The 60,948-nt window shown below is 37.2% G+C and overlaps 2 protein-coding genes and 1 long non-coding RNA gene across 4 annotated transcripts in view; all 3 read left to right on the top strand.

Moving 5' to 3' along the window:
- The first annotated feature begins 4,004 nt into the window (after positions 1–4,004).
- LOC121372071 (potassium channel subfamily K member 16-like) lies at positions 4,005–31,339 on the top strand. 2 transcript variants are annotated; one of them, XM_041498331.1, is made up of 6 exons: positions 4,005–4,140; positions 12,784–12,939; positions 20,804–20,965; positions 27,394–27,726; positions 29,053–29,234; positions 30,274–31,339. In XM_041498331.1, the coding sequence occupies exons 2-6, from the start codon at positions 12,798–12,800 to the stop codon at positions 30,307–30,309; spliced, it is 855 nt and encodes a 284-aa protein (XP_041354265.1). In that variant the 5' UTR covers positions 4,005–4,140; positions 12,784–12,797; the 3' UTR covers positions 30,310–31,339. The 2 variants fall into 2 exon arrangements, with proteins under 2 accessions (XP_041354265.1, XP_041354264.1); XM_041498330.1 differs by lacking the exon at positions 4,005–4,140 and adding an exon at positions 7,028–7,280.
- Positions 31,340–42,155: 10,816 nt separating this feature from the next.
- LOC121369775 (ribonuclease Oy-like) lies at positions 42,156–57,725 on the top strand. The gene is made up of 8 exons (XM_041494834.1): positions 42,156–42,283; positions 44,816–44,930; positions 47,393–47,474; positions 50,402–50,457; positions 52,079–52,151; positions 53,159–53,226; positions 53,718–53,831; positions 57,647–57,725. Exons 2-8 carry the CDS (start codon positions 44,869–44,871, stop codon positions 57,723–57,725), a joined length of 534 nt encoding a protein of 177 aa, XP_041350768.1. The 5' UTR covers positions 42,156–42,283; positions 44,816–44,868.
- Positions 57,726–58,509: 784 nt separating this feature from the next.
- LOC121371989 overlaps positions 58,510–60,948 on the top strand; it is a 2,596-nt gene continuing 157 nt past the window's right edge. The window contains exons 1-2 of the long non-coding RNA XR_005957872.1: positions 58,510–58,707; positions 59,827–60,948. The exon at positions 59,827–60,948 is cut by the window's right edge and continues 157 nt beyond it. This is a non-coding gene — a long non-coding RNA (uncharacterized LOC121371989). The remainder of the gene's footprint in view (positions 58,708–59,826) is intronic.

Raw genomic sequence — 60,948 nt, 5'->3', positions numbered from 1 at the left:
CCACTGCTGACAGTGGAAACATTTACTGGGCTTACGTTCATAGGGCGTGAGCTGGTAATGGCGCCCTTGAACGCATATGCACTGGTCAGTATTGCTGATTGAAGCAGCTATTAAGACATACCCATTTGACCAAGTGGTCGCCTCCCTCAGGTTCAAGTGTGGGTTATCCCTTCTGAGCGTGTTCAATGTGGTCGCTTCTGCTGGGAGGGGATTTAGTTTGATAATCCACTTGGTGCTGAGAGGGGGTGGGGTGTTTCCAGTTGTTGTGGCGGAGGCTGGGGGTTCCCTGTTAATTTGAGGTTGGGATTGTCTGAGTCCCCCAGCTTTAACTGGAATTTCCTTGTAGAAAGGCCCTGGAGTTTGGGGACCTGGCTGTGAATCAGTTTTGGGCGCCTCGCTTGGACCTACATTTTTTGTTTTTTTAGTTGGCTGTTCAACATTTATATTTTTTACGAAAACCTTAGCAGTTGGTACTTTAACAATTAATTCAGGGCTCCTGACTTTTCGTTTGTTGTTTTTCTTGTTATTGACAGGCCTAAATGGTGTAATAACAATTGGCTGGCTGTTTGAGGGCGTGGAGATTAGTTGAGGCTCAGTGGCCAGGCTAGTGGGAGAGGGATTACCTGTCTTTGTTTTTGCGGCGGACGCGGTGATTTTCATAGCTCCTGAGACATCTGCCGTGGGCTTCGTACTCTGGCTTTGTTATAAAGGGCCTCTTTCTGTAACTTGTGCTAATTGGATCAGGTTAAGTGTCATTCTGCTCACTGGTGTTATCATCAGATAGGTGTTTGATTCTATGTTCAGAGGAAAAGGAGGGAGCCACCGACTTCTACTCCGAGGATTGCGTCTCCGGCGCGACGGTCAACTTTATCGACCGCCCCCGTTGAGTCGCCTGTTGTTGCTGCTGCAGGCAAGAGGAAGGCTACTTCGCCGACCCACCAGCCCGACAAGGCACCGCCACCCCCCCCCCCCCACCCCCCCAGCAGAACCGGCAGGAAACTGGAACTTAGCCGTGGATAAGATCAAACCAAAGTACTGGAAACTTCTGCAGGGGGACACTGCTGATCCGAAGAAGCTGAGAGGGAAGTTCCTCAACGTGGCATGGACCAAGCTGCCCGACGACACGCATTTTGAATTTCACAACATTAGGTTGGAAGGAGAACCAGGACTTGTGGTCTAACAGCGCCGCCAGGACGTCTACAGACAGGCGATACTCATCCCGGAAATGGATAGCCACACCATACACCTGCACGTGATACAGACCCTGCTTCACAAGAAACATTTGCTCCCCAACCTGGACAAGGCTGCCCCTCTCAGCCCTTCATAGTCACCAACCTTCCAAGGGCTTAATCGGACTTTAAAATTTGTGGCCCACATTCAAAATTGTATGTTTATGTTTTTGTAAACAGTCCGACGCAGTTTATTTTGGCAGCCCGTCTAAATTGCTCAAATCACCTTAAAACCTTTTCGGTCGAGCAGTCTCATATTTTTGTTTGGACTTAAATTTGTGTAGCTCAGTTTGGTTTCGGTCTTCGACCTAATTACTAAATTCGTATTCTAAATTCCGCCCACCTCAAACTTACCCCCCCCCCCCTCCCCCCCTCCGGCCCGAACCATATAGATCGGACTTTAAACTTTTGGACCTTTTGTTCAAAATTTTATGTCGAAATTACTTCTTCTTTTTTTTAAAAATATTATTAAATAGTCCGATCCTCTCTTCTTTTTCTTATTTATTTTTGGACTGTGCTCCAAGTTATATAAATATTCGGCCGAGTAGTCTTTTTTTTTTATCCTACTAATTTCTTTTACTAATTGCTATTTTCGAAATTCTGTCCATTTTCACCCCCCCCCCCCCCCCCCCCCCCCCCCCCCCCCCCCTCCCAAGTCGAAGGTCGGACTCGGGATGGGCGTCTTAAACTAGTTATCTATCTATCTAATTTCTTTTTGACCACCCGATCTAATCTAGCGACCAGATTTATTGAGTAGAATTTTCTTTATTAATTATATTAATTAGAGATGTGCATCAACATTTTAAAGGCCCACTATTTAATTTTTTGGATGTAAATTTCATAATTGTCCCCTTAATTTTTTTTTCTGTCCCGGAGTAAGTCACTGGCTATCCAGAGACAGGCCCCGGGACGGACATGCTCGAAACTCTAGTGGTATATGAGCATGTTAAAATTATTCGCACTCGCACTCTATGTTCAGTATTATTGTCAACATATACTGGACTGTATTTATCATATTCATCCAATACAGTTAAAGTTAAAGTTAAAGAACATTGATTTATTAATCATCGGCTATTGGATGTTAAACATTTGGTAATATTGACCTATAGTCTTACAGAGGAAACCCGCTACATTTTCTATTAGTAGCAACGGATGTTTTATATGCACCATCCCACAGACAGGATAGCACATACCACGGCCTTTGATATGCCAGTCGTTGTGCACTGGATGGGACGAGAAATAGTCCAATGGCTCCACCGACGGGGATCGATCCCAGACCTACCGCGCATCAGGCGGGCGCTCTACCACTGAACTACGTCCCGCTCGTCATCTAATACAGATACTGTTTCTTCCGTTTCCACTCTTCTTATTCTTGGTCTTCTATTTTGAATTCCAAAATGTGCCTCAAACAGTAGGCCTACTTCAGGCTCTTGTAAAATTAAAATATACATCTGTAAGGAAAGAAAACCAGCTCTTTCTATACAAATGATGTGAAGTGAGTAAAGTGAACAGATATTATAATAATTTAATAATTATCACGCACGCATGCACATACACACACAGCAATAATAATAATAATAATAATAATAATAATAATAAAATTGGTTGAGGGAGAAACAACCTTTCGAGAATTGATCTACTATACCTCTGCATGTTAATTTCTAGGCCTGCTTATGCAATGACATCATGATGTATAATAAAGGTATATAAATGAAACGTTTCTATTACTGTACCGCAATGTGTGTGCAGACGACAGTAAATTTGTTTGCAAACGATGGTAAAATAAATAATTAAAAATGTAGTATTGTTACAGATATATATATATATATATATATATATATATATATATATATATATATATATATATTGTAGGAAATGATTTAGTTTTCAGTATTTAGATTAGAAATAGAAATAGGAGTAGAAATAGTGGTGTTGATTGTAGTCCATAGAACGGGTAGGCCTAACCGAGTGGTAGACCCGTGCAACCCGATACGATCCTAATTTGATGTTGGTCTAACTTATGAATATTGTATTTAACTTCTGGAAAAGTTGTTGAACTTTATGTTATGTATAATCATGTACGTTATAAAAACGTGTGATACTTGCATACCATATCGATATATTGGTCTTCTCCTTATGCTTGTAAATGTGTATCAAAGTACTGATGGTATCGCTAACGATCTCGACCGATGTTCTCAGGTACAAAATACAAAATAGTAACCAAACACTATAGTATATACATATATATGTTTACTTCAAACTGATCTTCATGTAAAGAAGATGTCATCTTCTAAATTCTTCAAAATAAACAAAGCAAACAGCATGTCAACTTTTAATTCCCCGTCAAATTTTATACATCTACATCCACGGACGGACTTTGGCAGACTATGGGGGGTGCGTACGCACCCATCGCACCCCCCCCCCCCCCCCCCACACACCTGCGTACGGGCCTGTAGTAGCAAGGCATCTTTTATATATACCCCACAGAAAGGATAACACATACTACGGCCTTTGATACACCAGTTATGGTGCATTGGCTGGAACAAGAAATTGCCTAATGGACCCACCGACGGGGATCGACCCTAGACAAACCGCGCGGGCTCTGGGTTGGAGCCGGTACCGGGTTGCGAACCTTGTACCTGCCAGCCTGAATTCCGATGGCTTAACCACTGCGCAATCGAGGCTGGCTTGAATGGTAAGTGTGGACTGGGCTTAATGTGTGACTCTTTTCTCTCTTTTTTTAGGCCTCAGTAAGTAACTGAGTGATACGCACCAGAGAATCCGAGGTGTTCCGAACACAACAAACCTATGTAGTTGTATATTTATAGTGTTCAAGCAAGAAACATTCCTGTGAACCTGTTACCCGACTGCGTCTAGGCCGACAAACAAGTTTATATGTTTTTAAATCCATGTAAGTAAATGGAACCAAGATTCGCAGAACTCTGAACGTACATAAATATGGTAAAGTAGACAAACAGCGTTCGACCTATATAAATATTATCATTATAATTGCTCGAGTATGAATATAAATGTTTGCAGCTGGTTAGCTCAAGCAGGGGCGTAGCGTGACCTGGACCTGGGGGGAGGGGGGTTCGAATATGAACCAAGTGGACCTTTTTCTATTTTGTTTTTGCACCACCAGAAACTCCATATGTATAAACCTGTATGTTTTAGTTCTGAAAGCGGACCATTTGCTTCAGTGGGGGTAGGGGTGGGGTCGTCCGAACCCCCAACCCCCCTAGCCTACGCCCCTAGTCAAGGGTTTTACGTGCATATTCAGAGCAGGTTGTTGTAGCGCACACCTGTCATAGGCGCAGGTATCGCCTTTCGCCGTCTGTAGCTACATGTACTGTGATGTACATGAGTATATAGTCCCTTGTAGTCATGTGAAATGCATAATACATCATACGTCATTATGAAAACTGACGGGACGTAGCCCAGTGGTAAAGCGGTCGGTCTAGGATCGATCCCCGTCGGTGGGCCCATTTGGGCTATTTCTCGCTCCAGCCAGTGCACCGCGACTGGTATATCAAAAGCCGTGATATGTGTTATCCTGTCTGTGGGATGGTGCATATAAAATATCCCTTGCTGCTAATCGAAAAGAGTGACGACCATGAAGTGACGACAGCGTGTTTCCTCTCTCAATACATGTATCTGTGTGGTCCATATAACCGTAAATAAAATGTGTTGAGTGCGTCGTTAAATAAAACATTTCCTTTCTTCCTTGTTTAAGCAATTAAGGTAGTTCGATTGATGTCTGACACCGAACATCGGCTGAGGGGGTGGGGGGGGGGGGGGGGAGAGGTGGCAGTATTTTTGCACACGTGTGTTAGCAGGAGAAGACCCCGCAGATCCATTACAGTGGACATACTATATAACGTAAAGTAGCGCAACGAGGCATGCGTGCGCTAGAACAGCTTGCTCTGAATGTGCACGTAAAGCCCTATGACTTGACCTATCGAAGCATGACATGACAGCGTTACGTGCATAATGTTACGTAACTCAGCAACATAACATAATTATAATATAATCTTATATTATCTTATATCGTATATCCTAGCATATCAATAATCCATATCACATACCAAGTGATAATACGAATATGTAATATTATATAATACTGCAATTTATGATAATATGTCCAATGTTATATAATTATATGATAATATGAGACATGCAATAATTATGATAATACACTACCGGTACATGACAATATATAACATGGTATATATTATATGATACATGGTTATGAGTTACGATTTCATATCACATCATAATAAAACAATTTAGCATTATTTTATTATGTAGGAAACAATGCTACATTCAGACCAGATACTATGTATGTTATTTTCAAGTTTATTCATACAACATACGTTCGTGACTACCTTGATGATTTATCACTTGTACAGTAAACAGTAGAACTATAGTCGCAGCCTGATAGTCTACTGATACGGATAGGTGGTGGAAATAATGCATATTTAATCCAAGTTTATGAATATAATACGTGTACAAATATGTTATTTATTTAGACATTTTGAATGAAAGGCTATAATGTAAAATGCGACGCATGACTTAATTCAGTTTAAGAGTAAAAGTCTCTAGGTAAGTTTCACGTTTCAAACTGTTTGTATGGAGAAGGTTGTTGGGATGCGGGGGGAGGGGGTTGAAGCAGCTGTGCGCCGTGTTGCTTAATCGTTTTACTAATTTAGCTCTCTGCTACATGTTTAGCTCTGTCCTATTTAATGTCCTAATTAGTAACATGTTATATGCATTAACCGATTTTTAATAAAACAAATTATGTTGTCAAAAACACAAATAACAGCAACAATCACAAGGCAGACAGACACAGAGTCGCTCAGTTACTAATACTGTAGGTGCTGTTTGAATGGTAAAATGGATGAATTATACAGACCCGTCAGCGGTTTGTTTGTTTGTTTGTTTGTTTCTTTTGTTTGTGTTTTGTTTTTTTTGGGGGTCAAGGAGGAGGGGCATTAATAATGGGCGTATGTCTATGATGCCTGGAATGCCCGGAATGCCGAAAAAGGTGAGCGCTAAAAGCGTGAAGCCCATGACGTATGTTAATGGGGGCTTCCCCCAAAAAAGGTTTATTACTGACCCTCTTTAAATAGTATTATCTTGGTGTGTTTTCTGATGCTTTTGAGGGGTTTTTTAAAACACGGTTTTGCGTTCCCCAATAACATTTTTTTTTTCCGAACGACTAAACAAATATTGATCAGAATTATGTTGCAAGATAACTTTACTTAGAGCGGAAGAGATATGTAGTGACACAGTTTAAGATAGTGTTATTAATATATTGGCCTTCATCGGGTGAAATATGTGCGTAGAGGGATATAATGTATTTTGTGTCGATTATAGAGAGGTGCTTGTTATACAAAGTGACTGTAACAGGTTCGGCTGTGTGCCTACATACACCACAATGCACTCATTAACAAACCAATACATCGCACCCGTCCGTCTTGCTTGCCTTTGGCAGTGTCGTAGGAAATGAGGAACCCCCGCCACTTCATTCCCTCCCCACCCCCCTCCCTTCATTAACACACACACACACACACGCTCGATAGCATGCTTAAACACAACCACGTTTTGGAAGCTTCCACTTGCCGTTGAGTGGGGCTATTTTCCAGTCGCTACAAACCAAATTGCAGCGTAAGTTTGTTATCGGAGTGTTTATAGCCATTGTATTTCAACACTAATCAATACACACCTTTGGCGGTAATGCGAACATATATGCAACTGTGATCATGCTACTTTAAAGCACAACATACGAAAGCCTTCGACGTAACAGCGGTTAATGGAGAACGGTTATTTGACAAATTGAGTTAATGACCATGGTAGTATGAGCTCCGACCTCTCCACGCGATGGTTAATACCAGTTCGTGTGAAACTGTTCATTCTGTTAATCATTCTTTTAAAGATTTCGCTATGAAGCACTTGTTATTATTGATTATCTTGACGGGCAGCAAGTAATATGATGCATTCACTGCGTGGTTTAAGAGCTGTAATCTTGAGTTTCCATTCGGCAAGATGCTGGTAAGATTTCTCTATTAGTAGTATATATGGAAATTTTTATAGCAAAATAATGTCAGTTGAAGCCAGGCTTATGTTTTTTTCAGGGAGCAGACGGCAATTTTAACAGGTCGCAAAATGTGTTATGATTTATTGTTTCTTCCATGTCGTGCTCGATTAACGTTGATGCCTGAAATGAGGATAAATTCGATCTGACCTAACCTCTTTAGAATGTGGAGGTTAGCGTTTTTACCTGTTAGTCAAACTTAGGAAGCAGACGGCATATTTAGCAGGTCGCAAAATGTGTTATGAATTGTTGCTTCTTCCATGTCGTGTTCGATTAAAGTTGATTCCTGAAATGAGGACAAATTCGATCTGACCTGATCTCTTTAGAATGTGGAGGTTAGCGTTTTTACTTGTTAGTCAAACTTAGAAACTAGGTGTACAGTTGTTAGGTTTTTTAAACGTTTTCTTAAAATAGTATATTTAATGTATTTTCATTGGTTGGAGATATGCATACATGTACGTTCTTTAAGTAGTCACCTGCAACGTTAACATCAACTTAATTATTTCTAAAGAGGAAGTCGGTGTATTTCATTGATCGTTGGGTACCGTGTGTAATTATAAATATTGTGTTGGCAATATATAAATTTATTAAAGATTTGAAAATGATGTAAGAATTGAAAACTGAACGGACCATATTGATTATTACTGTCATAGGAACTTTTGAGACTGTGCGATTGATATTTAAATATTTTGCCACTCTCCATTTCTGTCCGTCTGTCTGTCTGTCTGTCTCTTTCTTTCTTTCTTTCTCTGTCTCTCTCTCTGTCTCTGTCTGTCTGTCTCTCTCTCTCTCTCTCTCTCTCTCTCTCTCTCTCTCTCTCTCTCTCTCTCTCTCTCTCTCCCCCCCCCCCCCTCTCTCTCTCTGGGTCTCTCCCGTTTTTTCTCTTTTTTCTGTCTCCATCTCTCTCCATCTCTGTCTCTCTCTGTCTCTCTCTCTCTCTCTCTCTCTCTCTCTCTCTCTCTCTCTCTCTCTCTCCTTACTGAGTGCAGTGACCACAGTCGAATCAGCTATGCAACCGAGCACAAATGCCTACAAATGCACATGCTTTTAACAGCTATATTTATAGACTGCTTTCACCAGAATTACACGTACTAGTGTGATTGTGGGATATCAAATATCGTGTTGTTCTGTCAATGAAAATTGCTGAGAACAGAACCCCTCACTGCTAATCACACTCAGTACAGAATTCCTTATCTACAACATGTGTTCCAATTACCATTTGGTTCTCACCCAAAAACAGAAGCGCACCTAGGATCGTCCCCAAACGAGACAAGGTGTATACATATAGGAGGTGAGCAGGTGTGGGGGTGGGGGGGGGGGGGGGGGATCATCGAGGTTCTGATTACATAGTTTACACATTCAACAGTATTTTCAGCAAGTTCATAATATTGGATATTTTGATGGTTATCAGTTTTTAAAAACCGTATTTTTGAACCTTTTGACAGTATCGGGTTAACTGACATCCCGCCTCCCCCGGAGCCGCCACTGATAGGGGGTGATGACTAAGACTAAACAGCTGTCGGACAGTATTAAATGAATACTATATTATCACTCAGTTCTCCCATAATGACATTCGATCTGCTCACCTGGCTTGTGTGCACAGAACATGTAATTATATTTTTGAGGAAGCTAAACATGAAGAGAATAGTTATGAAGTAGTAAATATCATATTATGTATTTAGGACACGTGAAAAGAGAAAGCGAGAGAGAGAGAGAGAGAGAGAGAGAGAGAGAGAGAGAGAGAGAGAGAGAGAGAGAGATTCTAAACACTCCAATGAGAGCAATATAATTAGAATATTTTAAAAATGGTTGGCACTGATGCTGTAAAACTATCCTCACAGAACACATTAAGATATTTCTGTCCATCACCAGAACGCGCATGTGCCCGCGTAGGTAATAAATAAGCACTGTTTTTATAACGATCGAGAGCGACTTAAGTTATTTTATCTAAGACAAGCACAAACATACACAGAGTCCTGATAAACTTGTCGATCAAGAGTGAAACACTTGTTTTGTTAAGCACTTTTTTTTAGACAAAAAAAAAAGAGCTAAAAACAAAGAAAGAAAAAAAGAGACATAAATATTAATAAAGAAATGAAGGAGAAAAAAAGAAGAAAGAGAAAGAAAAAAGAACGAAAAAAAGAAAGAAAAAATAAATATGATATTTTGTAATGTTATTTTCAAACAAATACTAGTAGATGTGTTAGAGAACAAAAGAGATTTATCAGTTACCGGAGGGAAATTAAGAAATAATAATGTCAATGGGGTTATATATGGGTGCCAAGTTCGGCAATAATTAGGGCGTCAAAATTTGGATACGACTAAGAGTTAGCATTTGAAAATTTGAGTACGGCCATTCTCTGCGGCCCCAATTATTAGCTTAATTCGTTCTACTTTTAATCTATGTCAACATTAAAATATATATATCAATTTAGCTAGTTATCTTTTATTCCAGTACAGTATAATTCAAAACAACCTGTATAATATATGAATTTACATAAAGTTGATCGATTTGTTTAAATAAGCTATATAGGGGCCAATAAAATCAAAACATTTGTGTAAATCAGCTCACAGGCATGACTTACGTCCCACCGGGAAGTACTAATGATATGTGACGTTGAAAAAGGATCGTTTTTACCGCTAGGGAAATTATGTTATACTTCTCAGTTGTAACAATTACGGCACACTCGAGTTTTATCACTTGCGGACATGTATTTAAAGTTACATTATGCTGTCTGCTGTGACCAAGCGACATGCCTAGCATTTAAATAATATAGAGTCTTACAGTTTATTATGTGGGATTTTAAATGTGTTTTTTTAACACATCGCAGATGTTTTTGTTCTTTAAAAAAAGCGTGAATTAAAATTATAAAAGAACAAAAACTGACTGTAATATGACGTGCGCTATTTAGTAACCTTCGAACATTTGATGTATAGTTGTATGAGTTAAATATGATTTCTACTGTGTCTCAATTTATTTTTGAAAAATATGCCACCGGGAAGTACTAATGAAAAGCGACGTTGATGAAAAAGGATCGTTTTTACCGCTACGGAAATTATGTTATACTTCTCAGTTGTAACAATTACGGCACACTCGAGTTTTATCACTTGCGGACATGTATTTAAAGTTACATTATGCTGTCTGCTGTGACCAAGCGACATGCCTAGCATTTAAATAATATAGCATCTTACAGTTTATTATGTGGGATTTTAAATGTGTTTTTTTAACACATCGCACGTGAATTAAAATTATAAAAGAACAAAAACTGACTGTAATATGACGTGCGCTATTTAGTAACCTTCGAACATTTGATGTATAGTTGTATCAGTTAAATATGATTTCTGCTGTGTCTCAATTTATTTGTGAAAAATATGCCAATAAGGTGAATTAAAGTGAACCCTGATCAATTATACTGGTGCCATATATGCACGTCTTACCGTTATTTAACGATTGTGAAGATTCATCATTTTGTTGAACATATACGTACAGTACTATATTTATTAAATTGCCAACCCAAATACAGAACAAAACAATTGTTTTACTTCCCCTACAATAAGAAAATATACACCAAATATACGGGTGAATTGTTTGTGAGTATAGATACTCGTGTGTGTGTGTGTGTGTGTGTGTGTGTGTGTGTTCGATATTCAACGTTCAACATTCAATATTGAATATTGCTCTGACAGAACAACATTCAACATTCAGTATATTTTTTTGAAAGATGCAATTAACATTGTTTAAAAACTTCAATTCAGATACAAGTGTTTGTCTATGAAAACAACCAATTTAGGATGATTTAGGAATAAACGATAATATGGGATGGCTCGGAAATAAAGCAAAGTAGTATTCCACGCAAAAATGTACTAAAGGTCGCAATTCGAAGATCAGCTCAATATTCAAATTAGACCCACAATTTTGAAACTAAACACAGAATGTTTATCATATGATAAACAAGTGTTCAGTAGTGCACATCCAACACATATATAACAAACACGAGGTGGCTCAGGGGCAACTTGCCAAGTAACGCCCCATCACTATATATGGTAGACAGTGTAAAATCAAGCTAACAACAATTTTGAAACTAAACATACAATGGTTATCATATGGTAAACAAGTATTCAGCAGTGCACATTCAACCCATATATAACAAATGCGCGGTGGCTCAGGGGCAACTTTCGAGGTAACGCCCCATCCATATATATGGTACACAGTATAACTACACCATACTTAATTGGATTCACGCAGCTCAGGGTCTAATCTGAATATTGAGCTGATCTTCAAATTTCGACCTTTAACGGGGCGTCACGTCCAGATAGAGTCTTGAGTCACCCTAGACTCTTCACATTACCAAATAACGTGCACTGTAGGATGGATCTGTAGAATTTCATAAACGTTCTATGTTCAGTTTCAGAGCTGCGTGACTGCAAACGAGTATGGTGTTACGTTGAAAGTTGCCCCAGAGCCACCCAGTATTTGTTATATATCGGTAGGATGTGCACTACTGAACACATGTTTATCATATCATAATCATTCTGTTTAGTTTCAGATGTGTGTGTATGTTGTTGATTCTTTTGCTATATAATCATTTTGTTTTGTAGAGTTCGGCGAGACTTAGCTCTGTGCTTTATTTTTTAGCCTCACTAGATTATTTTACATCCGTAAGCCACCATATTATCATAGGACATACACCTAAATGTGTATTGAATAATGTTGTAGAATTCAGAAAAGAAACCCTGAATGTTGAATGTTGTTCTGTCAGAGCAATATTCAATATTCAATGATGAACGTTGAATATCGAACCAACTTAAGCTTCCCGTGTGTGTGTGTCTCTCTCTCTCTCTCTCTCTCTCTCTCTCTCTCTCTCTCTCTCTCTCTCTCTCTCTCTGTGTCTCTCTCTGAGTGTCTGTGTGTGTGTGAGTGTGTGTGTGTGTGTTCGTGTGCGTGTCTCTCTCTGTGTGTGTCTATGTGTGTGTGCTCAGTGGCGGATCCAGAAAATCCGTTTAGGGGGGCCCCAGTGACATGAGGTGGAATGCCAAGGGAACTTTGGGGGAGGTTTGGATGGGGATCGTAAAAAAATGAAAATTAATATATAATACAATTAGAACTATCGTAAAATTTTGGGGGGCCCAGGCCCCTGGAGCCGCCCTAGATCTGCCTCTGGTGCTTGCATGTGCGTGTGCTTGCGTGCGTGCGTGCGCGCGCGCGTGTGTGTGTGTGCGTGCCTATGTGTGTATCTGTGTGTGTGTGTGTGCGTGCCTATGTGTGTATCTCTGTGTGTGTGTGTCTGTGTGTGTGTGTGTGTGTAAGTGTGTGCACCCCCTCTCTCTCTCTCTCTCTCTCTCTCTCTCTCTCTCTCTCTTTCTCTCTCTCTCTCTCTCTTACTCCCTGTCTGTGTGTGTGTGCACGACAGTACGTGTGTGGACAATATAATATTATATAAAAGTGTTTTTCATTGGCAGACTGAAGCACCCCAATGCGAAGTTTAGTGCTTGCCGTGGTGTGGCTGACCCTGGTCGTATACATCGTCCTAGGCGGGGTGATCTTCCACTTCATAGAAGAGTCCACAGAGTCAGACACCAAGACCAACGCATTCGACGGATTCAAGAATTTTCTCTGTAAATATTTCAGTATTAACCTATATATGTATATAACTTATATATAAGCGTGATGGTCTGGTGGTGGTGGTGGTGGTGGTGGTGGTGATGGTTATGACAGTGAAAATGATGATGATATTGTTGTTGTTGATGATGATGATGATGATGGTGATGTTGTTGATGATGATAATGATGATGACAATGGTGATGATGATAATGATGATGTTGATGATGATGGTGATGACAATGATGATGATGGCAATGATGATGATGACGATGATGATGATGTACTGATGATAGTGTGTTGTTTAGTTTGTCCTGGATTTCTACACAGTGATTACTCTATTTTATTATAATATTAGTTCCTCTTACATCTTCGAAAGCCAAGGTACCAGTCCATATAATATACTGCAGTACCTGTACACTATACAGAATTATAGCTTCGTTCGCGAACATGTTCGTCTTAGTGCTTTGCGACTGTTATATCTTCGAAAGCCAAGGTACCAGTCCATATAATATACTGCAGTACCTGTACACTATACAGAATTATAGCTTCGCTCGCGAACATGTTCGTCTTAGTGCTTTGCGACTGTTATATCTTCGAAAGCCAAGGTACCAGTCCATATAATATACTGCAGTACCTGTACACTATACAGAATTATAGCTTCGCTCGCGAACATGTTCGTCTTAGTGCTTTGCGACTGTTATATCTTCGAAAAGCCATATAATATACTGCAGGTACCAGAATTATAGCTTCGCTCGCCATATAATATACTGCAGTAGTCCATATAATATACTGCAGTACCTGTACACTATACAGAATTATAGCTTCGCTCGCGAACATGTTCGTCTTAGTGCTTTGCGACTGTTATATCTTCGAAAGCCAAGGTACCAGTCCATATAATATACTGCAGTACCTGTACACTATACAGAATTATAGCTTCGCTCGCGAACATGTTCGTCTTAGTGCTTTGCGACTGTTATATCACAGACAGTGGTTTCCTGGCTGTTGGAAAGCAGAGCCGTTGTATAAGAAATTACACACTCCACACCATACTCTGAAATACTACATAAAATATGTGCAGAAGGGCTTATGGCAGCGGATGTGTGCCCCGACACCGTTCCACCGAGTCAAACGAACGTCGTTTCGTAGAACTGGAGGTATCGGAATTTTTTCGACGAACGAACATTAGGATATAGCAACACAGGTATCAACAAAGCTCATTGCAGCTGCGTCGTTAAAACCAGGGTCCAGATGTGAAAAGCATAATTAAATTAATAGTCTAAGAGGCAGAAGGCTTTAATCAGAATTTTAGGTAAGGAAGGTTTGACGAGCCTACTTTATGTAAAAAGTGGTGCTGATTACAAAAATAGCACTCTTATTAACTCCACAGAAGACAAAATGTCGATTTTGGCCATTTTTTGGCTAAAAATGGCCAACATCAGAGATTTGTTATATGATTGGTCTGGTGTTATCATAATTGTTGTATCTACTAAGCCTCTAAATATTTTATAGTATTATTTTGTGACTAGATCTCACAAAAGAATAATAATAAAATCAATGTGGCGATTTTTGACCACATTTGGCCAATGTGTGGTCAAAAATGGTTATTTGCCATAGGAATACTAATTATATTGTACTCTGTATGAATAGCTATAGCATGTAAAAACTCATGACATATCTCATTTATAAAGCCAAATACAAATACCGTCTGACATTTTTATGACTATCAGTGTTAAATTTTAACCAACATACTGTGCATATATTATTCAAAATAATTTACATGTACAGTAACAAAATGCTATATTTTAAAGTAAAACGTGTTAAAACAACAGGTTTTAGTTGTGCATATTAGAACTGTCACCATTAGTATCATCTTCAGTGTTTGAATCAACATCAGTACTGCTATCACCAGGTTCCATGATATAAAAACAAATGATACCTGATTTTCAGTAAACCCTAGCGGTAGAAAAACTCCATTAGCCTCTTTCTAACCATGGTATGTGGTTTGAATATCCTATTGTGGACCATTTAAATGTGTCGCATAATTGCACTTGGTAAAATTTGCACTATGTTTCATGTTGAAAATGTGCCTGACTGGATAAATGGGTTTGTATTTCTGTGGGAAGATGTTTTAGCCTGGTCTTGTTCACAAAAGCAAGAAGTGAACACGCATCTTTTTTCCACAACACTCTTAAGCTTGCCGTCAACAAAGATGGTATTTTTTCCTAGAATGCTGAGTCCTGCACCTTTTTCTTTCGAAGAATGAAGAAAGTGTCATGTAGTTAAATCATATCAGATCATCAACATCTAGCAGTGCATCGCAAAACAACATGACCAAGCTACCTATAGTTTTCTGTTGTAATAATATCGCAAATATCTGAAGTCCATCCACATAGGCCTACTGAAGTTTAGATATCAGGATTAATACAGAAGGATGACTATAATATCAACATCATTCTGTCTTGGTGTTTTTAACAACACACTGAGACAGTACACCGGTCTCTCAGGCTCTGCTAGACAACAAAACATCCTCTTTGCAAGTCTTTTAGCATTGCACTGCGAAATCGCAAAGTTACGAGAGTTTAGTGAATTAGGCCCCTGGTGAGCATCTTCCTCTGCATGTGACACCACATACTCAGGTACCCCATTGCGTTCTACATATCCCAATACAGCTGTATTATAGATAAGACACTGATCTTGAAAAAAAAAAAACCTTTTTTGTGTTACAATAGGTATCGAATTACATATATTAATAAATAATAATAAACAATTTTAAGGCATATCTGAATTGTTTAGGACATGATGCGTCTACCCGTGTGAATATAATATTTGGTTTTATGCCTTTATGCCTTTAACACAGTATAGGGCCGAATTTACAAAGCATGTTTGCATCTTGCACACGTGTAACTACATGCATTTACAATGCTTAAATACCTGCGTCTAAGGAAAACAAGCTTCGTAAATTCGGTCCATAATAATTAGTCAAACATTTTGTTCATCTCATTACTGTAATAGAAAAGGTGTATTTAACTTTCCTGTACACTGTTTTTTTTGCCACTGGTTTTGGTCACAGTGGCTACATGACTGTAGACGTTTGAAGTAAAGAAAATATCAGAAGTGTCACCAAGCATAAATCTGAAAAATATCTACACATTTTGTTCCTACTGTCCTATTAATTAATGAAACGACGTAAATACCATTCATATAAATGTAGTTCCCCCACAGCTATGCATTAATGATGTCATTACAGAAACTTTCATCATGGTCATCATGGATGCTACATATTCCAAATATTTTATCCACTCTGGTGACAGTCATGTTTGGACAGAATTCAGGGGTTAAACCACATATGCATTTGTCTCTTCCAGTAGTCAGAACAATTCCATATTCTCGACACACATACATGACTTTAGACTGCACCAAAGCTGAGGCGATAAATAGAGAATAATATATAACATGAGTGGCCGTTGTTTTAAACTGTATCTAACGAGCGAAAGCGAGTTTTATACGTTTTTAAACAACGAGTTGTGAGATAAATGATATCTAACGGACACGAATGTATTATTCTATTTCTTACATATCCTCAATAAAAACCAAGTTTTAGCAAATTTCAACATCTCATTCGACTAAAAGTTATTTACAGCCGTCGCACTTGTAGCTGACTTAAAGCAAGGGACAATTAAGGCATTTGGCCTGGTATGCATATTCAACGATATATAATGCACATTATTGCTTAATATCAACAAGTATAATCGTATAGTTAATTACGGTTAAATGTGACGGCTATTATATATAACGGGCGCAGCCATTTTGTACCAACTCAGTGAGTACGCCCTCTGGCGAGCTGGTGGTTACGTAATACTTAACGCGTAACGTCAGGAATGAGCCTTAGAACTAGAGAAACACAATCTACCTGGTTTTTGCGGGATGATAAATAGTCATACATTGCAATGTTCTGTAATAATACACATCCCAGTAAGCCAGCAATAAGTATATTCAGCACTATATATATTATTTTTCAATACAAAATAAAATACCACTGTCAAAGTGGCTACACAACAAGTCGAAATAACTAACAATGTTTTGTCCATGCATTAACCTACGTACTGAAATGATACACGGAGTGTTTTCTTAGTTAATTGGTCTATGCTGTTAGTTGCTTCTACCTGAGATTCCTGATTGGCAGGTGTGTATTTGATTGGTACCCAGACGAGCCAATTAATTGACGCTGTCTAGACACAAAAATACATACCGGTATTGTGGAATATTACCTGTCGCCCCTAAAATGGTAATGGACATGGTTTATTACTGTAAATAGTTCTGTAAAACTATTCATTAAGTAGACTTTTCCATCTAAAACCACAGAACTGACCAATTACGTAGTCCCAAAGAAAAGAAAATTATCACTTGGGTATCGTGGGTTGTCGTTTGTGCTCCAACGTAGCATATCAATAGGCCTAATAGTGTAAATTTTTCCTTTGGATTATTTAACAGAGAAAAATACTAGAACCCCATTTTGTTCCGTTAATGCAACTTGAAATATATTTAGTTAAATAGTTTATTGTATTATTACGTCATTTATGCTGTTTTACAAGTCAGGTTGATCAAAGAGAAGCGCCTTGTCGAACATTACTGCTTTTGTTTACACTGTACATACAGGAGATGGTCAGGAGCTGACGTCACATCGCCCCAAGCTATCCCACCGGACGCCACAAAAACGAAACAAAATGGCTGCCCCCAGTTAGCAGAAATAATCATGGTTTTTTATTAACTCTAAAATTACGCGTTTTTCATTTGCTAAAGTGTCGGTATGTATTGGTGGTCCGGGTATGCATCTTTCCAACACATAAGGCTCTTGTTTGAGTTGACCCTACCTTTAAGTGTCAGAGACACATGATGTTTTAACCTGGTTAACTATACGTCACAATGTAATCGATTTCCATCGCGCTGTTTTTTTATTGGAGGTATAGCATTGGTGACCTGGTCATCACCTAGGAGCAGCCAGTCGTATGTCTTCAAATTGTTAATACACATACGTGTGTTAACAAGTATGTGTAGTCATAAATAGCACATGGTGTTTTCACCAACTGGTGTGTAAGAAAGGGTGTGTCCAAAATAAACATGCCCAAAATAAGCATGCCCAAACAAGTACAAGTCTGCCAACAACAAAACATTTCACCTCAAAATCAATGCAATGTTAAGCTGTAATTAGATTAAAATAACTTGAAATGCAATTTTGAATATGTACAAGTCTTTACCAGCTATTTTTACAATTACTGCACGAAAAAGACCTCAGCGTGCTCAGAATAGACAAAACGCCTGTTGTGTACAAATTAGTAAGATATAAACCCTGCACATATCTGCAGAAGTTTACCTAGTTTTAGTGTTTGATTGACGAAAATACATTAATCCTGGCCTGTCTAAGAGGTACCCAGCTGCTGACAGATAGAGGAACATAGTATAGTATAGTATAGGTTGCTGTCCTGTAATGTTCCTCACATCGCTCCAGCCAGTGCACCACGGCTGGTACATCAACGGCCGTGGTATGTGCTATCCTGTCTATCGGATGATGCATATAAAAGATCCCTTTCTGGTAATCGAAAACAGTAGCCCATGAAGTGGCGACAGCGGGTTTCCTCCCTTAATTTCTGCGTGGTCCTTCATCATATGTCCAACGCCATATAACCGTAAATAAAATGTGTTGGGTGCGTCGTTAAATAAAAGATTTCCTTCCTTCCTGTTCTTCACACTTTTAAGAAGGAATGATGTTGGGTTTTTTTCTTTTTCATTCAAAGAGAGCATTTGATACACAGACACAGAGCATGGTTAGAATATGTTTTCAGCTAATGCAGTTTTTCTACAACTGGTTTACCAGCAGTCAGAAAGAAATGTTTTATTTAATGACGCACTCAACACGTTTTATTTACGGTTATATGGCGTCAGACATATGGTTAAGGACCACACAGATTTTGAGAGGAAACCCGCTGTCGCCACTACATGGGCTACTATTTCCGATTAGCAGCAAGGGATCTTTTATTTGCACTTCCCACAGGCAGGATAGCACAAACCATGACCTTTGTTGAACCAGTTATGGATCACTGGTCGGTGCAAGTGGTTTACACCTACCCATTGAGCCTTGCGGAGCACTAACTCAGGGTTTGGAGTCGGTATCTGGATTAAAAATCCCATCCTCGACTGGGACCCGAACCCAGTACCTACCAGCCTGTAGACCGATGGCCTAACCACGACGCCACCGAGGCCGGTACCAGCAGTCAGATGCCAAAAGTGTTGTCTGGTACCATCGAACAGAATAGTGGTGGTAATCATGATTGGCAGTGTATGACCGATGACGATGTACTTCAAATCGTTTTTCTGTGTACTCTTTGCACATTAGGTCCAAAAAAAAAAGATGTATGTTTCAGGTTTCATCTCTGGAAAAAATAGGGTAGGTAGGTAGGAACCTTTTTTAAACCGTGTTCTTGACATACTGCATATAACCTGTCTGCAAAAATCGCGGTAGATGTTGGGTTGGTTTTTTTGGTAGTCAAATTTTTTTACGGTCGGTCGGGAAACTGGAAACACATTTTTTTTTTTTTTTACGCCTTATTTTGGTTGAAACTGAATTTTGCATTTTTGTGTCTGTATTGGGCTTCATAAATTTGATTTATTAGTGACATATTGAATACAATTCCATTACTATTCCTATGAAAATATTTGGTTTTGACTAAATATTGTCTAAATATGGCCAAAGGTTGGCCACATTGATGAGATTGTTATTCTTTGGCTAGACCCTGACCACAAAATAGTAATGTAAAATATCCAGAAGCTTATTAGGTACAGTATCTGATCGTTCGTACAATTAGCTAATTTTGACCAATTTTGTTATTTTTAATAATCTGTGCATAGTATGTTGGTTAAAATTTAACACTGATAATCATAAAATGTCAGATTGTAATTTGTATTTGTATTTGGTTTTATAAATAAGATTTGTCATGAGTTTTTACATACTATATCTATTCATACAGAGTACAATATAATTAGTATTCCCATGGCAAATAACCAGTTTGGTCCACACATTGGCCAAATACAGCCAAACTTTGGCCACATTGATAAGATTGTTATTCTTTGATGAGATCTATACCATAAAATAATACTATAAAATACTTAGAGTCGTGTTAGACTGGTTAGACTAACTGACATGTGAACAAAGGCCTCAGGGTTGAGATAATTTCCGCATATCAGCAGAAATCCACGGATTTTGTCTCATCCAGGACTGATCGCATAAATGATATTTTAAATTCGATGAGAAATGTGTCCCACATTCAGCACATGGTTTAAACATTTGTCATGTCTCTGTTTTTGCTGATCGCCATTGTCATTGATTTGTGAGGTCAATAGAATTTAGGTCATATACATGTTGTGTCTGTGGATGTTCTTCTCAGTGCATGTTAACAACAGCATAATGCTTTTTAAAAAAAGAATTAGCCTACATAACCTTAATTATAATGTGTTTTATTATTAAAATAGTGGTGGGTTTTTTTGTGTGTTGTTGTTGTTTTTGTGGGTTTTTTTTTTTTTGGGGGGGGGGGGTTGTTGTTGTTTTTTTGTTTACTAATCCGGTTGTTTGTTTGATTGTAAATAGAAATAAATGATTAGAAACGGATTTTAAATTAAAGCCACTAACCGCTGTTGATGGAAATGTAAAGTATGTACATAAGAAACTGGGATCAGTGGCTTTAAATATAGTCAAAATAAAAAATAAGCCATAGCCATTTTTGTAATCTGATCGGCTTACATCAAGCCAGCGTTTTGGTAGTCGAGACATTTAAATCCGCTGATTTCCTGACTAAGCCTATTGATGTCTTTATTTTGTCTCTGCAGCTAACTATTCCTGTATCTCGCACGAGGAACTGGAGTTGTTCATAAAAAACGTCATCCAGGCGTATGATCAGGGCGTGCTGGTCACCTACAATACGTCCTCAGAGTCCAACTGGGACATAGCCAGCTCGATTTTCTTCGCCATCACCGTCGTCACGACCATTGGTGAGTTCACCCGACTCTCTTGCTTTTTCCCCCGTTCCAACTGGGAAATAGCCAGCTCGATTTTCTTCACCATTACCGTCGTCATGACCATTGGTGAGTTCACCCGACTCTCTTGCTTTTTCCCCCCGTTCTAACTGGGAAATAGCCAGCTCGATTTTCTTCACCATTACCGTCGTCATGACCATTGGTGAGTTCACCCGACCCACTGGCTTATTTCCCGTTCCAACTGGGACATAGTCAGCTCCATCTTCTATCGTCTTCGCCATCACCGTCGACACCACCATTGTGCCCATTGGGTTATTTCTCGTTCAAGCCAGTGCAACACGACTGGCATATCAAAGGCCGTGGTATGTACTATCCTGTCTGTGAGAAAGTGCACATAAATGATCCCTTGCTGCATTAGAAAAAATATATTGGGTTTCCTCTTTATGAGTCAACTGACCACGTGTTCGACATCCAATAGCCGATGATTAATCAATCAGTGTGCTCTAGTGGTGTCGTTAAACAAAACAAACTTTCTTTCAGTACCACTGGTCAGTTCACCTGACCACCGACGTGTTTCCCGTTCCAACTGGGACATAGCCTTTACCATCGTTACTACCACTGGTGAGTTCATCCAACCCACTGGCTTATTTCTCGTTCCAACTGGGACATAGCCAGCTCCATATTCTTCGCCATTACCGTCGTCACCCGACCCAATGACTTATTTGCCGTTCCAACTGGGACATAGCTAACTCAGGCGCGTATGCAAGGGGTAGGGGTTGAAAAAACATCCGTTTTAAGCGAGTTTGTTTTCAGTGTAGTTTGATCGATCCCCGTCGGTGGACCCATTGGGCTATTTCTCGTTCCAGCCAGTGCTCCACAACTGGTGTAACAAAGGCCGGGGTATGTACTATCCTGCCTGCGGGATGGTGCATATAAAAGATCCCTAGCTGCTAATCGAAAGGATTAGCATATGAAGTGGCGACAGAGTGTTTCCTTTCTCAATATCTGTGTGGTCCTTAATCATATGTCTGACGCCATATAACCGTAAATAAAATGTGTTGAGTGCGTCGTTAAATAAAACATTTCCTTCCTTCCTTCAGTGTAGTTTCCGCTTGAGCATGGCCCGTTCCAAGAAGGACATAATTTCATAGGCCTATTTCTAATCACTGTCATCACTATACCATTAGTGAGTCCAGTTGTGTGAGTTCACCTGACCCAATCGCGTATTTCCCGTTCCAACTGGGACACATAGCTAGTTCTGTCTTCTTCGCAATCACTGTCTTTACTACCATTGGCGAGTTCATGAGTTTATGTGTGTTAGCCTAATAGTTCATCTGAATGGCATATTGGCTTAATTATCATTCCAAACAGTGTGCTGATATTATAAAAGTCACATAGCCCGGTTAGCCCGGTTAGCCCGGTCACATAGCTAGGAACAAATATCTACAACATTAATTATTTAGTGACAATTATATAGCTGACAATGCCGACGGGGGCACTTTGACCTATAGCGTATTTTTTTCTTGTCTTTTCTTTTAAAGACAATATCACGTTACATCTGTAAGACACACGCACGCACATTTATGCACGCACACACGCACACACGCACACACACACACAATCACGTATTCGCACCTGATACTTGACAGGTATTTACTAACCAGTGTGAAATTTTAAAATATAATAATTGTACATTGATTTGAACACAGTTAATAATAAATATTCATAATCAATATTTCCCGTGCACGAGTGAGTATACAATTTCAAAATCAATGCACAGCTTTCATACACGCTTGAATAAAATGTCCAAATCGATTACCTACCCCGTCACGTGCAACGCTTTGTTTATGACGTGAGAAACAATAACATGGAACAGAAAACAAACGTCATTAAAAGCAAACACAATCAAGTTGCTAAGAATCAATAAAATGCATAATACTGGCTTATTTTTATAGTTCAGGGCCCCGAAGCGATCTTAGTGCTAAGATCACCTTAAGTGCATACGGTGCATAAGATCACTTCGTGGAACGGGGCCCTGGTACGGAAGTTAGTAGGAATAAAAGAAAATGAATGTGTGTTAAAGGACACTCAACTACATCTTGAACTCTTTGGTGTCTTAAAATTTATGGTTATTTTGACATTTGGGAGAGAGAGAGAGAGAGAGAGAGAGAGAGAGAGAGAGAGAGAGAGAGAGAGAGAGAGAGAGAGAGAGAGAGAGGCAGACAGACAGACAGAGAGACAAAGAGAGAGGGTGAGAGAGAGACACACACACACACACACACACAGAGAGAGAGAGAGAGAGAGAGAGAGAGAGAGAGAGAGAGAGAGAGAGAGAGAGAGAGAGAGAGATGGGGGCGAGGGAGGTTCGGAGAGAGAGGGAGAGAGAGAGAAAGAAAGAGGAAACTTACTGCTGCCACATAGCCATGTTTTTCCCATTCATGCTTCCTGGAATTTCAAGTTCAAGTTCTTTATTGCTTTAAGTTTTTGCTTTAATATAAATGTAATCGAATTGTACTATACTGAATAAATAGAAGTAATGTTAATATTAATCAATTTGCTCCAATAGCTGATCTCTAACGACATTTGCTCTAAAAAAAAAAAAAATCCGAGATTATTAAGTTCTTTAGCATTGTCAGACGCTAATAACTGGGTACGTTTAAAAACGCTCGGACGTCTATGGTAATATGTTTTAATAAATTTCATTCTTAAATCATTATATCGTGGGTACTGAAGGATAAAATGATACTCGTCTTCTATTTCATTTTTGTCACATAGTCTACATTTTCTCTCTGACCTTTCAGTATTCTTATACCTGCCAAATTCTATATTTAATTTATGTGCACATATTCTGATTTTAGTTATTTCTTTTAAATGACGAACGTCTAATGGTTTTCAAAGATAATCTTGTAATATGAAATTATTTAACAAGTGTTTGTATAAACTTCCCTTTGGAGTTATCGTTATTCTACTGTAACATTGTTCTTGAATATGTCAGTTATCCTTTCTCTAATTACATTGTAAACATTATTATCAACAGGTGCTAAATTTCATATATAATTTAAACCTAGTTCGTTTATTTCCTGTTTGACCTTCATTAACCAGTCATCTTCATACTGAACCATTTCCTCATATATAGCTCTTAATATACTGTTATTTGTGGGGGGTTTTCAGCTTTATCTAGTATTTAAAAATCCGTAATTTTCTTATAATTTGCATTTGGAATTGTCCTAATTCACTATAAACAAAATCATTACACGTTCTTTTGTGTACCCCTAATAGTCTTTTCCAGAACTGTATATGAATTTTTTCAATGCCTTGGCCAGGATGAAAACCCCACACTTCAGATCCGTAACTAAGAATACTATTAACATAGGTGTCAAACACAGATAGCATTGTTTCAATATTAAAATAATTCTTATTACACATTTTTAGTACTGAAAATAAAGCTTTTCGACCTTGTTCTACTACTCTCTTCTGTGTACGACTAAAGTTTCCATTATAAAAGAATAATATGCCTAGGTAATTAAATTCATCCACCACGTCTATATGGCAACCGTTATAAAACCATTTCTCATTTCTCCCACTTTTCCTCCATTTCTAACACCACAATCTTTGTCTTAGTTGTATTTACAGTCAAATCCCATTTAAGAGTATAATCAGATAGTGAATCGAGCATTTTTTGCAGTCCCTCTGGCGTTTCATCCAGCAGCACCATGTCATCAGCATACATTATTAAATATATGTTTAGCACTTATATCTCAATATAAGGGCAATTATCTGAAAGCAACAATTTCACAATCATTCACATACATATAGAATAATATTGGAGATAAAACTTCTCTCCCTGAAATAAACCGTTCTTGCATATAAAAAAGTCTGAAAGTACATTATTATATTTTACACAACATTCAACATTGTCATATAAAGACTGTATAATAGTAACCATTCTACCCTCGACGCCCTGTTGAATTATTTTATACCACAGGTTTTGTCTATTAACAAAATCAAAAGCTTTGCTATGATCTACAAAACAACAATAAAAGCGATTTCGATTCTTCAGTGTTCTATGTATTAAGTAGTGTAGAGTAAATATGGCATCTATAGTGGACAGATCTTTTCAAAACCCAAACTGTGCGTCAGAGATAACATTATTATTTCTATCAAAATCTATTAATCTGTTATTTAGGATAGAGGTAAATAATTTTCCCAAACAGCTAACCAGAGTAATTCCTCTGTAATTATCTCTATCATTAACATTTCTCATTTTAAAAACAGGTATAATACAACCAATTGACCGAACATGTGAGACATGACCTGATTTGTAAACATTATTAAACAGTAAATGTAGACATGGCATCAAAACATCCTTACAAGTAATAAAATATTCGTTTAAAACATTATCATACCCACAGGCTTTATTATTCTTCAGGCCGTGTATCGCATCACATATTTCTTCCTCAGTTATGTCTCCATCTAAAGTGCTAAAAGACGAGCTTTCAACATGTCTATCATAATCTGATAAAAAATCATTTGCCTCTTGGTTAATGTTCGATTCATTAGAAACAAGTTTAAAGGAATGATTATAGAAGTCATCGTTACTCAGCTCTGACCTGGTATTTTGTTTAAAGAAATGATTATAGAAGTCATCGTTACTCAGCTCTGACCTGGTATTTTGTTTTCGCTTTTGAAAATGTTTGTAAAATCTCTTTGGGTTATGTTTACGTAAATAATAGTTGACACTTGTATTGCTTTTTTAATTTATATTCCAATTTGTTTATAGATTTTGTTTTAATACGAACAAGTTCAATACGATTTTCATTAGTTTTATTAGCATTAAAGATCTGTATAGTTCTTCTGTACTCGTGATATCGTTGTTTCAGTGTTTCATTAAACCAGGGTTTATCCTCACGTTTATCTTTAATCTGTCCTTTCCCTTGCCTGTTAGTTTTACCAGTACTAACGGAACAGTGAGGTTGGATCAGTTCATTCAGTTCATTTATAAATTTATCTATGTATGTGTTGATATTTTCCTGGCTAGTGTCATTTATGGTACATATATTTATCAAATTATCCATATTATCTGCGAGTTTATTAACTATGACTTGGTTATTTCCATTTTACGCTAACAAATGTCTCTTAATCTAATACACCATTAACAATATCTTTGCCTGAATAATATAACGTAAAGCAGACTGGCGAGTGGTCAGAAAAACAATTAAAATTACCCGACTTAATCACTTGGATTAACTCGAAACAGGATTCATGTAACAGTACATAATCAATGAGGCTAGTGCCATTTGCATTATAAAAAGTAAAATTTTCTTTTCTGTCTCCAGAATGTCTACCATTTAAAATACGTAGTCCACTGGTCTTACACAGAGTTAAAAGTTTCCTACCAAACTGATTAATAGTATTGTCTTCACTGTTTCTTGTTATTATATCAACACCAGGTAAGTAATCTGCAATGCTTGATAATATATTATCTGGAAAGAAAGAAAGAAAGAAATGTTTTATTTAACGACGCACTCAACACATTTTATTTACGGTTATATGGCGTCAGACATATGGTTAAGGACCACACAGATTTTGAGAGGAAACCCGCTGCCGTCACTGCATGGGCTACTCTTTCCGATTAGCAGCAAGGGATCTTTTATTTGCGCATTCCCACAGGCAGGATAGCACAAACCATGGCCTTTGTTGAACCAGTTATGGCTCACTGGTTGGTGCAAGTGGTTTACACCTACCCACTGAGCCTTGTGGAGCACTCACTCAGAGTATGGAGTCGGTATCTGGATTAAAATTCCCATGCCTCGACTGGGATCCGAACCCAGTACCTACCAGCCTGTAGAACCGATGGCCTAACCACGACGCCACCGAGACCGGTATATGATCTGGAAATTCTGCTAGTCTGTCATAAGCAATGAAATCAGAACTCGTACCAGTACGACTATTAAAATCGCCAATAACAACAATGTTACCTAACTCAGAATATCTAGCTATGCTTTAATCAAGAGTTATAAATAAATCAATGTCATTGATGTTATAAGAGAGAGAGAGAGAGAGAGAGAGAGAGAGAGAGAGAGAGAGAGAGAGAGAGAGAGAGAGGGGGGGGGGGGGAACTTACTGCTACTGTATAATTAGGCAGGTCAGGTCAGGTCATAGGTTTTACTGTGCACATTCAGAACAAGCTGTTGTAGTTAGGCTACACAAGGGATCTTTTGTATGCACTTTCTTATGGACTGGCCAATATATCCCACATGCCAGAAACAGGCAAATGCAGTCAAATGCATAACAGAGCATAGGCTATTGAAATATGGTGTAAACATTAGGTACCATAACATTTTAATTCATCCATCCATCCATCCATCCATTCGCATATTTATTTATTTATTCACCCAGTCATGCATTTCTTTATTAATTCGTTCTATTTTGTACAATTTTAGGATACGGGCATATTGCACCATCCACCGATTCAGGACGAACATTTTTCGTTTTCTATGCGTTTGTTGGCATACCGCTTTGTATGGTTGCCCTTGGCTTCCTTGGAGAAAAACTTCAGTTGCCATTGAAGAAGTTACAGAAGAGAGTATTATGGAGAGACAGACCGCGCTACGACAGCTACATCAAGTCCGTCATCTACGTCACTCTTGGTTTCTCTATTCTCATACTGTTACCAGCATTAGTGTTCTGGATAGTCGAGGACTGGTCCTACACAGATTCTCTGTATTATGTTGTTGTAACCTTGACAACAGTCGGTTTTGGCGATTTTGTTCCAGGTAAATATATATACACATATATATATATACATATATATATATATATATACACATATATATATATGTATATATACATACATACATACATACATACATACATACATACATACAGAGAGAAAAGGGGAGGGGGAGGGAGGTGAAGGAATGGAAATAGAGAAAGAGAGATGAAGGAGAGAGAATGGGGGGGGGGGGGGAGATCCAGTAAAATGTGGTTGTCAACTTTAACATTTTGTTTCTGTTTTTGTTGTCAATTTTAACTTACGGAGAAAGGGAACAAAATGTGCATGCCTCTGTTAGGTTACCCGTATACCAATGCTTTAAATAAAAACATACGTGTAGTACTCAACCAATTGGCTTCAGAATTTTAAACTATGATCTTGGTACTATTTATTAATTAGGTATTCACTGAGACGTGCTACTCACCCAGAGGAGTATAGGCCCTACATTGTGGCCTAATAACTATCGGTCTGCTTTTCATTCTTTAATAGCCAATCACTTCTGGTCAGAGTGAGTCATATAAACCTATTCACAGAAATCGGAAGGTTATATTTTATTAGGGGTGGAATAACGAAGGAGGATAATAATAAGATTTTTTTTAATGTTCTGTAAAGTTGTGATGTTCCAATGATCGATTATAATAATAAATTAAGTTTAACACACACACACACACACACACACACACACACACCCCATCGGTTGGGCTCAAGGGATAGATTGTTTCTTCAGTTTAGATGATGGAATTGAAATAAAATTGTTGTAAGTTTCTAAAGAAAAAGAAAAAAAAAAGGTGATTTGTTGAGTCTCTTCCCTTGAACACAACAATATGTATTATATATACATAGACCTAAAAATTCAAATCTATCCTAATTGCATATATTTCTGACCGTTTGATCGGTTTTTTTTTTTAAAACAGATTATCATAGATTATTAATGATGATAATTCCACCAATTCCAAACAGTGCTGTAAATAATAAATAATTAAACCATAATGAAGGTTAGTTCTCCAAACAAATCAGGCGGCCATTTTAATTTCTAAGTTTGTATTCTAAAATGTTTGGGATGGGTCTAAAATTGCCTATTTAAGTGTTTTGGGTGTCTGCGAAGTTAGTTGTGACCCGACAACTGCGCATAATAAACCTAATTAACGCAAAATGATACTTAACCATTAAATTTTCACCATAAGTTTTATTTTGTTTTCTGCAAATGATTTTGTTGAATGTAAGCTATGGGGTAGGCATATTTCAATTGAATTACTTTAATTATATTAATTTATATTTGTCTCTCAATGTGTGTGCTAATTGAACTTTTTATTTTCATTAATTTCAGGTGCAAACGAAAAGAACTTCCGAGCCGTATACAAACTAGTTGTTTGTGTTTGGATTATGATTGGTTTGGCCTGGGTCGCCTTGCTTATCAGTGAAGTTGGTGACGTCATGAGAGGAAAAGTTTCAAAACTTATAAACAAGCACAACAGTAACGCCAAGGAACTTTCTGATAAAGAACAAAATGTAATATTCATTATTATTAATTACTGAATTACATACAAGGGTCGTACCTGGAGGGGAAGGCAAGAAGGAGAGGGCAAGAAGGGCAGTTACCACCATCAAAAAACAATCCCCATAACTGAACCATAATTATTGTGCCGTGATTCATTTTACTAACCCTCCCCCAGTTATTTCAGGTTAGGTACGCCCTATAATTGTTCATTTTGTTTTGTGTACAAAAGATGTTTAATGACGTTCATGAGAAGTTGCATATGTTATTTAGTCGCATATTTGTTTAATATAATCAATATGACAAAATAGTACGGGAAATCCTCATATTGGACATTGTTGGTATTTGTCTAACCTATCTTGTCTGTTATCTGTCATATCTTCTATGGTGTCTGTTTAATAATTGATCAGCACCCCGTTTCACGAAGCGATCTTAGCGCTAAGATAACCTTAAGGGCATAAGGTAGTTAAGGTGATCTTAGCTATAAGATCACCTTAATAGGGCATAAGGTAGTTAAACATTTATGGTGATGATCGTGTCTGTTTAATAATTGATCAGCACCCTGTTCCACGAAGCGATCTTAGCGCTATGATAACCTTATGGCATAAGGTAGTTAAGGTGATGATCGTGTCTGTTTAATAATTGATCAGCACCCTGTTCCACGAAGCGATCTTAGCGCTATGATAACCTTATGGCATAAGGTAGTTAAGGTGATGATCGTGTCTGTTTAATAATTGATCAGCACCCTGTTCCACGAAGCGATCTTAGCGCTATGATAACCTTATGGCATAAGGTAGTTAAGGTGATGATCGTGTCTGTTTAATAATTGATCAGCACCCTGTTCCACGAAGCGATCTTAGCGCTAAGATAACCTTAAGGGCATAAGGTAGTTAGGGTAAGATCACCGTAACAGAGCCCAAATCTGTATTTGAAGAAATATTAAATCTGTTTAAATACACATGTATATACATTACACAGGTCTGTATTTCAATACTTTTATACATTTAATTAATGATTTGTTTTAAACATGAAATGATGTCTTCCTCATTTCAGATGGAACTACAGCCACCAAGTGCAGCTAGTATATAAGCGGTTACCAGCAACAACCGTGACACTCACAACGACAAATTTTGCATGGATTTTGTTGTCAAAGACGGGGAATCACCGTGTGGCGATTTTCAGTGTGTTTGTCTTTCTATTCCCTGGTGTTAAACTTTCCTTAATGTCCAATTACAATTCCAAAGACCGCAATCAAGTGTGGAAGCCTTAAGTAAACATGGATATAGAGCGGTCTATTGAACGATGGACGGATGAAACGAAGAATGGATGGATGGGTGGATGGATGGATGAATGGAAGGATGTGTCCGTAGATTGATGAATGAGTAGATGGATGGATGGATGGATGGATGGATGAATTTTAAGTTGGTTCTGTCCTGGACCAAACCACTGAACTTGCCAGAGGTAAGGTCCAGGGAGTACATGCCTGAATCTCGAAAGGACATGATGATTCGATGGATGTACTACAATATTAACCAGTGATCGCATTTTATTTTAGATACCATTGAATCTGCCTTATACACAATCTTTTATATACCTCATAATATAACAATCTGAAACGTGTTGACTGTCATATAGTCAGAAACAATCCTGCAGCCCACCCGCAAGATATAGACATTTGCATTTATGTGTGTTGCTTTAAATGCGAAGTCCAATGACTTCAACATTTACATGTTAGTATTTCCAAACATGTTATAACGAGTGTCTATTTGATGACATCAGCCAAATTGATCCATGTGACTATTGCTCCGAGAGGTCTCGCATAGTAATTGCACTGAGTCAAGAGAATGTTAAGTGCAACCTACAGCTGTCACGTAGACTGGCTTTAACAATTAACATCGAGGAATCTTTGATATGCACGTTCACACGGATAGTAATCCACTTCATTTCATTTTAGCACCAGTGAACATGTATTTTGTATATGCACGGGCAATCATTCACTGAATTTAATTATTTATTTTATTTCAGCATTATATCTTTTTAAATATTTTATAAGCACTTTCACACGAATAATAATCTGAATTTATTCATTTTATTTTAGCACCGATGTAAAAAAAAAAAAAATTGTATATGCACTTCCACACACACATCATAATCCATTAAGTTTATTTATTTATTAGTAATTTACTGTTATAATAATAATTATAATAACGATAATAATAATGTTTATATTATTATTATTATTATTATTTCATTATTGTTGTTATTATTATTATTATTTTTATTATTATTATTATTACTGAAAAAAACAAGATGGTATTATAAGATAAAGTGTTTATTACATTAAGAGATATAAAGTTTCCTAAACTATGTGTCAAATATATTATAATAATTTTAATCTCTCGAATAAATGTAATCTTTGATACGCTTTCTGATCCGCCCATACTTGACAGTAATTCACGTGACCAGTGGTTTCAAGCTTGTGACACGTATGTACAGTAGTATTGTATCGATTGCATTCATTGTCGTTAAGGCGCAGTTGTAATCTTTCACGTTCTTGTGGGGCGGAGACACTTCATGTAAGTACACACAGAAAAAGTTCGCAACACTTTTTAAAAGTTATATTTATTTAATTTGGATTATAGTAGCGTATCAAGGAACCAATTTTAGTAATATGCGTGCGTTCTTTTGGCCATTGGCGATGAATCAATCAATGGGGAAGTTATGCACACTGTTGGAAGTATAATGTTTAGCTGCACCTATTATATACAAAATGTACTCGGCTGAGTTCAGTAAATACGCAGTCGTCTATATAAATATATAATACACGTATTGACAGAAGTATATTTACTCTGCATTTGGCGTACGTGACAACCAGTGATGGTCATGTAAATGTACATTTACTGGTAAGTAAATTAACATTATATATTTCAAAGTTTGTTATATGCACGATGTTTTAGTATTTTATTTATTTCTAAAATTTCACTAGGATATAAGCCCCTGAAGGTGTCCCGGGTGTGTTAGAACGAAGTGGTCGTTTGGTGCCCTACTTTAGCGAGCTTCTCACATTTTGAAATCGGTTAGATGTTCGCCATTCCCACAGAAAATACATTAAGTGTACGTTTTCAATATATTTAATTGTCCATCCTCCAAATATGCACCATTTTTTATTAAAAGGTATAAGCCATATATATGTACCACTTGCCACTGGAGTGTATATATGATATGCATGGCTATGAACCGAAAGACAAATTTAACAAACTTAGCTGTGGCACATTATGTTTGTTAAAGTTCTTTCCGACCAAAATCTCTATATTAAACAAAAACACCTTGCTCATATTTTAATGCGAGAATCCTATGGTAGATATTCGCAAAGGAATCGGACTGACATTGTGTGGTTTATGCCATTCGTGTGTCATTTTATTTTATGCATGCTACTATATTTACTTGTGATGTTCAAGTATGTAAATGTAATGACCAAAACGATTTAAAGTTACATGTTTGCAGTTTTTCATTTGAAGGAATTTTATACGTTTTGTTTTGATTCCATGTATACAATAACTATAATCACGACACCGTAACTGTATTGAAATACAGCACAATGACACTGAAGTAGGCTACATGAAGTATGACTGACCGACATAATGATAACACGTTTGTCTTGCGTTGATGGGTCAAAATGCGAAATATGGTATATGTATTACTTTTTCAACGACCACGGCGACAACATCAGTTAAAGTTATAAAGTTTGTTTAGTTTAACAAAACCATTGCAGGCACAGCGGAAACAAGTGGGGGTGGGGGGCTGACTGAGATCGAAGGCGCAAAGCATAATTTTCAGGGGGTTCGGAGGTATGCTACCCCGTAACATTTTTAAAACTAGATGTCCAAAAATGCAATTTCCTGCATTCTACAAGTAAAATTCATCTCTGTCTTCAGACTTACTACCAATAATATTTTCGATTCAGAATTATTGAGCGGGGAACTCCCCTGCTCCGCCGTGCCTGCACTAGAGCATATTGATTTATTCATCATCGGCTATTGGATGTCAAACATTTGGTAATTTTGATATATAGACTTAGAGAGAAATCCCGCTACATTTTTTCATTAGTAGTATGGCATGGGCGTACATAGGATTTTGTAAAGGGGGGTTCCAATACATAGGATTTTGAAAAGGGGGGTTCCAAAATAGATTGCAGAGATATTGGGCATATATTTCTATGTTGAGTAAATATAATAATGTCACATATCAATGTCAGATATATTAAATTTAAAAAAAAAGCGATTTCAGGGGGGGTTCGGTCGAACCCATCGAACCCCCCCCCCATGTACGCCCATGTATGGAATATTTTATATGCACCATCCACAGACAGGATAGCACATACCACGGCTTTTGGTAAAGTTTAAATTTATTTATTTATTTTTATTTTGTTTTAACATGCATTGAGATAAATTTCTATTGATACAATTAGGAGTTATACAGAATAAATTTATGGAAGGTGCAGATATTTAATTTCGGGAGATTCTAGAACGTTTCTTTTATAAGCTTACCCCATCCGTCGGGCAGCTTGTATAATGAACTAACACATGTAATACGTCCCTCGTTATCTACACTAATAATAAGCATAAATTAATATCCATCTTAATTATATCCACGACGGAGTGGGAGTCTACATGCAACTATACTTAAAAAGAAGTTGTATAATATTGGTGTAACCACATTGAAATACGTGTGTGTGTGTGTGGGGGGGGGGGGGGGGGGCTCTCTTTCCTTTTTTTCATTGTGAGCGGCTTATGTGACCAAACCCTCTCGACCCCCTGTTCAGCACTTAAAAGTATTACTTGTGAATCCCGACTAACTAACTGTAAATAAAGCATCATATTGATAATTTATGTGTAATACTATTTGTAGTAGATGTCTTTAAAATAAAGTAGTGAACAATTCGCGTGATAAACAATTATGTATTTGGGTTTTGTTGGAATATATCATTAGCCTATTCCAAAAGATAACCTTAATTGGGATGCCATATAAATGTTTAACAACTGATAGTAAAAATATTTATATTTTACATGTATTATTTTTACTACATCGACACCTATGATTATAGTACAATTTATACATAGATTCATCATCGCTAAGTGCCTATGATCTATCGTTTAAAGGCATATTGTCACAGACCACTGACCTATTTAATGGTCTAACAAAGTATTACCTGAACAAAAATAATTTGATTTATCCCTAAATGTACTTTATTCAACCATCTTCATAACCACCATACTCCATTTATTAATGACATTTTGTAAAAATAATTGAATTATAGCAATGGTCCATAATTCAAAAACTAAAATTGTCGAGAGGGATGACATGGATTTCATTCCATCATGGTTCAGTTCATTTTTTAGAGAAATAAGGTCCTTAAATCCGTGACAGTATGCCTTTAAACATTTTACTTGAATTCAAAGCCCAAATAACCAGGAGGTTGTATGAGGGTGTTCTGGTATATTGTACGTTTTTTTAATATCTGATGTTGCACTTAATTTTGTTTCCTTTACCTTTAAATAAATTATTTATTCCTACATTTACAAGTGGGTTTTTTATCATTTGAATTTTTAAAGAAAAAAAGTCACTGAAGTTCAATTTGAGCAAAAGGTTAAATATATACATGTATCTTCACTTTTAGTTATAAACTGCACAATGTCCGAAAGTATTGCCATCCGCCACTTAGGCCTACTCTTGGCGATCGTGCGATATAGGGGCGGGACGTAGCCCAGTGGTAAAAGCGCTCGCTTGATGCGCGGTCAGTTTAGGATCGATCCCCTTCGATGGCCCCATTGGGCTATTTCTTGTTCCAGTCAGTGCTCCACAACTGGTGTAACAAAGGCCGTAGTATGTACTATCCTGTTTGTGGGATGGTGCATATAAACGATCCCCTGCTGCTAATCGAAAAGAGTAGCCCATGAAGTGGCGACAGCGGGTTTCCTCTCTCAATATCTGTGTGGTCCTTAACCATATGTCTGACGCCATATAACCGTAAATAAAATGTGTTGAGTGCGTCGTTAAATAAAACATTTCCTTCTTCCTTCCTTCCTTCCTTCCTTCCTTCGTGCAATGCATTATCAATCACGTCATATATCAACATTACGACTTACACGCCCCTAACTGTGAGGCTACGTCCCGGAACTGTTGGTCAAGGAAATTAAACTCTGTTGGTCTTGACTGGATTATTTTGTATTCTTGTTATGCGTTAAGAACAAAAGTTAAAGTTTGTTTTGTTTAACGACACCACTAGAGCACATTGATTTACTTATTATCGGCTACTGGGTGTCAAACATTTGGCATTCCCAGTCTGGAGCTCCACGCGGTAAGACGTGTTGATTTCCCGTGTGCACACTGCACGTGCTTTCGTATGCTCGACTTGGGGGTCCTTCATTTCGTTGTTTTTGTCAGTGAAATGAAGTTTTGTACTGGGATGTATGCGGCCATTGGAACTGATTGAACGCTGGAACGCTTCTCGTTTCGACAGCCTGCACCACCAGGTTGGATTCTTTTTTAGCGAGATTCCTTGCCTCCACGTCATTTCTCCGTCTGACTGTCGACTTGGTTTTTTTCGTGACTCGTATGACGGCCATTCTGCAGAACGCCACGGTTGTTCGCGTTTAGTCTCTACATGTCCGAGCCTGTCCTAGCAGCACTGGAAGATTGACCGCCCCACTCTATGAAGAAATAGGAAGCGGGGTCGTCCCCTACTACTTTTTTCTAGACTTTACCTAGCTTTATAGTGATACCATCTCGTATCCTCCGGAGTCGGGCCCGTCCGCACCACTATACCAAACCATGACGACTGGACTATACCCTAGTCTGATACTCTCTCTCGTTCAGACGGATCCGGCTTCTCAATATCTGTATTTCAGCACAGCACTACACCTTCAACGTCTATCGACTGTCAATCTAGGGGTTTTCTTGACGGGATGCAACCCATCTCGTCCCTTTAAGCTGTGCACCCAAACGGCCTTAACGAGGCCACTCGCGTGAACATATCGATCGGACTTTAAACTTTTAGATCTGCGTTCAAAATATTATGTTGAAATTACTTCTTTTTTTAAATATTAAATAATCCGATCATCTCTTCTTTCTCTTATTTAATTTTGGACTGTCCTTATAAAATGCTCCAAATTATATAAATATTCGGCCGGGCAGTCAATTCTTTTTATTTTTGGCTTGTAACCTTTTTCTTTTTTTAAATTTATTCTTTTTTACTAATTGCCATTTTCAAAATTCTGCCTATTTTCACACACACACACACACACACACACACACACACACACACACACACCCCTTATCGGAGGTCGGACTCGGGATGGGCGTGTTCAAAACCCTAGTGGTATATGGGCACGTTAAACTAGTTGTCATCATCATCATCATCAAACATTTGGTAACTTTGACATATATTCTTAGAGAGGAAACCCGCTATATTTTTCCATTAATAGCAAAGGATCTTGTATATGCACCATCCCACAGACATGCTAACACATACCACGGCATTTGATGTACCAGTCGTGGTGCACTGGCTGAAATGAGAAATAGCACAGTTGGCCCATCGACGGGGAATGATCCTAGACCGACCGGCCTCGGTGGCGTCGTGGCAGGTCATCGGTCTACAGGCTGGTAGGTACTGGGTTCGGATCCCAGTCGAGGCATGGAATTTTTAATCCAGATACCGACTCCAAACCCTGAGTGAGTGCTCCGCAAGGCTCAGTGGGTAGGTGTAAACCACTTGCACCGACCAGTGATCCATAACTGGTTCAACAAAGGCCATGGTTTGTGCTATCCTGTCTGTAGGAAGCGCAAATAAAAGATCCCTTGCTGCCTGTCGTAAAAGAGTAGCCTATGTGGCGACAGCGGGTTTCCTTTAAAAAAAAAAATCTGTGTGGTCCTTAACCATATGTCTGACGCCATATAACCGTAAATAAAATGTGTTGAGTGCGTCGTTAAATAAAACACTTCTTTCTTTCTTTCTTTTTTTCCTAGACCGACCGCGCATCAAGCTTTACCACTAGGCTACGTTTCTCCCCGTGTTGTGAACACATCCAGTCCCGACGTATACATCTATACATACTCGCCAGTGATCGCTTAGCCCACAAAGTCCAGTTGTATTGATGTTGTGCCTGGATGTACGTATTATTCGTGCTTATTAAGGTTCAAGCACGTTATCCTGGGCACACACCTCAGCTATCTAGTTTGTCTGTCCAGGAGATGTTAAATTTAGTCTGGGTGATGTTTATGAATAGTCCACCGGAGTAGCAGGTGTGTAAAACGCATGATGATCTCCAGATGTTGAAGTTGTTATATGGAAGATGTTGTTGTTGTTGTTGAACTTCCGAGGTGACCCATAAAGTTCCAAGAGCATTCGTAAGCTTGCCATCTTTGGATGGGCCAACGGATGACCACTTACGGTCATTGCTATATAAAAACGCAGCAGTACACGACAAAACCACCAATCGTTTGACACGGTTAAGGGCCACACAGATATTGAGATCTTAGAAACCCGCTGTCGCAAATTCGTAGGCTACTCTTTTCGATTAGCAGCAAGGAATCTTTTTATATGTAACATTCCATAGACAGGATAGCATATACCACGGCCTTTGATGTACCAGTCGTGGTGCACTGTCTGAAGCGAGAAATAATTATGGTTCAAGCACGCTGTCCTCTATACACACTTCAGATATCTGGGCTGTCTGTCCAGGACAGTGGGTTAGTTGTTACTTGGTTAGTTAGTGGTTGGTGAGAGAGAAGAGAGTGTAGTGGCCTTACACCTACCCATTGAGACCTTAAGAACTTGCTCTGGGTTGGAGGCGGTACTAGACTGTGAACCCTGTACCTACCAGCATGTAGTCCGATGGTTTAACTACTGCACCACTGAGGCCGGTCGCTAACAACAATCAGTTTATTCAACCTACATGGCCTCTTAATTTTATATTGAGCTTGAATTTAAACAGAATCGAAAACCAGTCAAATAGTTATTGAACGTTGATGCTGTTCGTTGTCGCTAAACGCATCCCTATTTTACGTGGATGACAAGAACTGTACATTTTTTTGCTATCTGTAATTTTGAGTAATAATAAAGCACACAATATTAAACTTTTTTGTTGATAGTTATATTGGTTTGCACATTTTATATAACGAATAACCCGTTAGTTGCTTCGTTTAGCACTTTATTAAATATTGTATGTAATTGTGTACTGTTATAATATTCCAAAGGTGTAAACGAATTGGCCAATACCACTTCAAAAACAAACCAATCAAGCCAAATATTATGTTTATTATAATTGACATAATATCTTTACGAGAAGTTATAAATTACATATTATCCACGTTCCTTGGTGTATACCACCTATTATACACAAACGCACGAGTACACACACACACACACACACACACACACACACACACACACACACACACATTGACATTAATTTAGTTTATTATCCAACTAAATATATTTAGTATACATTTTTGGTGTAAAAACAAAAATGTAACTGAATTTGATGATATGAAATATTTACTGAAAAGAAAGAAAGAAATGTTTTATTTAACGACGCACTCAACACATTTTATTTACGGTTATATGGCGTCAGACATATGGTTAAGGACCACACAGATTTTGAAAGGAAACCCGCTGTCGCTACTCTTCCGATTGGCAGCAAGGGATCTTTTATTTGCGCTTCCCACAGGCAGGATAGCACAAACCGTGGCCTTTGTTGAACCAGTTATGGATCACTGGTCGATGCAAGTGGTTTACACTACCCATTGAGCCATGCCTCGACTGGGATCCGAACCCAGTACCTACCAGCCTGTAGACCGATGGCCTGCCACGACGTCACCGAGGCCGGTAAAATATTTACTGTTTCATTGAATTAAGAGATAACCATATGGAGTTTTCAGATTTGTTGGTGTTATTGTCTATTTGATCCCGGAAAAAGAATGTAATTAAGAACGGGAATGTAACACCAATCACAACAGTATTATACAGTTTACAATTAAAAATGATTTTATACTAAATTGCGGTTGTATTGTTTTGTGTTTTGTTTTGTTTTGTTTTGTGTTTGTTTGTTTATTTGTTTGTTTGTTTTTATTGTGTAGATTCCTACCCCCTAAATAAACCCCCCCCCCCCCCCCCCAAAAAAAAAAAAAAACCGCCACAAATATTTAACACAGAGACAAAGACATTGTCTTGTTATAAAAATGCAGGTATAATTGGTAGTAACATGCGACACTGATTATTTGTACTATTATCTATTCCCACTTAAGTTAATATATTTTTATGTAATATCGGGCACGGCGGAACAGGAGGGTGTGTGTGTTGGCGGGTCTACTCAATCAACCCTCCCCCAATGTCTACATTTGATATGCGGTGTACACTTGAGATTAAAACCAGTACAGGGTCAGGTCAGGTCATAGAGCTTTACGTGCACATTCAGAGCAAGCTGTTGTAGCGCACGCCTGTCTTGGGCACAAGAGCCGGCCTTGGCCGGCTCCTTCGTCCAAGACAGTAGTACAGGGTAAAATATTTTTTTCTTAAATGGACTGCGATTTTCATCTACAGTGAAGGTTACTAACAAAAATACTCTTTAAATCATAAATGCCATGTGACACCTTATTTTCTTGCAGGTAGAGTAAAATTATTATGAAGTGACATATTTTTGTATGTGCTGAGTGCGTCGTTAAATGAAACAGTTCTTCTTTCCTTCAGTTAGGTCTCGCTTGGTTTCCTTTGGACAGTGGAGTCACCAAAAGTAGACGAACAAGATATGAATACGAGTAAATTTAGATGGAAACTGTAGCTCACTACACTCCCAGCTGTGATTTTCCGTAACCTGTATCGCTTGTCACAGCTACCTAGCCTGTCGGATGACATCCTGTTTTACACAAATTAGTTATATTAGGTTACCAGCACACCTGTGACGGAGACAGACATTTGAAAAGGGGTGTGTGAACGGTTATTGGGCTAAGCCTTAAATGTCGACAGTACATGGCAAATACTCCAGGGTGTATACTACCAAATCGAATCCCATAGACGACAATAGTAACATATGTGGCTGAACCTCCTACCTGCAGCGTATCAATCGATATAAATACGACGGATATAAATACTACCACCCCTCACCTTTGAAGTGAATCAGAAAAAGAGTTGGGTCAAGCTGCTCATTTCAGAAATAACGGGTAGCGTCTATGACTACCCTAGTTCCGCACAAAATTTGAGTAGGTGTTTTTTTACAGGTACCCCATACATGTTTCAAGCACAAGGCTACTTGACACAGTGGTAGGGCCTACTATATGGAATAGGAATAAAATTGCATACATTTTTTGCCCAGATGAAAAACACACTCACATTTATCACCAATAACAGGGCTTGGAGTGCCAACTTTTCCATCAAAAGTTGGGTGCACCTCAAAATTTGACCCATCCGGAAGTTATTTGGTTAGTACTACCTCCAGGTTTTGTTTAACATTTTTAAGGTCATTCTAATCGCACTCGGCACAGAAGAGAAAAACTGTCAATATAGTATCAGCTCTTATCTTTGTTTTCTCAATAATTTATCTCCCAGTTGAATAATTTATATCATCACACACACATGCGCATACACACAAACAACCACACCCACACACATACACGCGCGCGCGCGCGCACATACACACACACACACACAACCACACACACACACACACACACACACACACACACACGGCGTAACCATGAATGATCTCATTTTAGTATTTTACATGCTCTCCCTGAGCAACCAAACTCACTATGAGTCGTATGTAGGGCGACAGGAAAGTATAAAAGATGGCAGAAATGTTAGACTTCTAACTGGGAGTAAAAAATTGATATCTATAATCATCATAGTAATAGTCTTCACAAACGGGCCATATGTCACGGCAGTCCATTTATCATGCAGGTGATGGTGAGATTTGGCCCGCATAATTTCGCGCATGCGCAGTTAAACGTACAGTGCCGCATATCACGCCGGGCCGTATGTCATACCACACAAGGATGCGAACAAAGTACCTACCAGCCTTAAGTGCGATGGCTTAACCACTACAACACCGAAGCCGGTGCCTCAGTTATATCAGTTTTGTTGATACATGTTAAAGGGACACACCCTAGTTACGGCTATTTGTTAACCATTACGGCGGTTTTTTTTTGCTATTAAACCCCATTTTTCACAAATAAAATTGCACTTTACTTACATTTTATTATTTAGAATACACATTTCCATTCACCTGAAGTGCTTTTTGGTAATCCTGATGTTTGTAAAACCACGAAATGCATTTTTTGCATTTTTTCACAAGACGTTCTGTCGAGAAAAAACCGTTAAGCAAGCGAGGTCCAATCTATTTTTAATGTCACAGACGTTGGTATATCACGTGACCGTTATCATTTTGGTTCGGTTTGTTTTCTCGTGCACGGTTCGCGTAATCAACATCCGATTTGTTGTTGTTCATTTGTGAGAATTTTCTTCACAGTTCGTGAACATTTTCAGTAACAATAAAGTTCAGACAAGTAAGTGTCTCAATACAAAACGTTACAAAGTAAAACCAATAATTTTGCTAAGTCTTACGATATCTGGAGAGGGGATACAACCAGGACAGAACAGTTGGAACATGTCCAGGAGAGGTGAAACGAACGCACCCCAAGTCTGTGAAATTTGTCGTGACGTAGGCATTGTTGTGCTTCGAGCGACATCTACCGGTGACATCAGAATACTAACTTTCAAAATTATTTCAAGCAACTGGGACATGGGGATTCCCATGGTATTTATCGATATAAAACCTGCTTTTTCACTCCATTTGATAAAAACGTGATCTAAGTGTGTTACAGGTTTGTAGATTAACCAAATTATAATTTATTTTCGCTGGATGGAACTAGGGTGTGCGGCTTTAACGTTATCGGCAATGGAAATTGGTTCGGACCAATGGAACCTGCACGAAGATTGTTTTCCATAAAATCTTTTAATAGTTACTTTCCCTTTCAGGACTCGTGACACAGAATACCTTTGACCCGCTGCGTAAGTTGCCGAAGTGACATTTTATTGTAAACATATGTGATCTTACAAGACAAATACGCTAAAGCCAAAATAAAGTTATGCACCAGTTAATGAGTCCCTAAGCTTACTGAGTGAATTTATTAACTTCAACAGTTTAACTTTAAGCTAACTCAGTACTGCAGCTTGCTTTGTTTATTCTTGATAACGAACGCTGACATTGACTGATCGGTGAGTGATGCAGAACAATTGATATCATTAAACTTATTCCCATAGCCTGCACAGGGAACACCCTTTTTCTTCCTTTTTTTTTTCATACTGTGGAATTTACTACAAGTTTTTTTATTTATGTGCCGATTGTTATCTAAATTGGACTCAAAAATAGTAATGTTTTTTGTTATTTCCAAAACACTTAAAAAAAAAAAAAAAAAAGTTTGTAAATAATTTCATTTTGGTTTGAAAAAAACAAAAAAAAACAAAAACTATTTTTGTGTCCAATTTAGAAAACAATCTGCTCAGAAATTGTAGTAAACTTGTAGTAAATTCCATAACATGAAAAAAGGCTTTCTTTGTGGGACGGACTATAGACAGATTTTTATTTATTACTAGTATTTATTTATTTTTGTGTTAATGTGATGAAACATAGTAATAATATAACTGCCATTATATTATTAAGTACTATGCTTTCTACATTTGAATTTCAATGATGTCTGTATTTGAATGACAACTTTGCATCTTTCTGAAATAAATATATTAAATTATTTTCCATAAAATATGATTACCAATAAGGTCCACAGGTATCAGTATTATAATTGATTTGAACACAGTAAAATGTACAGTTGGATTAGGGTTTAATTGACGAAGCACTGGGGCAAGTTGACTAGACAGATTGGGTTGGAGGGACAACTCTGAGACAGGAAGGAAGGAAGGAAATGGTTTATTTAACGACGCACTCAACACTTTTTATTTACGGTTATATGGTTAAGGACATATGGTTAAGGACCACACACACATTGAGGGAGGAAACCCGCTGTCGCCACTTCATGGGATACTCTTTTCGATTAACAGCAAGGGATCTTTTATATGCACCATCCCATAGACAGGATAGCACATACCACAGCATTTGATGTACCAGTCGTGGTGCACTGGCTGGAGCGAGAAATAGCCTAATGGGCCTCTGAGACACAGACAGCAGGTTTCTGAAAATTGTTAGAACTAAAGTTTTGTTTGCGCATTGCTCATGTAAGTACAGTTTGTGTAACCCATTTTTCATTTGCGCATTGAATTCGTGACATCATTTACATGTTCATGATCGGTTACATAAAAACAAAATGGGTTACATGAATTTGTTTTTGCCTAACCCATAAATGGCTTACCCAAATTTTCAATTCTCAGAGGCTTGTAGACTGACTGTAAATAGATAATTATTTCTTACCCACTGGACAGGGTTATCAAGCTTTTGTACGGTGCTAGAAATATCTGTCTGATCCTATAGGGCTAGATAAATCTGTCTGACCCGAGGGCTAAACGATTTCTGCATATGTGTGACGTCATAACTCATGTTTTATGACGATTGACGTCATAACTCATGGTTTTCAAAATTCTGTTTGCCATTTCATGTTGTATCATTGTTTTAAAAATATTTAAACAAATTAATATTTTCAACTTTATATTTATTGTTACGTTGTTACATTTTTATGTCATTGCATAAGTTGGACTATATTTTTCAGCGTATGTTTAAATGAGTTTCATTGCTTGTAGTTGAAATGTTTACGAATCGTTCAGCAATAAACAAACCATACGTAGCATACAAAATTAATGTTTTGTTACTGTAATTAAATGGGCAAGAAAAAGAAGCAATCACCGTTATGAGGTATCTAGATAAGGCAATTCCAACTCTCGGGACAAAATGTTTTTTGTAAAGGTCTTGGTAAACCTTGGCCCTCACGAAAAAAACATTTTGTCCCTCGGGTTGGAATTGCCTTATCTATACCTTACAACAGTGCTAGATTCTATATATATATATATCTATATCTATATATACACACACACGAGATACATGTATGTACATGTAACTGAATTTATTTTGTGGTGAACGTTTTCTGTCTAAACATTTGAGGTATTGTGAGGTTTCCCATTTTCTTATATATACTGTAAATCAGGAAATGTTAAAGAGAATAAAACATTAGCGAGGCCATACAGGACTAATATTTTGTGACACTAAATTTAAAGAGACAACAGACTATCCTGAAAAATGTTTGTATGACTGAATTGTCGGTGATTAACTGAACACACAACAATGGTTACAATGGATAGCAAACAACAATAGTTAGCATGCATATTGTCAATTTTTATACTAAAATTCAGCTGTCTGTAATCTGCGTAACATCAAAATATCTAGAGCAAAAGTATTATTTAACCTGATCCAACAGCTTGAGCTTTTTCCTTTTTCAGTTTCCAATATGATGACCTTGCTAAAATTGTATGTTGCTAAATATGTGACTTATTTGGATTTCGCTTAATTTTAAGATTATTATTATTTTTTTTTTTTTTTAGATCTTGATGCAATTCTAATTAGAAAAAAAGAAAACTTTGAACTACTAACAAAGATGGTATACTGGTTTCAGTTTTTAGTGACAGCTGCTGTTCTACTCTCCTGCAGATGCCAAAGGTAATCAGTGTTCTCACTGGGTGAAAATTAAAGAAGGGCGGCCGCGCTGCATGATACCCTTGAAAAAATAAAAACAAAAATAAAGAAAAGCGGGGGGGTGGGGGGGGGGCTTGGTTACCATATTGTTGTGTGTTGGTAGACTTTGTCAACAAAATTTTATACAAAATACAAGCAGACTCGTCTTTTAATTGAACCGAAGATGTTATCGGTCTGAAATTCACAGGCAGTTCCGGTTTTGCTGAACCGATCAAAGTTTTAATATTATTTTAATAAAGATTTCAAGAGATACCAAAAACAATAAAGATGTTTGTAAAGTGATCCCCTAATGTCGTATACATTTTTTTTTTTTTCCATCTTTCATCGAATGAATCGATCGCTGTGGTAAAATATCGCCAGCGTATAAAAAGTAGTTTAGTTTTTGTAAAGGCGGTGTATGACCGTTCTGATCACGTGACAAATTTGGCGCCAATTGAGTGGGGTTTTTTTTAATTGGAGATTGCCGAATCCGTAAAAAAATAAAAATCACGAGTGTAGGAAGGTGCCAAAAAGTGTTGGGGGGGGGGGGGGGGGGGGGAGGCACACTTTATATTTACACTATTATAAAGCAAATATAAAGCAAAATACGCCAGTGAAAATGTTTTCATTGCTCAAATAAAGTATAACTTCTATTGTGTGTATTAATCCCCCCGCCCGGTAATCCGCATACGCTATAATTTCTATTGTGTGTATTAAACATACAAATGAATACAGGTATGGGACATAACAGAGGCTGTTAAAAATACTGTTAAATTATATTACAGTAAATGTTTCGTCAATTGCTTTTTCGTACACAATCGTGACAATGCAGCTAGTTTCCTTTGAAATCCCGTATGCAGACTGATCGTTGTTTTTTTTGTGTGGAAAAAAGTGTTTATTTGCCGATTTGGAAATAGCGGAGATAGGTGCTGTAAAATATAGTATGGTGCTGGAAAATAAAGAGGGCGCAGAAAAATAAAGGAGGGCGGAGAAAGTGAAAGGAGAGCAGCAAAATGCAATAGTAGGGCGGGCCGCCCAGCTTAAATGGAGCAGCGAGAACACTGAGTAATATTAAATAGTTTCAGCATAATTCAGACTGAAAGCTTTAATATAGGGGCCTACTTAGGCCATCATAAAGGTTTTTGGACTTGAGAAGTGACTGTATATAATGATTAATCCAGCTACAACATACATGAATTTGGAAGGGACATTTCATTTTTTATACACTGAGGTTGGCCAAAATGGTGGGGCATATCCCTGTCCTGTTTTTTTTAGATCTTGTATTAGTCCCCTACTTGTCCAGTTGTAGGGTACTGTAGGTTTCGTCTCTATCTTGTCTGTCTGTCCATCTGTCCCACGTATAGTTTTCCAAATGAAATGTTGTATATAGCTTTATTATGTACTGTTAAAGATCAAGTTTAATTTTCATGGCAATTTACCCAATTTTCACAGAGTGTGGCCCTTAAACTTAGGACGTACAAAATTTGTTGGGCCTGGTAGCGGACATGCATTGCAGACCTGTCTACCATACCAATTCATGCGAGAGTCTCCTGGAATATGGACCTTTTTCGCGATCTCCCGAGCAAACAATAAATATCCCGAGAAATAAAAAAAATGGTGGGGGGGTTTTCACCAAGGGTGTTGTGAAATACATAAAGGGAAATAATTCTCAATGGAAAATCATGAAAATGTGCGAAAATTACCATTTACGAATGGGGAATTGTGAAATAAAACCACATGATCAATGATTTAGCTGCCAATCAGACACCATTAGAGGTCTGAAAATGGCACCGAAACCATCAGCAGAAGCAAACTTCAGAAAGCTTAAACAAAAGAGTTTAGTTGTATTGTTTGGGGTGCACGATCCAAGGAAGTTTTTGCCTTTTGTACTACATGTATCTCCTCCACTAATTTTCTATCCGGTGATCTCAATGACATCAAGAAACATGTGAAAACTGCAAAACCACAGCAGATTGCAAAAGAGGTATTTTGCACACTGTAGCCATTTCCAACTTTATAAATAATGACACAGCAGCCATTCTAAACAAAGGAATAAAAGCAGAAGCACTTTTTTACTCTTTATTAGAATGTGAAATTATAATATTTATTCAATAAACCAAATCTCCTGCTTTTTCAATACAAATCTGCTTTTTGTGTTACCAAATATCCTTTTTCAATACAAATTTGCTTTTTCAATACAAATATCCTGCTTTTTCAATACAAATCTTCTTTTTCAATACAAATATCCTATTTCAATACAAATCTTCTTTTTCAATACAAATATCCTGCTTTTTCAATACAAATCTTCTTTTTCAATACAAATCTCCTGCTTTTTCTTAAATAAAGGTTGACAGGTCTGGTACTATTGCCATATTTTATTTTTAAAATGGGATTGTAGGGTGAAATTCACACATCTTAACATTCCTGTTTGGTTAATTTCTTTTCAGAACTGCTACAGACTATGACTGGGATTATTTTGTGTTTACACAGGAATGGCCAACTGCGATGTGTATACTTGCAAGGGAACAGGTACATGTAAATAAAAGGAAGGAAATGGTTTCCTTAACGACACACTCAACACATTTTATTTAAGGTTATATGGCGTCACACATATGATTAAGGACCGGACATATATACAGGCATCGAAATAAGTCGAGAATGGTCGTTCAGGTTACCGGGAGGTTACCACATGGGAGAAAAGTCAAGAACGGTGTTTCGTTCTCGACAAAAATTTCAACGTTACCTTTACAAACGTAAACCAGGCAATGTATTCCGGACTTCCGCGTTTCATTTTCTAGTAAGGAATTGCATCGATGTTCGCACGTATTTGTGCAATTGCAAACAATTATAGTCATTCCACATTTAAGCAACGTCCACTAGATAAATTTACTTCTGCATTTTGTTTTCTCGTACGAAATTGCACTGATGTTCGTGTGCACTTGTGTAATTGCAAGCAATTTTGGCAATCTGCGTTTAAGCAGCGCCCACTAGAAAATTTACTTCCAGATTTCTTTTCTCGTACCGATGTTCGCTCACACCGATTCAATTTCAGAACGTTAATAAATGCATGTATACTAAAATAATCATCTGGCACACATGTAAGGGCGTTAAAAAGTAGTAGTAACAGGAATTCAATTCTAACTATCATATAGTTGTGGTAACCTATAGATTACCAGGCTATATTTTGTGGTAACCTGTAAATGGGTTACCAGACACAATGCTTATTTCGATGCCTGTATATAGAGGGAGGAAACCTGCTGTCGCTACTTCATGGGCTACTCTTTTCAGTTAACAGCAAGGGATCTTTTATATGCACCATCCCATAGACAGAATAGCACATACCACAGCCTTTGATATACCAGTCATGGTGCACTGTCTGGAGCGAGATGTAAATAGGATTAGCATTGAATTGTACATTTGAGTCATGGTTCAGAGGTTTTAAAACATGCAAAGTGATGACAAATAAATAATATGTATACAAAGGTACAAATGAAACATAACAAATCTAATGTACCAGACTTCGACGTGGAATAAATTGAGGGTAGTTTTTAATTCCCCCCCCCCCCCACCCCCTAACTTTGATTATGAGGAGCTATACTGGAAATATATAAATCCACATTTTAAGGGAAACTAAAAAATATCTCTCCTTGTACTTTGCAATGCTAAAAGACTTGCAAAGAGGATGCTTTGTTGTCTAGCAGAGCCTAAGAGAACTTTGTGGGCACAATATTTCACGAGAACCGTTGTTTTGTTCGCGCGTGGGTTATGCAACTTTAAAGTCACGAGAACCGCCAATCGGTTATGTGGTGAACAATTACATTCTAAAATTAAAAGTACAATATGTCAGTAATGAAAGTAAAAATCAGTTTGTTTTTAAATACATTTGAAGCACCAATGTAGTACAGAACCGTAGTTCAAGTGTTTTTGGATTAGGTAGGCCTAACTCATCGGTTACGAGAACTATATTCACATAACTGAACAATCAGTTACCTAAATAAAACTCCATGAACTGACTTCAGTTTTCTGAGATTTTGAAATATTGTCCACTGCTTAGTATACCTTTGAATATGATACATGAAGGATGTAACTATGTATTATATTTACGTCTTTCTTGTATTATGTATGTGGATATCATGTTAATAAAAATGGGGGTGGGGGGGAAATTATGCATGAAGGTGTCCTTTTTAAATGTTGAATCTCCTCGCTGAATACTGTAGTTGCCCGAAGAAAGTTTTTAAACAGTACATCTTCTTCCTGAATACTGAAGGTGACATTTTTAATTGTTGCACTTCCTCCCTGGTAAGGGGAGGGATGTAGCCCAGTGGTAAAGTGCTCGTTTAATGCACGGTCAGTTTAGGATTGATCCTCGTCGGTGGGCCCATTGGGCTATTTCTCGTTCCAGTCAGTGCACCACGACTGGTATATCAAAGGCCGTGATATGTACTATCATGTCTGTGGGATGTGGCATATAAACGATCCCTTGCTACTAATGTAGCAGGTTTCCTCTCTAAGACTATATGTCAAAATTACCAAATGTTTGACATCCAATAGCCGATGATTAATAAATCAATGTGCTCTAGTGGTGTTGTTAAACAATACAAACATTTTTCCTCCCTGGTAAAAAAACTTAAACATCTACCCTGTTGTAACATGCCAGTTGCTCTTTGTCTGCTGCTGCTGTTCAGCTTTGCCATCTTTCAGTGAACTGTCTTGGAAGAAATCAGATGGTTTTTGGATTGAAGGTTTTCTAGCAAACGCAATCTGTTGCACATGAATGCCACTAATCATATATGCCATATGTGCCATATATGCAAGTTGTTCGAGGTCGGTGCTATGCCCCATTGATTCTGAATCAGCATTACTATGTCTATTTCATTCAGACAGGGCATTTGTATTGAAAGAAATATATAAATGTCAGTGTTTTTATTGAAAATACAAATGTTTTACTAATGTACTGATGTATATCTACTATAAAACTAAAATTTAGTTTTAATGTAAATTCAGATAAGCACTGGTTTAGGAAGCTGGGAGAAGCAGAGGGGCATGTCCCCCTCCCACTTTTCAGCAGCGATGGTTTTTATATATTTATACATGCAAGGGCAGACCCAGGAAACATTTTAGGGAGAGGACCAAAGGCAAAGGGTGCATAGAGCAACTCCCTGAAAAGGGCACTTCAATGAAAATTGTTAAAAAAAGAAGGCACTTTTATTTTTTAGGGGGGTGGACAGGTTCCCCTGGTCCCCTCCCTTGGATCCGCCCTTGGCGTGTATTTATATAGTCTGTGCCCCCTTTTTTGGCACCTTTCTACGTCCGTGATAAGTGTAGATTAATTTGAGTTTTAAGCCATGTTATACAACTGATTGGGTGAAAGCTGATAGGTGTGTACAACATTGAATGTGAAAATGTGTTACATAATGAAAATTTGCCTCTAATAATTGTTATTTTGTTTATTTCAGCATAACACATGTGTAGTACCTCCATCTGTAACAACATGGACAATTCATGGATTGTGGTATGTACATGTTCTCTGCTTCAGGTGATTTCAGAAAGCAGGACACAATATTCTATGCGAACCCTTGTTCTGTTAGCATGTTCGTTGCACCACTTGAAAATTGATGTGTACTGCAAACCATTTCCTGGGTGAATTGTGGCAGTCTAAATTTAAAAGCAGCAGACTTATTAGAATCACCAGAACTTTATTCTAGTATTCGAAATTTTTTATTTTCTGTGATGTAAACTGCTCCACCAGAAGAGTTTCATCAGCTGACTTGTAAAACAAAATAAAAGACTTGATAATGTAATAAACTATTTAAAGGCATACTGTCACAAATTTAAGGACCTTATTTCTCTAAAAATGGATAATAAATAAAAATTACATTAATTGTTGGAAATCAAAATGTCATGAAAAAATGGAGTATGGTGCTTATGAAGATGGTTGAATAAAGTACATTTAGGGACAAATCAAATTATTTTTGTTCAGGTAATACTTTGTTAGACCATAAAATAGGTCAGTGGTCTGTGACAATATGCCTTTAACTAAATATATTTCAATTTGCATTAATAGAACGAAATGGGGTTATAGTGTTTTTTTCTTGCTTAAAAAATCCAAAGAAAAAGTGCATATTATTAGGCTATTGGTAGGGTAAGTTGGAGCAAAAACGACCACTCACAATACCCAAGTGATAATTTTATTTTGTTTGGGCCTACGTAATTGGTCAGTTTTGTGATTTTAGATGGGAAAGTCTACTTAATCAAGGGGTTTACAGAATTATTTACAGTAATAAAGCAGGACAGCTGATAATGTCCATTACCATTTTAGAGGTGGCTGGTTATCCCACAATACCCTGTGATCTTAAAGCAGGCACATATTTTTTTGTGTCTTGACAGGTGACTGTCCAAATATACACCTGCCAATCAGGAACCAGAGGTACAGGTCACGGAAGAAAATACCAATTAACGAGAAAACACTCCAATTATCATTTCAGTACGTGGGTTAATGTATGGAAAAAAATAATACAGTTATTTTGACTATGGTGGTTTATTTTGTGTTGAAAAACAATATATACTTATTGTTGGCTTACTGGATGGATATTATAACAGAACATTGCGATGCATTGGAAAAATCAGGTACACTTGTTTCTTCAGTTCTAAGACTAATTCCTGATGTGACACGTTAAGTATTTTGTAACCACCGGCTCACCAGGAAGCATATTTACTGGGATGGTACAAAATGGCTGCACCCATTATATATAATAGACGTCACATTTAACCTTTTTATTAATTAAATATAAGATTATACTTGTTAATACAAGTATTAAGCAATAATGTGCATTATATATCGTTGAATATGCATACCAGTCCAAAAGCTTTGATTAAGCATTCCTTTAAGACTTTAAAAATTTTCTACATCTTTGATATGGCATTTCTTTGTAGTAGATCAACCAAAACATTCTGGCAAGTAGGCTACTGTACAGTACCAACAGATTCCTCAAAAGGTGTTAAATAAAAATCATACCATAATGCTAAAGTGAAGATAATTTTCATTTATAATTTCCATTATTAGACAAAAACTGACTTGAAATCCATGACACTATGGCTTTAAGTTTTCATTTTTCAGTTTGTTAATTTTTCAGGCCTGACAAGAAGTACACAAAAGGACCTTTGTTCTGCAACGAAAGCTGGCCCTTTAGTCCTGATGAGATAGACGTAAGTTTTTTGCTGGACTAATAACACTCCATCGTATGTAATATGTGGTCATGACCGCATATGATGAAGTCTTTTTCTTTCATCCACTTGATAAATAAACCATTATTTTACATGCACAAACAAAGATGGCTGAAAAAGTAACTTCTTTATTTGACCATTTTATCATAAATAAACTACACTATCATATTTGCCGCATCTGTTTCATGTGTTAAATATAATTTAACCCTATAAATTAACAAGATAGCTTTTATAATGAAGGTTTTAATAACAAAATATGGATCTAAAACTAACCAACTTGCATTAATATGACATAATATATTACCAGCGAAGTAATACTCCCCATGTTAAACCCTTTGATGTCATAGCCTATACAAGACAGATTTATTCCGTATGGGTTGACCTCATGGAATGGATCTGTCTTGCATAGTTAGATATTCTTCTGATTCTTGTAATATTGTACTCGCTGGCCCTGTTGATATATAATTTTAAGAGATTTAATAACTGTGTTTATCCTACTGGTTTTAAAGGCTGAACTCGTGTTTTTATGTTTAGTTTTCTCCTGACGATGTCAACATTTAGTTGAAGAAACGTTGAGATTTTAAACTTGTAGTTTTAAACAGAGACATTACTTTTATTTATTTTTTATAATAAATATTCAGAGATATATACCAATTCACTAATTTTTTAATAAAAAATATTTGGTTGCCTGCCAGTACATGGTATTTAATGGACCACAGCTAGAAATGAAAGGTGCTTTTCTTAGCCTAATAGTCATGGACTAAAATGCTAAGTTAACCTTTGTTTTGTTTTTATTGACTTTTAGTATACACTTTGTACATAAAATTTGAAGAAAAAAAAACGTTCCCCATGCAGTTGTCGGGGAAACGGATTAACTTTATTCAGTTATTTTTATAGAATTTTAGTTTTGTTCATATTGTCAATAGTATATTTGTTCCTGTTGGGTTTTTTAAATATTATTTCATAAAAATTTATGTTTTTACTTTCAGAGTATTGTGCCGCAATTAAAAATATATTGGCCAAATTTATTTCCTGATACCTGTGAAGACTGTTTTTGGTAAGCTGAGCAATTCATTTTATATGTAAATATTTATAGACTAAGTGTAGTTAAAGAGTCAAAAGTAACAAGTAATATAAGTTTTACATCACTGTTAAACAAATATTTTTGGAATAATTTGATTGAAATTTAGTTTTGTAACAAGCACTCGCCTGAGGTGCGGTGGGTTGTAGGATTGAGTGTTCTGTCAATATGAAAATGCTTGCAAAAGATCACAAGATCTCTCTCTCTCTCTCTCTCTCTCTCTCTCTCTGTCTCTCTCTTTGTCTCTGTCTCTGTCTCTCTGTCTGTCTATCTGTCTGTTAGATAGCTAATAACTATATGGATTAACAGTAAGCTGAGATTTTATTATAATCATCATAAATCCCATTGTGCAGGTTACGCAGTATCTGCTCAGGATCTTTATATCCTGTAAGCAGTTTTTACATGCTGTGTATATTATGTAATTTTCAATAGAATGTTAACACTGATTCTTCAGTGTTTAATTTCAGGGAGCATGAATGGAAAAGACATGGCACTTGCAGTACAAACCTGAAAGCAACTCATAATGAGCTCCTTTATTTTAAAGCTGCTCTGAAACTGCAAAAGAAATATGACCTACGAAAGTAAGTACAAACATTATTAAACTTTTCTGTCTGTGTGTAGTTGTGTATTTTTTTGCCGATTCATATTGTTGAAATGCAAGTTGCATCACTAGTTTTTATACACCACTGTTAACAGAATGTATCATTTAAAGGCTGGTTATTATAGGCCTCTCATTCTCCACTTGTAAAAAGCAGGCAATCAATTTATCGTTCTCCTGATCATAATTTCGGATGGGGAATGGGACATAGCCCAGTGGTAAAGCACTCGCTTGATGTACGGTCAGTTTGGGATTGATCCATGTCGGTAGGCCCATTGGACTATTTCTGTTCCAGCCAGTGCACCACGACTGGTATATCAAAGGCTGTGGTATATTCTATTCTGTCTGGGGGATGGTGCATATAAAAGATCCCTTGCTACTAATGGAAAAGTGTAGCAGGTTTCCTCTCTAAGACTATATGTCAAAATTACCAAATGTTTGGCATCCAGTAGCTAATGATTAATAAATCAATGTGCTCTAGAGGTTTCGTTAAACAAAACAAACTAATTCCATGTGAAAATTTCCAAATAAGGAGATGAGTTCCACATATCATATTTCCTCAGATATACACCTGGGCACTTATTCCTTACAAAAGAGTCCCAAACCTGGTGCATATTTGAGGTCTGGCACTTATTTTTTCAAGCTAATTTTAGCAGTGGAAAATATAAAGTATAAATAAATATTTTAAATTCAAACTGTTACAAAATTCAAACAGTAAACACACAACAATCAATACACTTGTAATTTTCAACTCTAAAAATGAGAGTTACTGTTGAGGTGGTCTTATACTTATAGGACTACTCTTTTCACTTAAAGTCAATGTCATCGTTTATGAATAATCGGTTATTGGCCATCTTATTCAATGCTTATTGGAGGCCCAGTGTTAATTTTTTATTACATACCTATTCAATCTTACTATAGTGATAAAGGCCTTTTGAAACCGTGTAATAAATTTATTCTGTATCGCACATATGTGCAATCTGGACCGGAACTTTTAAATGGGGAATTCCCTTTTTCTTTTTACAGCAGTTAGCGCCTTTTATTTACTTACGTCATATATGACTTACAAATGACGTCATACTGTATTTGAAACATTACACAAGGCTGCCGCAGAGTATGATTCTTAACGTTAAATGAATCCATGAAAGGAGTTTTGATCATAGATTTAACAAAGTGCTGTTATGACGTTAAATTAAAAACCATTTTTGTAAAACATAAATGAAGGTATGTAATAAATATAGAACTTCACATATGTTGTTTTCTCTTCCTATTTATTGCACTCGTTTATTTTGCGAAAGAACATACCACTCGACTGCTATGCGGTCTCGTGGTATATATTCTTATGCAAAATAAACTTGTGCAATAAATAGGAAGCAAAAACAACGTATGTGACTATAGACATTAACAATACCTAACTAACCAACACCCCTTGCCTGTATGCCTCCTGGATGGATAAGCGACCATAAGCTCTCGACCAGGACCATGCAATCCACCCCCGGAAGACCAACGGCAGGGGGTAGCGGCACGTTAGTATAAACCTAGCTAGGTTAAAATTAGATAACTATACACATAAATGTTTTTATTAGATTCGTGATTGGCAATTGGTATATCACACTCTCTAGTGAAATAGTGGCCCTTAAAAGGGCCATTTTTTCTTTAAATACTACCGTGGCCTGATAGTATTATGAATGCAGAAGAACTACTTCCGCATTCCACGGGCATTGAAATGGACTCCGTCCTCCATAAAATCATCTGGGTATTTAGTCGACAAGGGCACTAAGTTGCATCATATAGCCTTCTTCATACCCCAATTCACAGCATTTCTCAACGTGTTAAACAAGGCTATTGTCATCTCGGGGGACTTCTTAAAAATCCACCATCACACAGACTCTCTCCACACCCTTGTTCAGCAACCGCCGACGAAACACCAGCAGACGATCAATTATGTCCTTAGGGGCAGTCCCAGGAGCAATGTCGTTCCCGCCCAGGTGCACTATAACCAAAGATGGCTGATAGTCCACTACAGCTCTAACCATATCCCCCCCACCTGCTGCTGATGCTCCCTTGCACCTGCCAGTGCAGGCAGTCCCTCCTCTCCCCCCCCCCCCCCCCCCCCCACCTTTCCTGTCATGGACGGAAGAGCCAGCCAAGGTCGGCTCTTGTGCCCATGATAGGTGTGCACTACAACAGTTTGTTCTGAATGTGCACGTAAAACCCTATGACCTGACCTGACCTAATGTATGTGAAGTTCTGTATATGTATTAGAGAAAATACAGTATAAAGGTAAATGATAACAGGCAAGTGTAGATACACTCACCGTGCACTTCCCATCTTTGGGTGAGTATGAGATGAGTATAAGCAGCTGCTCATCTGTCATGCCTAGGCCTGTATTAGTGAGTTGTAACGGGTTTCTTCTGAAGAGTACATTTCAAAATTACCAAAAGTTTGACATCCAGTAGCTGATTATTAACAGTGTTCTCGCTGGGTGAACATTAAAGGAGGGCAGCTGCATGACACCACACTCTTCAAATAAAAAAAGGGGTGGGAAGCTTGGTTACCATATTGTTGTGTGTTGGTCAACTTTGTGGAAAGACATACTCCTTATTTTGCCTATAAAAAATAAAATGTTTTCATTGCTCAAATAAAATATAACTTTTATTGTGTGTATTAAACATACAAATGGATACAGGTATGGGACAAAATAGAGACTGTTAGAACTTTTTTCACAGTTGCGAGAGGCTGTTAAAAATACTTTTAAATTATGTTACGGTAACTGTAGTAAAAATTTTGTCAGTTGCTTTTTCGTACACACAACGTGGCTTGTTTCCTTTGATGTCCATTGTGCAAACTGATCGCTGTTGTTTTTTTATGTGTGGAAAAAAGTGTGCATTTGGAAATAGCAGAGATAAGTGCTGTAAAATATAGTAGGATGCGGGAAAATAAAGAGGGGCGTAGAAAAATAAAGGAGGGCAGCAGAACATGAAAGGAGGACGGCAAAATGCAATAGTAGGGTGGGCCGCCCTGCTTAAATGGAGCAGTGAGAACTCTGATTAATTAGGCCTAGGGCCGAATTCACAAAGCCTGTTTATGTCTTATTCAATTCTTTATTCACTCAGACCATATACATGGTACATGAGGTAATATAATAATATAATATTTACAAAGTGAACAAGTTACAGACATATACAGATAACATTTGGAGAACAAAGTATAATAAATAAATAATACAGTAAATACATGTACTCATCTTCATTTCTAGATCACATTCTTGTTAAACCTTGTTTAATGTAATCACATAGTTTTATTAATACATGTTTACTCTGCTTATTAAAAAGTATATTCATTTTGTTAACATTTGGCTGTATATAATAATAATTAGATAAATAAAGTACTCTAATATCATTTACAAACGTGTAACTACATACATCATACATTTACAATTCTTAAACACCTGTGTTTATGTCTTACAAACGTGTAACTACGTACATCATACATTTACAATTGTTAAACACCTGTGTTTATGTCTTACAAACGTGTAACTACGTACATCATACATTTACAATTTTTAAACACTTGTGTTTAAGAAAAACAGACTTTGTTAGTTTGGCACTTCTTCTTGCCTCTAATTGTCAGTACATTTTACTTTAAGTTTAAATGGAGTCATTAACGGGATTTCTTGGCTTGGTGCTTTTTGTTTGTTGGGGAGGGGGGGGGGGAGGGTAATACTTTTTGTTGTTTTTTTATTCACAGGTCTGTGTTTTTCATCAGTTGATTATTTATTTCTTATTTCTATTTTAGACTTTTAAAAGAAAACGGAATTGTACCAAGCGAAAGTGAAACATACAGGGTCAGTTTTCAGTTTGAAATATTTTTATAATTATGGTACCAGTATTTAACTGTATAGTGTCAACTTATTTTTAAACGGACCATCCTGAATATGATGCTACTGTAAAGTGTTTCCAAATAATACAGCCTTTTAAACAATTAAAATTACTACATATTAAATACATTTTCTAGTTTTCTAGTTTTCAACTTCAGTGTCTGTATATCCAATATGTGTTTGTTCATCGTAATGTTTACTGGATCCATTCAGCTGATTTGGTTTTTTCTCATTCCAACTAGTGCACTACAACTGGAAAAAGGCTGTGGTATGGGTTTCCCTGTCTGTGGGAAAGTGCATATAAAAGATCCCTTGCTGCATTAGATAAAATGTAGCGTGTTTCCTCTGATGACTACGAGTCAGAATGACCAAATGTTTGACATCCAGTAGCCAATGATTAATTAATCAATGTGCTCCAGTGATGTCGTTAAACAAAACAAAAGTTTACTGGGCTGGCTCTGGGTCAGCAGAAAAGTTTGCCAAATTATTTATTAAACTTCAAAAACTGCAGAGACCAACAAAGTATCTATCATTATATGAAATGCTTTCTCCAAATTAAAATAAATTTGCAGTTGGCGAATTTGGTGAATGCCAGAGCAAAGTAGCTGAAAATTAATTTTACTTCCTAATATCAGACTTTGGCTATTACTCTCACTTCCCAGCAATCTCCAGAGACTAGTCAAAGGAGGGTAATATTTACCTGCCGTTATACGTGTACATGCAAAGTAACAATGGATCTTTTATATGCATTTTACAGTAAGCAGGATAGCACATGCCACAGCCCTTGATATACATGTGTACCTGTTGTGAGGTACATTGTTTTTGTTAGTACTGTAACTGCTGATATTATCATTATTTTTCTGAGTAATTTAAGGCAAAGTTTAATAAAAGTTTAAATTATATTGAATTTCAGGTTAGTCAAATATGGAAAGTGCTCACAGCTTCACTTGGAGTTCGCACAAACATTACATGTGTATCTGTAAGTATATAGCTTACAAAATATTTTTTTTTTTTTAAAAAGTATACATAAAAATATATGTTTCCACTGAAACCACCTTAAAATTTTAAATTACATAAAAATATTTAAAATATTCAACGTTAGTCTAAAAACCAACATCCTCAGGAGAATAAACAAAGTGCTGGGCATATAACTAGTAAGGTATAAAATAAAGAATGCCAGCTTGGAAATTAAAAACACAAAGCTAGGTAACAAAACAGGAGCTGACCAATAGCATGACAATAAAATTAAAGAATAAAGGGGTATAACAAGTCTTAGTTGTTAAAGCCAGTAAACGTTTTTAACTTTTAACACTCCCCCCTCTCGTTCCGAGTACAGTTTCTGTCTCTAGTCGGAAATCGTGCTCGAAACAAGCAAGCTTGAACATTAAATTGATATAAGCAGGTTAATTCCCGACATCTGATCGGACAGTCATTTGTGGGCATACATACATACATACATACATACATACATCTATGTATGCAACAGTCAACCTCGACATACATACAATATATAGATATTCATACATCAATACATACGGCATGGGGACAATTTGTGAGGCCAGAAAGGATTTAATTATCCCCTGCACTAGTGCGTTAACTGGCAAAGTTTGCAAGTAAGGCAGTATATGACATACGATGAAGCACAGTTGAGGGTATTTTTTATTTTAAACGTTTTACTAGGACCTAAAATATATATTTATTGACACAAAAAAATATATTTATTGACATTTGATTTGACAAACTGTCTATATCATTGTAAGTACAGTAACTATTGTAGTCAAATGTCAACAATTCATTCCATATCACTGGAAGATATCTGAAGCTAATTTTGCATCTCGATCAACAAAATGTTATAATATTTTTTAAAGTTTACAAACTGTGATGTTGTCTGTCATTCTGTCTGTCTATTTATGGGCATGTTTTGTGCTCAGGTGTTTGTAAATATATGTAGTTACAAGTATGCAAGATAAAAACAGGCTTTGAAAATTGACAATGTTTTTAGAGGATCAGGTCATTCTAAATGTTAAATTCTCCTTCACCCAGGAATACAAATCTGAAACAACTTTATGTTAATTAAGATTTCTTCTTCTTTTTTCAGCATGATAGGAATTCTTACCTGGGTCAGATCAAAATCTGTCTTAGTAAATCATTTGGTTTACTGGACTGTGGGGTAATGCATACTGCTAGAAACGTTTCATCAAAATTTAGTGATTTCTTTGAAGAATGCCGGCATGGGGAGGAAACCGATGTTTACTACACACTTCCTCCATCTTCTCCATGGCAACAGCAGATTGGTATTATTTCGGCATAGTTCTCCATGACAACAACAAATCAGCGTTACATGTTTGTTTATATTTCTCAGGTTTTATGCATATCATAAATATCTTATGAGACTTTTTTTCTCATTAAAAAAGTGCATATTTTGTTGCGAGTAGTTAATTTACATATTATTAAATAAAAAGGTAAAAATTGCACACCTAATGATACGAGTGCCTTACAAACGTTTTTCTTGGATGGGATTTAGCTCAGTTGGTAGAGTGATTGCCTGATGTGCTCAGTTAATAATTTTATTGTAAAGTTAACCTTTAATAGAAGAGAACTGTATTTACACTTAGGCGGTTCTGCAATGGAACAATGCAATGGTAAGAGAAACAAACTACACAAAATTAATTACGGACCAGGCTAGGGATTTTCGAAGCTATCTTAGCGTAACAAAATCGTAAAACCATCATAGGCTATGACTTCACTACAGCACATAATGGTTTTACGATTTCGTAGCGTTAAGATAGCTTCGAAAATATGGGCCCGGTAGACTTTTGGTATTTTGGTGCCTGTGTTTTATTATTTTAGTAAGTTTTGATCACAGATGACGTTAAACACTATTTCAGTAAAATCTGACCCATGATACATGCAAAAACCTTGCACATAGTAGGTTTTTCATGCATTTATGAAAATTACAGAAATGCTCATTTGGCTAGGAATCGTTACATGTTTGTAATGATACTTGATATTTTGTTTGGTCTAAATTGTTGTTTTAAATTATCAATTTTAAGAACATTTCAAATTGTTGACACCTTACAATGGAAGATGGGTTTTTTCTGGGGGGTTTTGTTTTTTTACCATATTTAAAGAATAATGCAAAATATATCTACTGGCCCTTGCTTAATTTTGTTCAGTTAATCAGAGTAGGACAAGATGTTAACAGGAGGTTATTAACTAT

Source organism: Gigantopelta aegis, chromosome 4, assembly GCF_016097555.1.
Source record: "Gigantopelta aegis isolate Gae_Host chromosome 4, Gae_host_genome, whole genome shotgun sequence".
Lineage (NCBI taxonomy): Eukaryota > Metazoa > Mollusca > Gastropoda > Neomphalida > Peltospiridae > Gigantopelta > Gigantopelta aegis.
Note: the sequence above shows the minus strand (reverse complement) of the source record. Positions and strands in the feature narration are given on the sequence as shown.

Coding starts and splice junctions, on each gene's coding strand:
- LOC121372071 (XM_041498331.1), top strand. CDS start 12,798: ATGCGAAGTTTAGTGCTTGCCGTGGTGTGGCTGACCCTGGTCGTATAC. Junction 12,940..20,803: donor CGGATTCAAGAATTTTCTCT/GTAAATATTTCA, acceptor TTGTCTCTGCAG/CTAACTATTCCTGTATCTCG. Junction 20,966..27,393: donor CACCGTCGTCACGACCATTG/GTGAGTTCACCC, acceptor GTACAATTTTAG/GATACGGGCATATTGCACCA.
- LOC121369775 (XM_041494834.1), top strand. CDS start 44,869: ATGGTATACTGGTTTCAGTTTTTAGTGACAGCTGCTGTTCTACTCTCC. Junction 47,475..50,401: donor GTATACTTGCAAGGGAACAG/GTACATGTAAAT, acceptor TGTTTATTTCAG/CATAACACATGTGTAGTACC. Junction 53,832..57,646: donor AAGAAATATGACCTACGAAA/GTAAGTACAAAC, acceptor TTTCTATTTTAG/ACTTTTAAAAGAAAACGGAA.